We start from the raw sequence: 72,089 nt of genomic DNA, 5'->3' as shown, positions 1-72,089 counted from the left end.
ACATGTTGACTAAATCCCTAAAAGTCAACAACAAGCAGTACATGGGGCGTACCAGCTCCTATACGTGGGGCGTACACTTGCACTCCATAAACAGGGTATGCGACCCCTTACACGGCGTGTACTGGGATTACACCCAGCGTAATGCCCAGTTTCTTTGTTCAGCATAATCAGGACTTAAACGGTTAAGACTTGCATCCAAACTTCAGATCTGACTCCTCTAATATGTCTTAATCCATAAAGTTGAAACCTTTAAGCCTTTGCATGGCTGTAAAGGTCACTTTGTGCTCAAATCACCTTTCCTCTTTCCATAATGAGACTATAACTCATGCATGACACAAGATCCACGTCCAAGACTCGATTTTTATGACTCCTCAACACATATTACACTAGAAAAGGTCAGATCTAAGCTTATGGAGACTCTTTGCACATAAATTCTCCAACGTTGAACCAAAAACCCTAAAAATGGTCCAACACGCAAAACTTATGAAGAACAAGGAAAGCTTTGAGCTTTTACCTCAGAAAGGATCTCCAACCACTGTAGAACTCGAATCTACACTTGTTCTTCAACTTCAAGCTCCAACAATGGCTCATTCTTCTCCTTCTTCACCTTGAAAAAATAACTTCAAGCTCAAAACACACACATAAGCTAAAGCATGAATCTCAGCTCTCCAAGGACTCACTCAAGGGTGTATGGTGGCTAGGACAAAGGACTACATGTTCCTTTTATAGTGCAAGGCCACAAATTAGGGTTTTGCATCTGGGCCGGTTACGCCCGGCGTAACCTTGGGTACGCCCAACGTACCTGGATGACCCGGGTACAAAATAAGCACGGAAGTACGCACGGCGTACACCCCAGTACGCCCAGCGTACTCACCAATTCACTTTTCAACTTCAAGGGGCTAATTTTCCAACTCTCTAAAATAGAAGGGTCGTGAAGCTAACCTGGATTTCAGTCTATTACAATTCTCCCCCACTAGAACCAGACTTCGCCCTCGAAGTCTCATGCTGTGAACAACTCCGGATATTGCTCCCGCATCTCTGACTCTGGCTCCCAGGTTAGCTCGGACCCCTTCCAATGTTGCCACTGGACCTGAACCAGGGGCACTTCCTTGTTCCTCAGAACCTTGATCCTCCGATCTAAGATTACGATCGGCTTCTCAGCATAATTCAGACTTGCATCCACCTGGATATCCTCTAATGGTACCACTGCCGACTCATCGGCAATACACTTCCTCAGCTGCAACACGTGGAAGGTATCATGAATCTGGTCCAACTCCGCAGGTAGGTCCAAGCGATACGCTACCTTGCCCACCCTCGCGATCACCCTAAACGGCCCAATATACCGGGGTCCTAGCTTGCCCCTCTTCCTAAATCGGATCACTCCTTTCCAAGGAGATACCTTCAGGAGTACGAAATCACCGACCTGGAACTCGAGTTCGGATCTTCGCCTATCAGCGTAACTCTTCTGGCGACTCTGAGCAGTCAATAACCTCTGCCGGACCTATCGTATCTGCTCTATCGTCTGAAGCACTATCTCTGTACTACCCATCACACGCTGCCCTACCTCGCCCCAGAAAAAATGGGTGTACGACACCTCCTTCCATACAACAGCTCAAAAGGTGGCATACCAATGCTCGAGTGATGGCTGTTGTTATAGGAAAACTCAGCCAATGGGCAAATATGTGTCCCAACTTTCGCTAAAATGCAATACACATGCCTGAAGCATGTCCTCGAGCGTCTGAATCGTCCCCTCGCTCTACCCGGCGGTATGTGGGTGGTATGCGGTATTGAAATGCAACCTCGTACCCAACTCCTCGTGAAACTTCTTACAAAATCTGGAAGTAAAACGCACATCTCGGTCTGAAACAATCGAGATCGGAACTCCATGCCGCGATACCACCTCCCTCATGTATAACTTTGCTAACCTCTCAGCAGAAGAGCTCTGAGTGATAACAAGAAAGTGAGCGCTCTTCGTCAACCGGTCCACAATCACCCAAATCGCATCGACACCCCTGGCAATCCTCGGCAATTTAGTGATAAAATCCATGGTGATCTGTTCCCACTTCCACTCGGAAATCTCTAATGGCTGTAACTTACCATGCGGGCGTTGGTTCTCGGCCTTAACGTTGCGACAGGTCAAGCACCTTTCTACGAACCATGAAACATCCCGTTTCATATAGGGCCACCAATACTCCTTCTTCACATCCAAATACATCTTAGTGGCCCCGGGGTGGATCGAGAACTTCGATCTGTGCGCCTCCTCCATCAAGATAGTACGCGTCCCACCTAGAAACGGTACCCAAACCCAACACTGGAAGGTCATAAGTCCTCGAATATCGGTAACAAACTCTGATACCTGCCTGATCACTCACTCTCTCTTGTGGTTCTCTGGTCTCACGGCCTCCGCCTGGGCCTCTCGAATGGCGTCCCATACCGGAGTCATCGCTGTCAATCTCATGCAAATATCTCGAATCTGGGCACCCTCCGCCCTACGGCTCAGGTCATCGGCTACCACATTAGCCTTGCCGGGGTGGTACAGGATCTCACAATCATAATCCTTTACTACATCCAATCGTCTCCTCTAGCGCATATTCAGGTTGGGCTGATACATCAAATACTTCAAGCTCTTGTGGTCCGTGTGTATCGTACACCGAACCCCATACAAATAATGACGCCATATCTTGAGGGCGAACACTACAACCCCCAATTCCAGATCATGAGTGGGATACCTCAACTCATGAGGCTTAAGCTGCCTCGATGCATAGCTATCACATGCCCCCTCTGCATAAGCACCACTCCCAACTCGGATATTGATGCATCACAATATACCATGAAATCCTCCATCCCTTCTGGAAGGGCTAACACCGGGGCTTTGCATAATCTATGCCGAAGTGTCTCGAACGAGGTCTGCTTCTCCGGACCCCAAGAAAATGCAACACCCTTCCGGGTCAACTTGGTGAGTGGCATGACGATCTTGGAGAAATCCCTGATAAATCTCCGATAGTAGCCTGCCAACCCTAAGAAACTCCTGATCTCAGAAGGTGACCTCGACACTTCCCAACTCATCATAGCCTCAATCTTGGTTGGATCGACCAATATCCCCTGCTGGTTAATGAGATGCCCTAAGAACTGGACCTCCCATAACCAAAAATCACACTTGGAAAATTTGGCGTAAAGCCTCTCCGATCTCAGAACTCCGAGGATTTCCCTCAAATGCTCCTCATGCTGCTCTCGGGATTTCGAATATACCAATATATCATCGATGAAAACAATCACCGATCAATCCAACATAGGTCTGCACACTCTGTTCATGAGATCCATGAACGCAGCTGGTGCATTGGTGAGCCCAAAAGGCATCACCACGAACTCGTAATGTCCATAACGAGTTCTGAACGCTGTCTTCTGGATATCTTCATCCCGAACCCTCATCTGATGATAAGCCGACCTCAAGTCGATCTTGTAGAACCAAGACGCTCCCTGCAACTGATCGAACAAATTATCGATCCTCGGTAACGGATAACGGTTCTTGACCGTCAGCTTGTTCAACTCCCGGTAATTAATACACATCCGGTGTGAACCATCCTTCTTCTTGACAAAAAGGATCGACGCTCCCTAAGGTGAGCTACTCGATCTAATAAACCCCTTTCCCAACAGCTCCTGAAGCTGCGAGGATAAATCCTGCATCTCGGACGACGCAAGGCGATAGGGTGCCTTGGCAATAGGTGCTGCCCCTGGCACCAAATCGATACAAAACTCCACCTGCCTCCCAGCGGCTACTCGTGTGTCCATCACATAGGCCACAAATCCCATACAGCCCTACTGTAAACTCTGTCTCGCCCTAGCAGCCGAACAAAATGCTGACTCAGGACGGCTACCCTCACCCGTACACCGTAAGTACTCCCTTACTAGGGTCTTGTATCATCACCAACTGACGCTCGCAATCTACAACAGCTCCAAACCGGCTTAACCAATCCATTCCCACTATAACACACACGTCCCTCATCGCAATCGGGACCATATCTATTGGGAACTCCACACCAAAGATCTCAAGGATACATCCTCGAATCACATCCGTGGCATACACTGCTCGCTCGTTAGCTATAGAAACTCACAGAGGTCGACTCATGGCCTCTCGACAAATACTGATATGATGACTCAAGGCTAATGACACAAAAGACCGACTTGCTCCCGAGTCAAATAACACTAAGGTAGGTACAAAGTTCACAAGAAAAGTACCTACGCATAACATAATATAAACATAATATCTCATACTTAAATAACTAGAGAGAAGAATACATATCGGCCACAACATCGAGTGCTGCGCGGACCTCCTTCGTTGTCAACTGGAAAGCTCTCCCACGAGCCTTCGGAGCCTTGGCCTTCACCGATCGAACCTCGGTAACCCTCACAGCAAGTGCAGATCCCTGCGCTGACCCCTGATGCAACTGCGGACACTCGGCCTTCCGATGTCCAGTCTGGTTGCAATGAAAGCAAACCCTAAATCCATTGGGGCAATCATTGGCGATATGCCCATCCTTGCCACATTTGTAGCAAGAACCCGATCGACAAGCTCCCTCATGATCCTTTCCGCACTTCCCGCAAGTGTGGCCCTTTTGGCCTCCAGTCCTCGAATCAGCAGGCTTGACCCACTTGGCTGCCGGCTGAGACTGAGCCGGCCGCCGATCCATCCTCTGGGTCTCGGCCTCCTCCCTGGCCTGATTCTCCAACTCGATCTCCCGCTTCTGGGCATTTTCCTGAAGCTCAACAAATGTACGATACGTCGAGTTCGACACGAACTCTCGAATGTCCCTCCTTAAAATTCCCAAATACCGGCACATCCGTGCCTACTCAGTTGACACCTACTTAGGGCAGAACATCGCCCTCTCATGAAACTTTCATGGTAACCACAGTAACCGAATCATTACCCTACTTGAGGGGTCAAGAACTCCTGAACCAACGATTCCCTCTCCACCGGGGGAACGTACTCATCCCTGAACATAGCGGTGAACCTCTCCCATATCACCTCAGAATTCTCTGCCAGATTGAAGCTCGCTGTCACGAACTTCCACCAATCCTTCGCTCCCAAGCGAAGCTGGTTCAAAGCGAACTGCAACCTCAAGTGTTCTGGACAAGAACACGTATAGAAACATCCCTCAATGTCAGAGATCCACCACATCGCCACAATCGGGTCCTACATCCCATCGAACTTTGGTGGCTTCATGTTGCTGAACTCCCGAAACAACAACGAGTCACCTCCCTGAGGTCTGGTAGCAGCAATAGTTGCAGTAGCTTCAGCAGCTACAGCCTCAGTCACTGCTGCATACCGCTCATCAAATTTCTTAATCAGTGTGGTCTTGATGTCCCCAAACATCTCTAGAATCTCATCCCGGATGGCAGCATCCACCTCCTCATGAATCAATCGACGGATCTCCTCGTCTCTGACCCCACTGCTCTCAGGTGTGTGTCGTGTCCCAACCATGATGCCTCTGAAATACAACATTAAAATATCAGAGACTCGATCGAGCATACTCGCACTCGATAACGCAACCCTATTCGTCCTCCAATACCGAAAGGATTCTTACTTAGGCTGCTCACTGATCCAGTGTCTTCAGTAGTACGGGCCCTATACTACTGACTACACCGCATCAGCATTCACCCCAAGTCCTCCTCCTTGGATCCCGGTTCGCAAGTACTCTATTCTCGCTATGCATTGACTACCTACTCGCTCTCAAGGCATCTCATAGCAGCAGGATTCTCCTAGGCTAAGGCATCACAAATCAGGCCACTCTAGTCCTAATATGAATACCTAGCCTACTCTAGCATGCATAACATAACATATCATCTCATAACACATATTGTAAGGGTATTTTGGGGATTCACCGTTCGGGCGCTGGTTGACCGTGCACACTGCTCTGCTCTATTTGTTTCAAAACTCTTTGCTCTTTTAAAAAATTTGTTTTTTTGTTGTTGAAAATTTCTCAAATCCTCAATTTGAGTTCAGATACGCCCAAAGGTGCATCCGAGTCCCTCAAACCAAGGCTCTGATACCAACTTGTAACAACATAATTTTTCAAAATAATTTTTCATTTCTTAAAAACATAATTTCATCCAAATCAAACCATAAAATCCAATGTAATATAATCATAATACAAAACATGTCAAATCCCAAGATCAAATATATCCAAATCCGCCTGCGTGTGTGTACGAGTCATGCCGGCGCCTTCCCACGGTCCTCGCTAGTACCTGAAACACATAACACAACAACTGTAAGCATAAATTCTTAGCGAGTTCCGCAATATACCACTTACACACATACGCCCTTCCAGGGAATGACCTTCCAGTCCATGTATCTCAGGGGACTTCCGTCCCAACCCGGTAAACCTTCCGGTCCCACCCGTGTTGACCTTCCGGTCCATAACTCCCTGACATTCCGGTCTACATCATAATGTCTTCCGGCCCATAACATAATGCCTTCTGGCCCTTATCAAGCATAACATACATAACACATACAAAATAGGCAACTTAACATACAATGCATATATCTTGTAGCATACTAGACCTTCCGGTCACACATAGGTACCCTTCCAGGTACAATATAGTGAGAAGACTCACCTCGTATGATGTCTAAAGTCTCACATGCTCGATATCTCTGAATCTCGTAACCTCGACCTAGCCTAGCCTAATCACATCAAATAATCATTCTAAATCACTAACGGCTCTCAAGGCTATACTATATTCCTTCTAAAATTCCACATAAGGGTAAAAGACCATTTTACCCCTCCCTGACCCAAAAGTCCACATGTTGACTAAAACCCTAAAAGTCAACAAAAGTCAACAGCAAGCAGTACGTGGGGCGTACCAGCTCCTGTACGCGGGGCGTACCAGCTCCTGTACGCGGGGCGTACACTTGCACTCCAGAAATGGGGTACGCGACCCCTTACGCGGCGCGTACTGGGATTACGCCGAGTGTAATGCCCAGTTTCTTTGTTCAGCACAATCAGGTCTTAAATGGTTAAGATTTGCATCCAAGCTTCAGATCTGACTCCTCTAATATGTCTTAATCCATAAAGTTTAAATCTTTAAGCCTTTGCATGGTTGTAAAGGTCACTTTGTGCTCAAAACACCTTTCCTCTTTCCATAATGAGACAATAACTCATGCATGTCACAAGATTCACGTCCAAGACTCGATTTTTATGACTCCTCAACACATATTACACTAGAAAAGGTCAGATCTAAGCTTATGGAGACTCTTTGCACATAAAGTCTCCAACTTTGAACCAAAAACCCTAAAAATGGTCCAACACGCAAAACTTATGAAGAACAATGAAAGCTGTGAGCTTTTTACCTCAGAAAGGATCTCCAACCACTATAGAACTCGGATCTACACTTGTTCTTCAACTTCAAGCTGCAATAATGGCTCCTTCTTCTCCTTCTTCACCTTGAAAAGATAACTTCAAGCTCAAAACACACACACACACACAAGCTAAAGCACGAATCTCAGCTTTTCAAGGACTCACTCAAGGGTGTATGGTGGCTAAGGCAAAGGACTACATGTTCATTTTATAGTGCAAGGCCACAAATTAGGGTTTTGCATCTGGGCCGATTACGCCCGGCATAACCTTGGGCACGCCCAGCGTACCCGGATGACCCGCGTACAAATTAAGCGCGCGAGTACGCACGGCGTACACCCCAGTATGCCCAGCGTACTCACCAATTCACTTTTCAACTTCAAGGGACTAATTTGCCAACTCTCTGAAATAGAAGGGTCGTAAAGCTAACCTGGATTTCGGGCTGTTACAAATAATCTCAGAGGGAATGGTTTGACCCTGTTGTGCATCTCTTGTTTGAGTCTAACTGTTGCAGGGATGAGTCTTTTAATCGAAGGATTATCTGAACCATTCACTGTGATGGGTGCTCAACACTAAGATATAGTAGTAAGAAGTATCCAGTGAGTACTGGCAGTAATGACCCGCACTGGAAATAGCAGGAGTAATAGATTCGGTGAAGGATAGGTCCTTCACAGTGATAGGGGAAGTATTTGGTTATGGAATGCTGCTTTGGGAAGGCCAGTAAATGCGTAAGGAAAAGGAGGTGAACCCCTAGGATGTCCAAAATAAGTACTCGGGGAGTACCGGAAGGATCGTCAGTTGAAAGAGTTGTATTCGCATGATTTTTATTTGCAAGGTCAAGTGTCATTCTGAATGACCGGGCAGAAGGCCAATGGAAGTGGTCAGCGGGTGTTAAGCTTTTCAAGCAGAGTGTTGAAAGCAGATTGCACGGCGTTTGGCCATAGAGAAACTTCGAGGATGAAGTTTAGTTTAAGTGGGGGAGAGTTGTAACACTCAGAATCAGAAAGACCAAGAAAGGAAAAGAAACCCCTAAGTCAAAAGGGTCAACTCGTCGAGTCCATAGGTGAACTCGACGAGTTGGAGTGGGTTCCGTGAAGGGATTTAAGTGTTCGACTCGGTGAGTTGGAGGGACTGACTCGGCGAGTCAGGTCTGGGTTGGGAAACCCTAATTTTCGGGCTTGGTGCCCTATTTAAGCATCATTCTAAGCCTTCACCCCAGCCTCCATCACTCCCTTTTACCTTCCCTCGAAACCCTAAGCCTCCATTGTAGTACTCTCAAGCTTTCTTTGCCATTTGGGTGCTTAGAAGCAAAAAGGAAGAAAGGAACCTTGGGTGATTCAAGAAGTGGCAGTGGGCTCTGAGTTGGTGTGCTATTTCAGATCGTTGGAAGGTATGGAGCTCATACCTTGGCTGTTATTCATTTAGATTCCCTTTCCTAGTTAGATTTTATCATTTTGGGCCATTTCCAAGGCCAATTCGTGTATTGTGCCTTTGTGAGCAAAGAGAACTTCGGATCTAGGGTTGTCTTGGCCCAGAAAACCATAAAGTATCAGTCGTTGGTGTGTTGGTGAAGCATGCTTGTCTCAAACCCTAGCCCTAGAGTGTTTCAAGCCTATAGCTCCTTGGTTTCACATAAAGTTTGCAACTTTACATGAAGAATGCGCCTTAAAAGAGGGGATCTACAGTTTGGAGCCCCTGCATAGCTCGAAAAGCCACTGTATGGATTAAGAACTGAAGCTACTCGGCGAGTCACATGGGTGGACTCAGCGAGTTGTATGAAGATAGGCAGGAACTCGACAAGTTAGAAGAACAACTCGGCGAGTCTGTTGAAGATTGGCGTGGACTCGGCGACTCTGTTCTTGGACTCGACGAGTTGGATCTCAGACTCTCAACCTTCTCTGGTTAAGACTTATATTGGTGAGTTAAGTGGTGACTCAGTGAGTTGGACAGGATGGGACTCGGAGATCGTTGAACTCGACGAGTCGACGGGGTGACTCGGCGAGTTGAGGCGTATTGTGAGAGTTTCTGAGTATAAGGACTCGATGAGTCAACGGGTTGACTCCACGAGTAGAGTCAGTCAAGAAGGTTGACTTTGACCACGACTTGGACTTTGTCAAGAGTGGTCTTAGTTGGCTTCTAGAGTTCAGTTTGGATCTAAGTGATATATATTGATATTGGTAGCTCGGGGAGCTAGTGGAGCAGCGGTTCAGAGAATTGTCGGACAGCAGCCAGAAGGTTACCAGTAAAGTTCAGCAGTGCAGGTGAGTTTTCCCTTTGCGTGAACAGGTCTACGACCACAATATATGCCCATGTAGTTATGAGTAGGAAGATATGGGGGTTAGTGTAATGCCCGGGTTTCGGGGCTATTCATTTTTAGACAATGTAATAGTCTAGGTCAACTATTGTAACTCTTTCTAAAATAATAAAAACGAAATATTTGAGTATTATGTGAACTATGTGTATTTATGTGCTTATTACTCATTTATAAATGTATAATAAATAAAGGATAAAAATAAGCGTCAAAATTATAATGTGAGATAAACCTGATATCTTTACATAAAGTTGTAGTGGTCGAAACAAAGATTCCAGAGATATAAAGAACGCCGAAATCCGAGTTGTAACGAATAAGTTATGACACGTCGAAGTTTTGCGATGGAACTGGCACGATACCGGGAAGCGTAAATATTGAATTTATGATAGAGCGAGTTTTAGCCTTAACGATCTAAACAAAAGTCTTAGAATACGTTAAACCGAGAGCGTCCATAAAAATAACATCCAAATCTGACTTCGTATAAGGAAGTTATGATTTTTCGAAATTTCGACTTAGCAGTGTACAACCTGAAACTTGAATTTTAGATCGAGCGGTTTTTGGCCTACACGACCTAAATGAGAATTGAAGCTCTCATTAATAGGAACTCAACACTAAAAAGACAAACGAAAACTGAGTCCGTATGTAGAAGTTATGAATTTTACGCGGACATTTAACAGTATAATCTCCTCATACTGTTAAATTTAAGATCGGTCGAGAATTAGTCGACAGAGTCAAAATGAAAGTTTTAGATCTTATTTTTACCTACGCGTGGATATAAAGAACGTTAGAAACAGAGCTCGTATGTGAAAGTTACGGATTTTAGAAGTCGGAAGTGTACTGTGAGAAAATGGGTGACGTGGCACAATCTTGGCTCTTGCTTTCTCCCCAAGGCTTGCGACCAGATGGTGACATGTGGCACCATGTTCAGCCACATCTCACCCTATAAATACCACCTCTCTCACCCTCATTTTCTTCACACCTTTCCCATTCTTTCTTCTATTTACTCTCTCTCTCTCTCTCTAGCCCCGAAATCTCCCGAAAAGCCTAGGGAACCTCCCTATCACGAGGCGGAAGCCCCATAGTGCTCGACGGCTCCGAGAAGAAGAGCTTTTCGACTCGAGAACGCTGGTCCAGGAAAAGCTTGGTTTTCTATATAACCCGATGTAAGTGAGTTACGCCTATGCTATTTTTAATATAGCTTTTATTTAATTATAGTAACGTTATTAGGAATTTATAATAAATACTTGGACTATTATTATGGGTTATATAAGTATTTTTTTTAACGCTTATATACTAGTAATAATAGCTAGACTATTAATTAGTCTCGGCGAATAATAGACTAAACTCTATTGGTAATTATACTAGGTTTGGTCGATGGAAATTATTTTTAAGAAGCAAAACATTGTCTGAGTTTGGAATCACCACCTTTTCAAGTGAGTGCATGATCCCTTTCATCTTACACATAGATAAGAAGTATTTTATATAAACTACGTGCTATGTGTGTATATTATTTTTATACTTGTTATATATGTTGGATGAACGATTTTATACAAGTTTTATATGATTTAAATTGTATATGTATTTTATATCTACAAAAATGTTGGGGTAAAACATGGGTTGATGTAATAGGTGATGTGTGATAAAATGATGAGAGGCCTCGATGTTATTGTTGTTGATCCAGTCATCTAGCGGAGTATAGATGACGACCACGGACTCTTCTAGACAGTCCAATGGAACGCTGGCAGGCTCGCAACCTGTAGGTGTTGTGAACTAAGTGTTCACCGGTCTACTCCATCCCCCTCACGGTTGCCTTTAGGACATTTATTGCTGAGGAACCCCCTTAGCAGTAGTGTCCATCCCGATGATGATCCTTAGGATAAGTCCCTTATGATAGGTGTTTAGGGACGTAATGTGAGGATAACGGGAACGGGTAATCAGGTTATTGTTGGTCGATGAAATTAATAAACTTATTTACTGTGGGTTAAAAACCGTATGTGCTCACTAGGCTCCCAAGTCTGACCCACTCAGTTTTATGTATTACAGGTAGTGGTGTTCGAGCATAGTTGTGATGTGTTGGGATGAGGGATTACGAATATAGGCCTGTAGATATGAAATAATGTAGTAAGGCTTATATTGTATTGTTTATACTTATGTACTGTATCAAACATGACATCCCGAGTCTTTTAATGAAATACATTTATAATGAAACGCTTTTGATAACTCTTTATCATATTATTGTTTTGGGACAAATTCCGCAACTCTTTTATTGAAAGGTTACTCTGATTTTGAAATAAAGTATAAACAAAAACCGGTCTTTTTATGGCCGTGATTTTGGGGATGTCACAGTTAGCCCTAGGCAATGTTTGCTATTATGATATTCAGGACCAAGGTCCAATGTTGGGCGGGTGCCCAAGGAGTGGTTTGCATGACAGAGTATATTTGTTGTTTGCGTGATGTATGTATGTATGTGTCTGGTAGGGAGGCGAGTGTGGGCGAGGTCCCATATCTCACCAATAGTAGAGTATGGATGGTGTTCCATATCTCATTAGTAGTAGAGCAGGGGCGAGGCCCGAGATAGATATGGAGTGAGTGTGGGGGGCATATCTCACTTAAAGTAAGAGCTTGGACGGGTTTCCATGACTCACTAGTAACAGGATAGGGGCGAGGCCCAAGACAGTCGAGGCCTTAGGACAGAAATACTGTAGGGTATGTTCAGTTATGTGTTATATGCTATTTTGTATTATGTGGTTAGCGGGCAGGGCCCAGAGACAGCCGGGGCCTAAAAGAAATAGATTTGTATCCGAGCGGGGCTTGAGGCCAGGCAGTGCCTGGAGCGGTGGGGCCGTTGTAGCGGGCAAGGCCCGAGGTAGGGGGCGAGGCCCGAAATAGCGGGCATGGCCCAGTATGTGCTATATGTGTTTGTGCAAGGTATGTGGTAGGTTAGGGAACTCACTAAGCTTCATGCTTACGGTTTTTAGTTTTGGTTTCAGGTACTTCTGGTAGCGGAGGGAAGAGCTCGGGGTGATCGCATGGCACACACCATTAATTAGACAATCTGTGATGTTTTACTCTGATAATGAGAATATGTTTTGAATTAATACTCTGAATGTATGTTATGAATTATGACATGGCTTTTATAAATATGGTTTTAGTAATGTTTAAAGAAAATTTTTAGTCGTGATTTTTGGGTCGTTACATCATTGGTCCTTAATAGAGAAAAGTGGCAAGGAAGGTGGCCAACATGAGTACGCCCAACGTAGAAGGGACGAGGAGTCACATGTATTTGAGACGTACACCCAGAGTCTTTAAACCCTAATTTTAAGGGTGTGCCATTATATAAAGAACATTGTTCCCTAAAGGGTCAGCCTCCTTCTCACCCTTAGACAGTTGTAACGAAACCATAATCCTCTTTGAGCGTTCTTGGAGCTTGGAAGGATTTGTGTGAGCATTTTGGTGTTTTGGATCCACTTTTCAATGAAGCAAAGGTCAAGGCAAGGTGTTGGTGCAAAAGAGGAAGTTCATATATGAGATTCTTGCTTCTTTATAGATCTTGTTAAGGTATAAAGTCATGAACTTGATGATTATCTCCTTAGATCTCTTAGATTGAGTTTTGGGACCATTTTGGTCCAAAGGTTGAAGCTTTGTGGTTCAATCCAACTTCTAGGACTTGGAGTTACTACTCCGAGTTATAAATGAGTCCCTAAGCCAGAAAGTTGCCACCTTTGATGTCTAAATGGGTTCATGCATGAGTTAAGATCATTTCCACGGAAGTAGTTTGTCATTATTGGATTTTGAGCTTATGTGGGTCATGTAAAGCCATCAAGTAAGCAAATTTATGGTTTAACATGTAAATAAGGACTTGGATTTGTAATCGTAGCTTCTGGAGTAGAGTATTAAGCACTTAATGCGAAAGTGACTTAACAGGGGGATTACGTTGAGCGTACATGCAGGTACGCCCAACGAACATGCAGGTACGCCCAACGAACATGCAGGTACGCCCAACGTACTCACCATTTGGCTTGTACGCTTAGCGTACATTGGAGTACGCCCAACGTACTCATCAAATATGGGTTTGGGCTATTTTGGGCCTCGGTTTGGGCCATGCAAGGGATTTTGGTTCTTTGGGCCTTAGTGGGCCATCAGAAGTCAGATAATGTGTGCTAAGGAGATGCTCAGGCTTAGGGTAAAGCCCATTAGAGGATTTGGTCCCAATCTGGCAAATTGGGCCATTAGTGGGCCACTAGTGTGCTTGGAAAGCCTACCTAGTGTTGGGCTTTTGTTTTGGAATTGGGCCTAAGTTTGGATCATATTGGGCTAGGGGTAGAATGGTCATTTAATCCCATGCAGGGATTAAGGATTATGGTTTGGGACCCAATTGCTAATTGGGTATATTGTTTGGTAGTGGCAGCTCGGGAAGTTGGCGAGGCAGCAGCAAAGGAATTCGTGCAGGAAGCTTCTGCAGTGTGAGGTGAGTTTTCTCACCATAACAATGGGTCTAAGGCACTAAGGCCGGCCCATTCTATGATAGTTGGTATACTTGTTGTGTAGAGTTGTGTGGCATATTTATGCAGTGATATGTGGTAGAGATAGCTTTTACAACTAATGGTAGAGATAGCCTTTGTGGCTAACGGTAGAGATAACCTTTGGGTCTAACGGTAGAGATAGCCTTTGGGGCTAACGGTTGAGATAGCCTTTGGGGCTAACGGTAGATATAGCCTTTGTGGCTAACAGTAGAGATAACCTTTATGACTAAGGCTAAAGATAGCCTCTATGGCTAATAGTAGAGATAGCTTGATAGCTAATTGTTCTATATTATGTGGTAAAGGTAGCTTTTATAGCTAATTGATATGTGTTATGTGGTAGAGATAAATTTTATAGCTAACATGATACGTGTTGTGTGGATTGTGTGTGGGGTATGCTCTGGGGGACTCACTAAGCTTCGTGCTTATAGTTACAGGTTTTGTTTATGGTTTAAGGTATCATCGTTTTGTAAATGAAGGGCTCGGATTGATCGCAGTGCACATACCTATGATTTCCGCAATAAATGATTTTGGGATGAACTCTGATAAATGTTTTACTTAATGATGATTTGAATTGTTAGAATAAATGGTATCGATGTTTTAGCTATATTAAAAATGAAATTTTTACCTTAGATTTTTGGGTCATTACACAAACTATACCAATTATAACTTATCTTGTACGTTTGTTGAGACCATTTATATAATCTTTTGTATAAATGTAAAGTTGTAATTGCAACACTTATTGTAGGTATTATTTAAATTTTCAAGTTTTAGGGTTTTAGGCTTGGTCTCGATGAGTTGGGAAGCTCCAACTCGTCAAGTAGAGTGATTTATGAGGATGCGGGGTTCAGATCCTACTCGACGAGTCAAAAGGCCCCGACTTGACGAGTAGGCACTGTAACGATAAACCTTAATTTTCACGTGTTTGTACCCTATTTAAAGAATTTATGGCTCATTTGAAGCCTCTTCCATCGTTCCTTCAGCCAGTGAAACTCTAGTTTGAGCCTTGCACCTTCTTGAGAGAGAAAAAGAGCTTTTGAAAGTGAGTTTTGGTGTGTTTGTGACGATTTTGGAGTTAAAGAAGAAGAAGAAGCAAAGAGGGAAGCAATAGATCTGACATCTACCTTGCATTGGTGACCATATTGAGGTATAAAGTCACTATCTTGACCTTTAGTTGCTTAGATCTCTTTTCTTGGATGTAAATGCTCACTTTTGGTGCCAAAAGGGTGTCACCTTCGAATATGGACTTGTCACGAGGATATGGTTATAGATATGTGTCCTTCTAGGCCTTCAATGACATAAAGTTAATCACTTTATTCAGCTTAGGCGCTTTCCATGCATTAAGGCCTTGTAGGAACCTTATTTTGGTGTTTTAGCATTGTGAGGCCTTACATGCACATAAAGTTTGCAACTTTACGTGGTAACTACACTAGGAGAGGTTGGATCTGAAGTTTAGAACCTTGGATCTCACTGGAAAGGACTGAACATAAAAGGGACTAAAGGAACTCGTTGAGTCCCTTAGGCAACTCAACGAGTTGAGTAGGGTTTACCCGCTTTCAAGATTTCCAAGTTATTCCTATGAAGGATTGGGATTTTCGGGCTGCATGGGTCTTCGGTCTATTGGACCTTGTGGAACTGGACAAGTTACATAGGTAACTCGGTAAGTTGAGGAGTTTCTCGGGAACTCGACAAGATGAGGTTAATATTGAATGTTGACTTTGACTTTGACCAGGGTTGACTTTGGGGATGCTTATGGTAATTCGGGATTGTGATAAGTCAATTACATGATGACTATAGGTTGCTGAGTTGGAGCAAGACGTGGGATTTATTTGATCTTAGCTTGTCAGTTCAATATTTACGAGAGGCGAGTCTCCTCACCCTACCAATGGGTCGAAGGCACCAAGGCCGACCCATTTTATGATATGTGGTACTCTAACTGAAGTTATATTATGAGACCTGATTGTTGGTTATGCGTTATGATTGTATGCTAGTTGTATATGTGGTATGCTTGTATGGAAGACCATGGGAGAGCCCATGGTGCCTGGATGTAAGACCATGTGGAAAGCCCATGACATTCCTACTAAAGACCATAGGTGAGCCTATGGCAACAAGATGTAAGACCATGTAGAGAGCCCATGGCTTTCCTATTAAAGTCCATGGGAGACCCATGCCACTTAGGTGTAAAACCATGTGGGGATCCCATGGCATCCTAGAGTAAGACCTTAGGGATGAGCCCACAGCATCCATATACGTTGTATGCATGGCTTATGTGTGTAGCTTTATGGCTAATATGATATGTGATTATGTGGACTGTGTGTGGGGTATGCTATGGGGAACTCACTAAGCATTAGCTTACAATTTGTTGATTTGTTTTAGGTACTTCAGAGCCTAAGGGCAAGGGCAAGGCTTGATGGCACGTCATGCACCCTTCGATATTTGTTTTGATGGGACACTCTGATGTTTTGAATAAATGATAATGTTATGGAATTTGAAAACAATGGTTAATGTTACTCCATATTTTATGGGAATGTTTGGCTAATTAAAAAGCAAGTGTTTTCCAACATTATAATTAATTTTTTCGCTAATATAATGCATATATGTGTTTAATTATTGTTAGGATTCCGTTAATTCCGCAAACTACAACTCGAGGGTCTTTATTCAAGTATCACACTCTGGCACCTTCACGCAACTAACAGTGAGTTCATACCCCTACGCTTTTCTATTTTTAACATTATCAGGGGGAGGGATACAAGCCAAATACAAATGATTTTTGTGAACTTATGCAAAAGAATTTTACAGGATTATAACTTATGCGGTTGATACAACAAAAAGATCACCTATTTTTATAAAATATTTTAGATATTTTATCCATTTTGTAACATGCTAAACATAAGGGAGGTTTTTAACTTACAACCATAATCGCATAGTTTCAAATCAATACTCGAACCAAGTACATAACATACATGCAAACTATAATTGGTATAGTTTGGGATTTCGATACAAAGTTATACTAAATCAAAGATTATACATCATCAAACATATAAACTATGGCAGACTTAGTTTATGATATACTGTAACACTCGTGTTTCTAGCCTAGGCATTTATATTGAGGTGATATTCTAGGTTAACCTTTGTAACTCATTTTGAAGAAATGAAAATGAATTGTGTGAATATTATGTGAATTATGTGTTTTATGATTAATTATCAGGGTTTAATTAATTAAGAATAAAAATGAGCATAAAAAATAAATATTAGATAAAGTCGATATCTTTACATAAAGTTGTAGTGGTTGAAACGAGGAATACGGGGATATAAAGAATACCAAAATCCGAGTTATATCAAAGAAGTTATGACATGTCGAAGTTTCGCGACAAAACCGACACGGTGCTGAATGTCGTAAAAAGTGAGTTTTTGATAAACTACTTTTTAGCCTTAGTGATCTAAACAAAACTCATAATGTTCGTTAAACCGAGAGTATGTACAAAAAGAACGCCAAAATCTGACTTCATATGAGGAAGTTATGATTTTTCGAAGTTTCAGCTTAGCAGTGGACAACTAAGAACTCAAATTTTAGATCGAGAGATTTTTAGCCTGCACGACCTAAACGAGAATCGAAGGTCTCGTCATTAGTAACACAACGGTAAAAAGTCTGACAAAAACGGACGTCGGATGAAGAAGTTATAATTTTTAACGGATTTCCTGTCCCGATCTGTTAATAATAATAATATAAAAATTAAATTCAAAATTAGCCGACAAAATCTAAACGAAAGTTGTAGAGCGTAATTTTACCTACGTGTGCATATAAGGAACGTCAAAAAGGAGCTCGTATGCGAAAGTTATGAACTTTAGAAGTTTTTGCACAAAAACCGAGAAATCTCGCATACGTGGACTTCGGCCACATCACCCTCGCTCAAAACGCGCCACGTGTCCAAAAAATACTGTTGATTCATCCGAGTTGCTGAGTCATCCGAAGGGGTCCAATAGGAGTCTGACGCGTGTCGCATTCCTCATGTCCGAGCCTCGTAGGAGGAGCCACGTCCGAAGCCTCGGCTAGACCGTGGTCCAATTAGGAGGCGACAACGAGCCCCTCGCATGCGGATATCACGTGCGAGCCACCTGCGCACCCTCGCCTAGCTACTTCCGTGTGGCCTTCGCTCCTGATGCCACCTGCCCTCGCATGCTGACTCCTCTCCTCCTTAAGCCGACTTCAGAACCCTATAAATAGAAGGGTATGCGAGCCTTCTCGGTTACTTTTGGCGTTTTGTCACTTTTAGCCCCTTTCTTCATATTTTCTTCATTTTAACATCCCCCAAAGCCCCTGTATCGATTATATGCCCCAGAATACTCCAAGAAATGCCCGAGAAGCCTGGAAAATTTTATCTTTTCGGTTTCGAAGCCCGACCCTCGCAGATCCCGGTTTCTGAATAAAACTCCCAGTTTTATTAGAAACAATCGTTTTAAGCAACGAATTGCTGCCCAATTATCATCAAGTCATGTGAGTGTATATTCACCTTCACCTTACACCTAGATATGAAGTATTTTACATGAAATACGTGCTACGTGTAATTATATTAATTGTTTAACTGAGGTGACTGTTGAATTGATATTTTATACAAGTTATAAACTGTATATGTATTTTTATCTACAAATATGTTGGGTAAAACATGGGAAGATAGTGATGTGTGATAAAATAAAAGTGATGAGAGGCCTCGATGTGATTTGAGATCCAGTCATCTAGCAGAGTTTGGATGCCGACCACGGACTTTCTAGATAGTCCAGTGGAACACTGGCAGACTCGCAACCTGTAGGTGTAATGAACTAAGAATGTTCATTCGTTCTACTCCATCCCCCTCATGGTTGCCTTTAGGACATGTATGGTTGAAGAAACCCCTTAGCAGTAGTGTCCATCCCGATGATATTCTTTAGGCTAGGTCCTTTGTGATAAGTGCTTAGGTCAGGCCTTGGGGAAGAGTCCTCTCTCACGGAGGAGGCACTATTCTATTTATAGTGGACAATTAGGTCAAGGGGAAATAGGTCAGGCCTTGGGCCAGCCCAATTCAGGCCCAACTAGCAAGGAGATGGGCAAGGCCGCCCGGAGGCACCGGGCAGGGCTGGCGGGCGCACACCAGGAAAGACTAGCAAGGGGGGCTAGGCAAGGAAGCGTCAGGCCGGGCCGGAAGGAGAGTCCCTAACAAGGCTGGCAAGGGAGTCCCCAACAAGGCTGATAAGGGAACGCCAGGCAGGGCTGGCAGGAGCGCACCAGGCCAGGATGGCGCGCTAGAGTAGTCTAGGCCATGCTAGTGGACCATATATCATCACCGATCATTTCAGTTGATAGCCGAGGAGGCACGTGTTGCACCCGATGTGGTGACGGGTACGATTACTTTTTTATGCTTTTATGTTATGTCGTTGTGATTTTGATATGCTATGTATGTGCTTTGTTTAGGATCGTTCCATGTGAACGGTATCCCAGCTCAGGTATTGTTTGATTCGGGTGCTACCTGATCGTTTGTCTCTCTTATGCTTAGCAAGAAGTTTCCCGAGTCTTCGGGCATGCTGGATTGCCCTTTGGATGTCGAGATTGCAGACGACCAGTCAGTGCGAGCATCAGAGGTCTACCGGGATTGTGTTTTGAGGATGTTCGAGGAGCGTTACCTGGTAGAGTTGGTTTCCATACCTTCGCAGGGGAACAAGGTTATTACTGGTTTGGATTGGCTAAGCCCCAATGGGGTAGTGATCGACTGCGCGCAACAGTTGGTGCAGATCAGGACCCCAAGTGGGGGAGAGCTGGTGATTCAGGGCGAGAGGCCACAGTGAGGACCGACTATGTGTTCAGCAGCGAGAGCTAGGCGCTACCTTTAACAGGGTTGCACGGGATTCGTCGCCTATGTTATGGATACCCGAGAAAAGGGTAAGGCGACGGTGGGCGATGTGCCTGTGGTACGAGAGTTTGTGGATGTATTCCCCGAGGAGTTGCCTGGGATACCTCCGGAGAGGCAGGTAGAGTTCAGGATCGACCTAGTCCCTGGTGCGGCTCTGATAGCCAAGGCACCACATCGGTTGGCTCCTCCTGAGATGCAGGAGTTGTCTACGCGGCTGCAGGAGCTGTTAGACAAGGAATTCACTAGACCAAGCAGTTCACCCTAGGGAGCCTCGATTCTGTTTGTGAAGAAGAAGGACGGGTCACATCGGATGTTTATAGACTATCGGGAGTTGAACAAGGTAACAGTGAAGAACCGTTACCCACTTGCGAGGATTGATGACCTCTTTGACCAGCTACATGGAGCATCTTGGTTCTACAAGATTGATCTGCATTCATGATATCATCAGATGAGGGTCAGAGAAGAGGATGTACAGAATACTGCGTTCTGGACGCGCTATGGCCACTATGAGTTTGTGGTGATGCCTTTTGGGCTCACCAATGCTCCTGTTGCATTCATGGATCTCATGAACCACGTTGGGTCAGTCTGTGATAGTTTTCATTGATGACATCTTGGTTTATTCCAAGATGCGAGAACAACATGAGGAACACTTGTGGGAGGTTCTGGTTACATTGCGGAGGGAGAGCTTAAATGATAAGTTCTCTAAGTGTGAGTTCTGGTTACGCGAGGTGCAGTTTCTTGGGCACCTTGTCAACCAGAATGGGATTTCGGTTGACCCGGCCAAGGTGGAGGCCGTGATGAGGTGTGAGTAGGGCTGTAAACGAACCAAACGAACACGAACAAGCTCTTTTTCATGTTCGTTCGTTTAAGTTAGCCGAACAAAAAATGAACACGAACGGATAAACGAACGAGATTTTCTTGTTCATGTTCGTTCGTTTAACAAATTACTTTGTTCATGTTCGTTCATTTATGTTCGTGAACATGCTAAACGAACATAAACGAACAAAGATAAAAAAAAAACACAATTAAACATATATGAACATAAACGAACATATAATATAGCAATATAATAAAAAAATAATTGAATATAGATGAATATAAATAAACTTAAACGAACGGACATAAATGAACATCGTAAACAAACGTTCACGAACATAAATGAACGAACGAGGCCATTGTTCATGTTCGTTCATTTAACTAAACGAACGATAATTTTTGTTCATGTTCGTTCATTTATTAAATAAACGAACATAAACGAACTTCCCGCCGAACAGTTCACGAACGGTTCGCCGAACATTCAGTTCGTTTACAGCCCTAGGTGTGAGGTTCCGAGGTCTCCATCTGAGATTCGGAGCTTCCTGGGACTAGCAGGCTACTATCAGAGGTTCATTCAGTAATTATCCAAGATAGTCGTGCCCCTGACCCCGTTGACAAGGAAAGTCATGGTCTTTCGTTGGGGGCATGAGCAATAGGCCGCATTTGAGACATTGAGACAGAGATTGTGCGAGGCGCCAATCTTAGCCCTGCCAGAGGGCATGGATGACTTTGTGGTATAGTGCGATGCATCCATCTCAAGCTTGGGTGCGATATTGATGCAGAGGGGGCATGTTATATCTTACACTTCGAGGCAGCTGAAGCCTCACGAGGCGAATTACCCGACGCATGATTTGGAGCATGGGCCTGTTGTTTTCGCCCTCTAGATTTGGCGCCAGTAACTCTATGGGGTTCGTTGTACCATTTACACGGACTGCAAGAGCCTGAGGTATCTCATGGAACAGCCAAATCTGAATATGAGGCATCGTTGGTGGCTTGATGTGGTAAAGGATTATGATTGCGAGACCCTCTACCACCCGGGGAAGGCCAATGTCATGACTGATGCGCTTAGCTGCAAGGCGGCACCAATCAAGGATATATGTCTAAGGATGACAGTTGTGACTCCGTGATTAGAGCAGATCCGAGAGGCCCAGAAGGAGGCCGTAAAGGAGGAACATCAGAAGAGAGAGCAAATTGTGGGCCATATTTCTTCCTTCGACTATGATAGCCGAGGACTTTTGACTCTTCATTGTAAGGTGTGGGACCCATATCACGAAGGTGTGCACCAGGTACTGATGGAAGAGGTGCACAAATCCAGGTTCTCCATCCATCCCGGGGCAACGAAGATGTATAGGGATCTTCATCTCGATTATTGGTGGCCCTGTATGAAGAGGGATGTAGCTTGGTTTGTGGAAAGGTGCCTGACCTGCAGGAAGGTCAAGGCTAAGCACCAGAGACCTCATGGTAGGGTCTAGTCGTTGGATATCCTGCGGTGGAAGTGGGAGGATATTATTATGGACTTCATTACGAAGCTTCCCAGGACCGTGCGAGGGGTGGATTCAAAATGGGTCATCGTTGATCGATTGACTAAGAGCGCCCATTTTATTCCGATCTAGGAGAGTATTTCGGCCGAAAGAGTTGGTCGACATCTAGATCCAGAAAGTAGTGGCGCGGCACGGGGTGCCGGTTTTGGTGATTTCAGACATGGACGTGCGGTTTACTTCCAGGTTTTGGAAGAAGTTTCATGACGAGCTGGGTACTCGACTGCATTTTAGCACCGCCTTCCACCTGCAAACGGATGGTCAGAGTGAGCGGACCATCCAGACTCTGGAGGATATGCTGTGGGCGTGTGTTTTTGACTTCGGAGGTAGTTGGAATACTTACCTCCCGTTGGCGGAGATCTCATATAACAATAGCTACAAGGCGAGTATCGACTGTCCTCCATTCGAGATGTTGTATGGGAGGAAGTGCAGGACCCTGATATGCTGGGGAGAGGTTGGGCAAAGAGTCATGGGGAGCACCGAAGTGGTACTCAAAACTATGAAGAAGATCCAACAGGTTAGGAGCATGCTTGAGACTGCTCAAAGTCGGCAGAAAAGCTATGCCGACAAGCGACGGTCGGACCTAAAATTCCAAATCAAGGATATGGTACTCCTAAAAGTGTCGCCATGGAAGGGCGTCATTCGATTCAGGAAACAGGGCAAGCTGGGCCCCAAGTATATTGGACCCTTCAGGGTTATAGCCCGGGTGGGCAGAGTAGCATATAGGCTGGATCTGCCAGCCGAACTCAGCCAGATTCATAGCACCTTTAATGTCTCCCAATTACGGAAATGTTTGATGGACAATTCAGCAGTGCTACCTTTAGAGGATATTCAGGTTGATGATAGCATGAACTACATCGAGCGGCCAGTGGCAATCCTTGACCGGAAGTCAAGGGATATGAGGAACAAGAGGGTGGAACTGGTAAAGGTGCAGTGGCAGCACCGCAAGGGCTCGGAATGGACCTGGGAGCTGGAGGACGAGATGAGGGAGCATTACCCCAAGCTCTTGCAGGATCAAGCGACAGACTCCGAGGAAGAAGTCTAGAATAAGTGGGGGATATTTGTTGCACCTGATTCCCGGTACGCATTTAATTTGAACATTTCTGTATTTTCTCTGGAACTTGATGACTTGGTGGCCCAACTCGTCGAGTAGGGTCATGATCCGCAGGAATTTTAAGTGACCTACTCGACGAGTCGTGAGACTGACTTAGCGAGTAGGTGTTGTATGAGGTAAAACCTAAATCTGAGGGTTTGCACCCTATTTAAACGCCTTATTGCAACCCCTATTTTCCCTTATGCTCCATGAACACCTCTTATCGAAACCCTAGCCACTTTGAGTGATATAAGGCTATTTGTTGTGCATTTTGGTGGATTGTGAAGCTTGAAAAGAGGAAGGAAGCTTGGGAGTTCGAGTTGGGACTTGTAGATCCAGAGATGTTATTCCATCTTCAGCTCAAGCAAGGTAAATGCCCTCTGTTTTGGTCTTTCTTTTGGTTTTTCATCTTTAGGGCTTAGATTTTGGGTGTATTTAGGGCTTTCTAAGCCATTTCCGGATTTGTGAAGTGATTCATGGAGTTCTACTTTCAGATATGAGTTATTGGAGGGGTATCATTGCATAAAGGGGCCAAATTTATCGCTATTAGAGCCCCATGCACATTGTAGAGCACCTTATATGGATTTTTGAGCTAAAAACCCCATGCATGTGCACCAAGTTGGAACGTTACGTATAAAATGGACATTAGGAGGCCTAATCTATGGTTTTGATGTGTTATGACCCATTTAAATCGACTGTATAGTAATGGTCAAGGATGAACTCGCCGAGTTATTCTTGGGACTCGGCGAGTCGAGGCGTAATGACCACCAAATCCATTCTACGAATGTACCAGTTGTTAGGGAGCGAATTCTCATAGATATTTAGATGTAACGCCCGTAGATTAGGGTTAGTCAATTTAGAGACAATAAGCATCAAAAATGACTTTTTGATGGAAGATTATTTAGAAGGATTAATCTTAACAAAGTTGTAGTATATGTCTCAAGGTTTCCGAAAATATAAAGAACGCCGAAATCCAAGTTATAACGAAGAAATATGACCTGTCGAAGTTTCGCGACAGAACCGACATGACACAACGCGACGTAAATAGAGAATTTACGTTAGAGAGATATTTATCCAAAACAATCTAAATGAGAATTGAATATCTCATCGATAGTAGTGCAACGACGGAAAGACGGATGAAAACGGAGTTCAGATGAAGGAGTTATGAATTTCGTACGGAGTTTTCCTGTCCCGGCCTACTAAAAATAATATATAAGTAATATAATTATAATATATTAAAAATAAAGTCAAAATTAGCCAATGGAGTCTAAACAAGAGTTGTAGATCATAATCTCACCTTCACGTCGATATAAAGAACGTCGAAAACGGAGTTCGTATACGAAAGTTATGAATTTCCGAAGTTCGGGGCGCGAAACCCCAAAACTGTCAGAGACCACGACGTGGCAAGCCTTCTGACACCTCCAGGAGTCCCCCAGATGCAACTTGAGATGACGCATGCAATGATGACCAAGCCCACAACGTGGCAAAAGGTTCCACGACGTGGAAAGGGCCAGTTTTTCCCTATAAATAGGTTTGAAGGGCCAGCCGAGTTTGGTTGCTCATTCTCTCATCTCTCTCCCATATTACATCGTTTTAAACCCCCTAAGCCCCGGTATCAACCCCGAGATCCGAATCAAGTCCCGAAGCCCGAGGATCTCGAGAAGAAAAGTGTTTTCGAGCCGAAGCTCTGTCCGTGAGAAACCCAGTGTGTGAAGATATCCCGGTTTCACCGAAGAATACTACTCTTAGAGCTGTAGTGTTGTCCGAGCATTGTCTAACCAAGTGAGCGTGTGGTTACTTTCTTCTAACACATAAATACGAAGTATTTTATACGAAATACGTGTTATGTGTATATTTTGCTGTTATATGCGTGAATGTATATTCACTTTCTTCTATCGCATAGATATGAAGTATTTGCTATGAAGTATGTGCTAGGTGTTTATACATTGTTTGTTTACTTGAGATAAATGTTGAAATAATGTGTTATACATGTTTAAAAGATTTAAACTGTATATATGTGTTTGCATCTACAAATATGTTGGGTAGAACATTGGTAGATGAAATAGTTGATGTGAGACGAAATAATAAGTATTTTTGAACTCTATGTGTTCACTTGGTGTTTGGACTCAATGTGTTCATTAGGTATTTTAGAACTCTATTTGTTCACTTGGTGTTTGGACTCAATATATTCATTAGGTATTTTAGAACTCTATTTGTTCACTTGGTGTTTGGACTCAATGTGTTCATTAGGTATTTTAGAACTCTATGTGTTCACTTCGTGTTTGGACTCAATGTGTTCATTAGGTATTTTAGAACTCTATGTGTTCACTTGGTATTTTTGGACTCAATGTGTTCATTAGGTATTTTAGAACTCTATGTGTTCACTTGGTATTTTTGGACTCAATGTGTTCATTAGGTATTTTAGAACTCTATGTGTTCACTTGGTATTGTTGAACTGAGTGTGCTCACTAAGTGTTTTAGAACTAAGTATTCACCAGATGTTTTGAATTAATTGTTCACTAGGAGTATTAGAACTAGGTGCTTGTTAAGTATGTTGAACTAAGTGTTTACCAGTCGTAATTTGTGGACCTTGGCAGTGGTGGACTTTGTGTCAATTCCTTAGGTCAATCCTTAGGAATAAATGGATAGAGGATAGTTGATTCTTAGGGTAAATCCTTAAGAAATAAAGGAGATAATGGGAATGAGTATTAGGGTTGATTGTTTGATAATTGAATATAATAAATGTATTATTGTGGGATGAAAATCCTATATGCTCACCAGGCTCCCAAGCCTGACCCACTCAGTTTTCTTTGCATTACAGGTAATGGCACAAGAGTATAAATTGGTGGACTTGATGAGAGATTTTGGATTATAGATCAGTAGTTACAAATAACTGTTGTAAGGTCTATTTTATATTGTTTATGCTTTTGGTCTGTATCCAACATGACATCCCGAGGTTTTATTATTTAATAAAAATACATTCTTTTTGAGAAACGTTTTGATAAATTTTATCATATTTTGTTTGGGAACAAATTCCACAACTCTTTTAATCAAAAGGATTTACTCTGATTTTATAAAACAAAGCATAAACAAATCGGTCTTTTCTGGCCGTAAAATTGGGGATGTCACATTAGACGCGTAAAAGGACATGGGAACCATGGGACTCGACGAGTATATGAACAGACTCGGCGAATCCAAGGCAATCTCCCAACCCTTGAATATGGACTCGACGAGTTGTTCTACAACTCGGCGAGTCATAGACTGGACATGTTCTTACGAGGGAGATGAACTCGTCGAGTTTAAGGAAGAACTCGATGAGTCAGATGAAGATGGTCCCGATAGTTTGAAGGAAGAAGAACCCTTCAAGTTCTTGTTAGACTCGACAACCGGAGTCGAGGTTGTATCAAATTAGTGGAGTATGGACTTTGCGAGTTGGTGGGCCAACTCGGTGAGTTAGGTCAACTAGATGTTGACTTTGACCAAGGTTGACTTTGTCTGGTTATGGTATTGACCCTGGTTAGGGTCATATATATTCTATTTGATGCCTTGAGAATTGTCGTGTAGGGATTGAGGAGTCGAGGGGAGTCAACCTTCATGCCGGGGGCAGTTCAGACGCTACACGAAATCGAGGTGAGTTACCTTCGCGTAAGGGTGGGTCTAAGGCCACAATGCCGGCCCACCAACAGGGATATTTAGTAGGTACTTATCTTTGTTATAATTATATTGGTTTGAATGTGTGACTTGGTCTTGAGATATGCTTGCGTATTCTGAACGTTGTGTTAGTGGTAGTGACAGGGAATAGTCTTTCCCTATCATAGGTCATTAGGACCAATGGGTAGGTCAGTACCCCGATATGTATGAATGTATGTTTATACCTTGCTATTGTATGCTAGTGGTAGGCGGTGAAATAGTCCCCAGTTACCGATTGAAAGATACCGATGAGAGTTACCGGTTGAAAATACCGTTGGCGGATATCGGTCAAAAGATACCGATGGTAGTTACCGGTTGAAAGATACCGATGGTAGTTACCGATTGAAAGATACCGATGGTAGTTACCGACATGCATGAATTAAGGATTATGGTATGGGACCCAATTACTACTTGGGTATATTGTTTGGTAGTCACAGCTCAGGAAGTTGGCAGGGCAACAATTAAGGGATTCATGCGGGAAGCTTATGCAGTGCGATGTGAGTCTTCGCACCATACCAATGGGTCTAAGGTACCAAGGCCGACCCATTTTATGTTATGTGGTTCACTAGCTGTAGTAGGGATATGTAGTATGATAGTTAGCTTTATGCTAAGTGGTATGCTAGTGATTATATGATATGTGGTATGCTAGTTGTCTTTGTGATACTTGCATGGAAGACCATGTTGGGTAGTCCATGACACAATGGTATAAGACCCTGGGGGGAGCCCATGACATCCTTACAGGTTTATGTACGTGTTATGTGTAGATACTTTTGTGATACATGATATGCTATTTGATTATATATGATATTGGCCGGGAAGACCCCGGGGGGAGCCCGTGGCATTGGATGTAAGACCATGTGGGGTAGCCCATGACATTCCTAGGTAAAGACCATGTGGGTTATCCCATGATATTGGACTTAAGACCATGTGGCGTAGCCCATGGCATTCCTAGGTAAAGACCATGTAGGGTAGCCCATGACACGAAGGTATAAGACCCTGGGGGGAGCCCATATCATCCTTAAAGGTTTATGTATGCATGGATTATGTGGTATTTACAGCGTTATAGATAATATGAGATGTGTTATGTGGATTGTGTGTGGTATGCTCTGGGAAACTCACTAAGTTTCGTGCTTACAAGTTTGTTTATGGTTTCAGGTATCATTGTTCTTGAAAGGAAGAGTTCGGATTGATCGCGGTGCACACACCTATGATTTCCGCAGTGAATGATTTTGGGATAAACTCTGATAATTGTTATACTTAATGATGATTTGAAATGTTTGAGATAAATGGTATCAATGTTTTAGCTATACTAAAAATGAATTTTCTACCCTTGATTGTTGGGTCGTTACACTAACAAGACCTAGCAAGGCAAACATCAAGATTTGAACTTTAAACCTACTAAAGATGCACAAAGGTGAGTAGATGTTGGATCCAAGAGCTTGAGTGCAACACCACAAATCCAAAGGTATTGCATCACCACCAAGAAAGCCCAAATATCACTCAATAGCTTCAAATTTTACACATAAGTATTAGGTTTTCGAGATAGGGGTTGAGATGAGTGGAGGTTGGTTGTAAGGAGGTCTAAGGGGAGTTAATAACCTTAAATAAGGGTCACACCCCAAATTTAGGGTTTTAGGACAAGCTTGAGTACCCCCGACGTACCCACATGTACGTTTAGCACGCTCGTTACAATTTGCGATCCACTAAAAAGGCTTAATCCCGATGTACACTCCATGTACGCCCATCATAAGGTTCTATTTTGCAAGGAATTTAAACTTTTTGGTTGAAAATGAAAAATACTTGGAATGGGTGTTAGAACTCCCCTCACCACCCTGACCCTACCTACCCACGCACTTGAATCAGACTTCATCCTCGAAGTTCGTTGTTGCAAACAAGTCTGGGTAGTGCTTCCTCATCCCATCCTCAGACTCCCACATCCACTCAGAGCCTTTCCAGTGTTGCCATTGCACCTCCACCAGGTTCACCACTTTATTGCACAAAGTCTTGGTAGTTCTGTATAGAATCGTAATCGGTATCTCCATATAGTTTAGGCGCTCATCGACTTGAATATCATCCAAGGGAATCACCACAAAATCATCAGCTACACACTTCCGCAACTGAGAGACATGGAAAGTGTTGTGGGTCTGACTGAGCTCATCAGGTAAATCTAACCAGTATGCAACCTTGCCCACCCGGGTGGTAATTTTCAAAGGACCAATAAACGGGGGCATAGTTTGCCTCGCTTCCGAAACTGGATGACACGTTTCCAAGGTGACACATTCAAAAGCACACAGTTCGCCACCTGAAACTTGAGGTCCGAACGTCGACGGTATGCATAACTGATTTTCCATGGCCACTTGTACGACAAATCACCGAGCTATCAATATCAAATAACACCCAATTAACAACTAGATTCTAGTCTATAACTACCAATCCATACTCAGGGTAAAAAGATCATTTTACCCTTTACCTAGTTTGATCCAAGACTAAGGTCCAAACTCACAATCTAAAAGGCCCAAAAACCAACTAACCATCCAAGGCCCAAACACAACTCAATTTCCAAATTGGGCCCAAACCCTTACCTGGGCCTTACTCCAAGGCCCACAAAAATTTCCTAGTCCAAACACTCGCATTGAGATGGCCCAACAAGACCCCAAGCATCAAAGCCCAAAGGAATGACCTAATCCGAAGATCCAAAAATTGTAAAGCCCAACTGAATGAGTACGCGGGGCATACTCAGCTGTACGCTAAGCGTACACGCTAAATGGTTATACGCGGCGCGTACAGACTTGTACGCCCAACGTACTCACCCATTCATCCAAAACTCACTTTTAACCCTTAATCCATTAAGACATTGCTCCAAAATGTAGATCTGAATTCCTTGAGCTGGAATATCCTGTAAAGTTGCTAAATTTACATTAATGCATGGCTAAATGAAGCTCTTAAGCTTAAAAAGGGCTTAATAGGTGACTTAATACATTCATGTGACCAAAAATCCCATAAATCTTGCACCTTTATACCTAAAGAGTCCATAACAAGCTCAGATCGAAAAGAATAAGTCCTTAAAATGTTCCACCTCCTCAAACCAACCCTAAAAGGACCAAAAGCATAAAACTAAGATACAAAGAGATCTAAGCATAAATAAGACAAGGTTTAAACTTGATGCCTCAATAAGCTTGCAACAATGGTGATGATTATCGATCTATAACCTTCTCTCCAAGCAAAGCACCTTCAATATTCTTTACTTCTTTCACCAAGATCAAAACAACCACCAAATTCTTCTTAAGGACTTAAAAACACCACAAAGGAGGCTAATGGTCGATTTCTAGGGTTTTAGAGGTTTAGAGACTGGTAATGAGGCCAGCCCTAAAGACTTAAGGTCTTTATGTAGGGTGCAACACCCTAAAATTAGGGTTTCTTAATCCCTTCGTATGCCCCACGTAATCCTCGTACGCCCAGCGTACGAGGCCTCACATTTTTGATCGACCCTTCATAGGACGCTAAGCGTACACTAGTGTATGCCTCGCGTAATGACTTCACACTAGTACACCTCGCGTACAACCTATGTACACCCTGCGTACTAGGGCTATCCTTAAACCCTAAATTCTTCCGAAGGCCATAATTTCTTCATTATAATTCTGATTTCAACGATCGTTATATCCATGAAAAGGTAACGAAATGCTCTACATTTTCATCAACTCATACTTGCCTTAAAAATTCCCAAACAAAAATCCAATTTCCATAAAGGCCTGAGCTAACACAATACCGAATTACCCATAGGCTCCAAAACACAAAACGAACACCTGGATCATCCAAATTTCATCACCCACATCCAAATAGATCAAAATCCCATTTCCTCAATGATCCTAAGCGGGTTAATACTCGATCTTGGGTCCCCACCCCGAAATAGGAAACGATTCGGGACAGGGCGTTACAAAGGGATCATGAGATGTTGTGTGTGACATCCTTATTTTCACGGTCAGAAAAGACCGATTTTGTTTATGCTTTATAAAAATCAGAGTACCTCTTTTAATAAAAATGTTGCAGAATTTGTTCTCAGTAAAACATGATAATTACGTTACAAAGCATTTATGAAGAAAGTATTTTTATTCATTTTAAAACATTTGGGATGTCATCGTCAATACAGAAACATAAGCATACACAAATTTTACATTCATTATCACTAGTGATTTATATATCCTTAATCTCTCAATGTAATGTGACTTTATATCAACACCTGTGATATAAATAAATTGAGTGGGTCAGGTTGGGAAACTTGGTGAGTACATAGGGTTTTCAACCCACAATAAATAAGTTTATTAACTTTATCAAACCAAACAAACCCGAATACCCGTTCCCGTTATCCTCACTTTACGTCCCTAAAACATCTAACACAAGGGACCTAGTCTAAGGACTTCCATCGGGGTGACAACACATGCTTCGGGGGTTCCCCAACAATTCATGTCAAATAAGGCAACCATGTGGGGGATGGAGTACTGCTGGTGAGCATACAGTTCAAATAAACACGCAGTTCAAATAAACACCTACAGGTTGCGAGCCCGCTAGCGTTCCACTGGACCGTCTAGAATAGTCCGTGGTCGTCATCTATACTCTGCTAGATGACTGGATCATCAATAACATCTATAACGAGGTCTCTCATTATTTTATTTGGTCACATAACAACTATTACATCTACTTATGTTTTACCCAACACATTTTATAGATATAAAATACATATACAGTTTAAATCATTTAAAACGTGTATAAAAATATTTCACCTACCATAGACAATAAGTATTCAGACAATATGCATACAAAGCACGTAATTCATATTAAATACTTCACATCTATGTGTAAGATGAAAGAGACCATACACTCACTTGGTAAGGTGGTGATCCCGAACTCAGACAACACTTCGCTTCTTAAAAAAATAATTTCCTTTGACGAAACATAATATTATTACCATTAGAGTTTAATCTATTATTCACCGAGACTAATTAATAGTCTAGCTATTATTACTGTTATATAAGTGTTAACAATACTTATATAACCCATAACAATAGCCCAAATACTTATTATAAGTTCTTAGTAACGTTACTATAATTAAATAAAAACTATATTAAAAATAGCGTAGACGTAGATTACTTACAGCGGGTTTTATAGAAAATCGGGCTTTGCTTGGAGCAGCGTTCCCGGACCGAAAAACTCTTCTTCTCGGAGCCTCAAGCACTCCGGGGCTTCCGTCTCATGCTAGGGAGGTTCCCTAGGCTTTTCGGGGCTAGAGAGAGGTTCTAAAGAGAGAGTAAAGAGAAGAAATAATGAGAAATGTGTGAATAAAATGAGGGTGGGAGAGGTCCTATTTATAGGGTGAAAATGGCTAAACTTGGTGCCACATGTCATCATCTAGTGACAAAACTTGGGGATAAAGCAATGACCAAGATTGTGCCACATCACCCATTTTCGTACAACACACTTCCGACTTCTAAAATCTGTAACTTTCACATACGACCTCCGTTTTTAAAGTTCTTTATATCCACGCGTAAGTAAAAATAAAATCTACAACTTTCATGTTGACTTCGTCGGCTAATTCTCAACCGATCTTAAATTTAACAGTACAATGAGATTATAATGTTAAATGTTCGCGTAAAATTCATAACTGCTACATACAAACTCCGTTTTCGTCTCTCTTTTTACCGTTGAGTTCCTATTAATGAGATCTTAAAATTTAATTTAGGTTGCGTATGCCAAAAACCGTTCGAACTAAAATTCAAGTTTTTGATTGTGCACTCCCATGCTAAATCTTAGAAAAATCATAACTTCCTCATATGAAGTTAGATTTGGGCGTTCTTTTTATGGACGCTCTCAGATTATTATATTCTATGACTTTTGTTTAGATTACTAAGGCTAAAAAGTCATCTGCCGTAAATTCATTATTTACGTCTCCCGGTGTCGTGTTGGTTTTGTCGTAAAACTTCGACGAGCCATAACTTCTTCGTTATAACTCGGATTTCGGTAGGAATGGCAATGGGGCGGGTTCGGGGCGGGGCATGGATTCCCAAACCCGCCCCGATAACTTTCGGGTATCTTATCGGGGCGCCCCATTGGGTTTCGGGTTTCCCCGTCGGGTTTTGGGTATCTTATCGGGTTTACAACAACTGATAACGAAATCTTTATTCTCTTTTAGGGTACCCCAATGTCTTATAAAATATACATGTTCTAGCAACTCTTTTAAATTAAAAACACGATGCATCACTTTAATAAAATAAACTGGACGTTATATAAAAAATTATTTGATTTAAGTTTTGTTTAATATATCAAAACACATAAAAATGATTATTAACACCAGATTGTTAATAACTAAAAAAATTGTCCACGATAAGTATTTTATATTTGAACGTGTACAATTAACAGCAATTTTTTTTGAACATTATATATATATATATATATATATATATATATATATATATATATATATATATATATATAATCGGGGCGGGGCGAGGATAACCCACTCCCTGTCCCGAACCCGATAAAAAACCCGATAACGACCCGTTACCCGACCCGAAATGATCGGGTTTCGGGTTTCCCCGTCGGGTTCGGGTTTTTTTGCCATCCCTATATTTTGGCGTTCTTTATATATAAGAAACCCTTGTAACATATACTAAACCTTGGTTAAGATTAATCCTTCTAAATAATATTCCATCAAAAACTCATTTTTGATGCTCATCGTCTCTAAATTGACTAGCTCGGATTTGCAGACGTTACATTGTGACCCTTAACGGATTCAATTGTTAGGAGGTTAGAAGTTTGGCATCGATCTTGATCAATGGAGCTTGAAGAACATGGGAAGAAGACGTCGTTCTTGGATGGTTGCGTGAAGTAGGAGGAAGGAAGAAGCTGGAAAAAAATTGTAATTAGTAAGTTTATGCGACCAATGTTTTACGTTGAAGAAATCATATAGATGAAATATTAACAACGGTTTTTCACATTCCGCTGTCGGTAATAATAATAATTAAATTTTCACTATGATGGAATACACACCACTTTACCATTGTACCACTTTACCATTGTGCTTTTATTCTTGGGGTATATAAGTATTTTTAAAAATAATTTAAGTTTTATAGTCTTTTATCCATATTTGTTACTGAATTCTACCAAACTAATATATTTTTATGTTTTTCTTTATTATTTGCACACTACATGCACAGTTAAAAGGGCATAAAGATTATCAAATTTTTTCATGGCAAATATTATTAAGTTTATTAAGTAAAATACGATGCTATTTTATTACAAGTTGATAGGGATCCAAGCAAAATTAGCATGCGTAGTGACCCTGCGCTATCAAAAGATGATCACATAATTAAGGTCAGGATAATCCATAGCTGGAAGCATAATCTAAAATAACCCTCAATAAATTCGTTTTATTGGAATGATTTTGATGATCGAACAAGTGACATTTCATGTATTATTTTTTAATTAATTTTCTATATTATAATTACAACATATGTACGTTATTGTATGGTTAACAATATTGATATTAACTAAATTTATTACTTTTGTACAAGGGGACAAATTTTGAATGTAATGTTGCTGAAAAACAATTTGTATCGTTGTTAGGAAAATCACTTTAAGAATATCCATGTGTTCAAAATAATTCAGTCTTATATAGTTAAAAACAGAGACAAATTGAAAATATTAATTTTAGACAATGACGGTAACATTAGCGATAGAATATCTAATATTATATTCAAAAGTATTTAAAAATTTATGATTTATAACAATTATTTAGAATATATCATATTAATTTTTAGTATTTTGGGTTCAATTACATACTTATTCAATAGATCCCTTATACACACACACACACATATATATATATATATTATTTTAAAATTATTTATGTTCACAAGCTGATATTTTTTTTAATAAGTTTACGAGAAATCAAATTGCCTCCTACCTTTTATGCCTATAAATATTTTATACCAATTAACATTATGACACATATCATAATTCCACAATTCAATTTAATTTTATTTAATATATATTTGTAATATACTATTAATGAGATAGTTAAATAAATATGGAATAGTGACACATGTTATAATTTTAAGAGATAAAAGTATTTATAGACATAAAAGATAGGAGACATTTTAATTTCTCTAAACTCATATAATACACAAGTTTCATATTTAATATATAGTATATTAATAAATAATAAGAGCGGTGGGATTTGGAGTAGCAGAGTAGAAAGATCGGGAAGTAACCCCATGGTAACCCCTTTCTTGTTGGAGTTCAAGGTGTGGAAGGATCTGGAGAGAGACCCCCCCCCCCCCCCCCCCCCCCCCCCCAAAAAAAAATAAAAAAAAAAATAAATAAATAAAATAAATAAACAAATAAATAAATAAATAAATAAATAAAATAATAATAATAATAATAATAATAATAATAATAATAATAATAATAAGGTCTCCAACAATAAAAGACAAACAATAATAAAGGGACCATTTTTGCCAAAAATCCGCCACTTTATGTTAAAATTCTTCACATCTTTAATATATACTAGATGGGGAATCTCCGCGTTGCGGGGATCGGATGCGATAATTTTTTCCGTTTGTTTGTTCTTTGAAAATGTTTATAGTTTGAATTGCTCATTCCTTCCCTCTTTAACTGATCTATAAATAAATAAACAAATAAGAAATAAAAAAATATGAATGAATCTGTAAGCAAAACTAATAAAGTGATAATTATACGAAAACATAGGAACTTATAATGCCACAAATAACCAACGGAAGTAGAGGGACCAAAAAAGATAAAAAGGAAACAACTTTAAAATGATTCAAATATAGTTGAGGGACCTTCCCTGCCAAAAAAATTTTAATATGACTAAATACTAATAATATGTAATAAAAGGTGAGAGTTATGGAAAATTTGAAATGATTGTTTATGAAAAAAACATAAAGATGAAGGATGAATATTGTAACATTAATTGAAAAAAGAAATTTCAACCAAACAAATACTACTGTTAAAATTTTTCATAGCTTTAATATATATATATAATAATTGTTATTAGGTTTGATTGTATTATTATTATTTCACAAATCAAAATCAATTTGAAATCTAAAATACTAATTAGGTTTTCATTATAACAAATTCAAAAATCCAAATTTCCTAATAATGTACTTAAATGGAAGAAAATTCTTTCAAATTTGCCTTAAATTACATTTCACTACCAGTAACTTTGTTTGTCTTTACCATATTTACCATCAAATCTGAGTTCAATCGTTATAACTTATACGGCACCCCGCGCCACCACTATCTTCTTGAAAAATTCAAAATTTCCCATCGAGCATCAAACATTCAAACCAAACCAAACCCAAAAGAAATTATTGTGGGTTTTCTTTTCCTTTTTCCAAAATAAATTTTTATGAATTTAGGAACAGCCACGCCAGGCTTTTTCTTAAAGTTTCTTTTTCAACGGATATCTTTCTCCTCAAATTGTTCTATATCCGGTTTGATTTTGGGGACAACCCTGAGCAATCTTTCATCGATCGTCGTCTTAATCCTGTAACTCGTGCTTTTAGACAGTAGAAAACAAAGACATCGATTTTTGCGTAAAACCCTCTTCTACCCTCGTAGATTTTGGTTTTTTTATACGTATTTTCTTTCGTCAAAATCCCAAAAATTAAGGGAATCTTCAGCTGTTCAGGTTGGGATTTTGTAGCAGAGTTTTTTGAAGGATTGAATCTTGCAATTGGTTCGCGAGATTGGGGTCGTTGATTGTTTAATTCTGATCAATTGATGTTGGATTGGATTAGGGTTTATAGAGTTTTTTCAGCAATGTCGTTATCATCGGCATTGTTTCAATTTTGAAGCATAATGATTTTAGTTTATATGTTAATTTAGGGGTTTTTGAATTCAATTCGAGAGTGTGGTGTTGTAATTTCTGAAAAGATGATACTTTCTCCACCCCCGGTAGCTCGGAGTTCTTTGGAGGAAATGCTCGACTCTCTTCGTCGGAGAGACGAGGACGAGAATCGAGACTTGCCGCCGGCGTTGCCGACACGGCCTACATCCAAGGCACGCCTCCCTAAGCGACTGCTTCCGGCGAAGCTTGATGTTGAATATGTTGCGCCTCCAGATTTCACTAACATCAAAAAGCAAGATGTCAAATGTATTACTGGCAGCGTCTGTCATTTTGGCCGGAAGAAAGTGACAGCAGCGGCAGCTGTTGGCGAATCACCATACACCATGGCGCCTGTTTGTGAGCAGAGACTGACGGAGGACGGTGGTGCTACCCTTGCTACTCTATCGATCTCACAGGAAACTGATTGGGAAGATAGTATTTGTTATTTCGTTAAGAAGGTAAATGATTTACTCATTTCAATTCATCCACCTTCGATCAACAGGTTCACTTTTTCACTTCTTCAATTCTGATGCTCTTAACTGGTTTGCTTCAGAAACTTCGAGTATGGTGTAGGCCCCGCAATGACCAATGGGAGTTGGCAAAGATCAAATCAACCGTAGGAGATGAAGCATCTGTTATGCTTTTGGATGGAAGTGTGAGTCTACTAATTAATTAATCACAAATCTCTTCAATCCAACATTTTATTGATGTGAATGTACTTCCATCCCTGTTTCTGTAGGTGATGACAGTATCTACAGCAGATCTCTTACCTGCAAACCCAGAAGTTCTTGATGGAGTAGACGATCTTGTTGAACTTGGTTACCTGAATGAGCCATCAGTTCTTCACAATCTCCAGTACAGATATGCTCGTGATGTAATTTATGTAAGAATATCATCCACACTTAAACATCTTATATTATATGTCTTGATGTCTTTACTTTACTTCTTTGGCTTAGACATGGGTTTGCTTTTACAGAGTAAGGTGGGCCCCGTCCTATTAGCAATCAATCCCTTCAAAGATGTTCAAATTTATGGAGACGATTATGTGACTGCTTATAGGGAAAAGATTTTGGAGAACCCTCATGTATATGCTACAGCTGACACTGCTTACAACAATCTGATGAAATGTGAGATTCAATAAAAAGAGTTCAATATATTGAATCCTAAATTCATAATGTTAATATTTTTTTCTTGATCAGATGGTAGAAACCAGTCTATTGTTGTTGGGGGTGAAAGTGGATCTGGGAAGACAGAAACAGCAAAGTTTGCACTGCAATATCTGGCATCTGTTGGAGGTGACAATTGTGAGATGGCATCCAAAATAACTCATACCAGTTGCATTTTGGAAGCTTTCGGGAATGCAAAAACATCCCGGAATTGCAATTCCAGCCGATTCGTGGGTTCCATTCCCTTTCTAGTCATTGATTCCTATTCCTATTCCCTGAATGTATATGTATCTGATTTGGTGTTTTTTTGCAATGTAGGGGAAATTAATCGATATTTATTATAACACAGAGGGGACAGTATCTGGTGCTTGTATTAAAACACGTAAGTCTGAAACTGACCATTATTTTAATATGACTTTCTTATATAGATACTGACTTGATATTTTCATGTGAAAAACATCAACATCTTATGGTATTGCCAACAGTTCTTCTTGAAAAGGTATTTAGTTTTTTATGTTTGATATTTGTTTCTAGAATATAAGTTTTGAAGTAGTTTTGATTTGTGCAGTTTAGAGTATCTCAATTATGTCGTGGAGAACGATCATTTCATATCTTCTATCAGATGTGTGCTGGGGCTCCACCTGCTTTTAAAGGTTCTTTCTGTTCGATTTTAATTCTGTCACTGAAAAAATTTACAGTTTTTGTTTTACACAGTAATTCCCAGGAAATGACCAGACTTTTTACTTTTTGTTCTTTCCTCAGATAGACTGAATTTGAAATTGGCAAGTGAGTATAAGTTTCTGAATCAGAGTGGGTGTTTGAAAATCAATGGTCTTGATGATGCCCATAACTTTGAAAAGCTAATGGTATAATTTAGGGTTTTTAAGCTATTTATTGATTGAGAATTGAGAAATCAGAAATGATGTTTTTTTTAACAAATGTTTGAACAATGAACAGGAAGCGTTTGATGTTGTTGGGATTCGCCTTGAGGATCTTGAGCATGCCTTTGAATTGCTGTCTGCAATCTTATGGCTTGGGAATATTTCATTTACAGTAATTGATGAAGATGAATATGTTGAGGTTGTGGCTGATGAAGGTTTGTAGTTATGTGATTTAATTCTGTAAAGTTAATACTTAATACTAATACATACTCTCTACTCTTTCTATTATTTCTAATTTGTGTGTGTGTTTTTTGTATTTGAAGCTAGTAGGAGCGCTGCTAAGTTAATGGGATGCAAGGTGAATGACCTGGTGTCTGTTTTATCTGGCAATGATATGGGCGAACCATTAACTTTGCAACAGGTATGTCAAGATTTGTGCAAAAGACGTAAATACCCCTCGTCTCGTTATTGAGGATTGGTTTATTTACTTTTAGGCAATTGATAAAAGAGACGCATTGGCAAAATTTGTTTATGAGAGCTTGTTCAGTTGGGTTGTGGGAGAGCTTAATAGATCACTTGAAGGGGACAAAGACAAACAACATAATCCAAGGACAATAAGCATTCTTGACACTTATGGGTTTGAGTCATTTCAGGTAATTTTTTTTTCTTCTTGTAATTTTAGAATCCATGGTTATCTTTAATGTGACAAGTTTCGTTTGTTTGTTTGTTTTTTTTTTGTTTCAGAAAAACAGCTTTTCACAGTTGTGTATAAATTATGCTGATGAGAGGCTGCAGCAGCACTTCATTCGCCATCTATGTAAGCTTGAACAAGAGGTATATATAACTATATGTAAAATATATTAATTAATATAGTTGATAGCGTTTTGTTTTCTATATAAAGTATAAACGATATTAATTATTTATAATTGTTAGGAGTACGAATTGGAAGGAATTCACTGGAAAAAGGTAGAGTTCGAAGACAACCATGAGTGTTTGGATCTTTTTGAGAAGGTATCAGTTTTGATCTCATTTTCATTCATTCATTTAATTCGGTTATTTATTTTAAATTCTTTGAATGTAACAGAAACCTATGGGACTAATATCAATGCTAGACGAGGGTTCAAATTCTTCCAAAGCCACTGATGTAACATTTACTAATAAAACTAAACGTCACCTCAGTTCTAATTCATGCTTTAGTGTTGAAAAAGGAGCTTTCAAAGTTCGCCATTATGCTGGAGAGGTATTTATTAATTATTATTAAGTCATTATTACTACTAATTAAACAATGAACATATTTTTGATAAATAATTACATATATATATATATATATATATATATATATATATATACGTGCAGGTTCAATATGATGCTACAGGGTTCTTAGAACAAAACCGTGATACTTTACAGTCTGATATAATCCAACTCCTCTCAGCATCACGTAAAAGTCTCCTTAATCTTTTTGCCTCTGGTTCACATGTGCAAAGTGTCGGGGTGAAGTTCAAGGTAATAATTATATTATTGTGGGGAATTTGAAAATATGATTGAATTTGGGTTTTAATAAAATTTCTGGATGATGAATTTGCAGGAGCAATTATTTAAATTGATTCAGCAATTAGAAAATTCAAAGGCACACTTTATCCGATGCATAAGACCAAACACCAAGCAACTTCCTGGAATGTATGAAAAGGAATTTGTATTACAACAGCTTAGATGCAGTAGAGTCATGGAAATTGTACAAATCTTAAAATCCAGATACTCAATACGCCTTACACATCAAGAATTCGCTAACCGGTATAAATTAAAACTCATTTCCCCATTATGCCCTTCGTATTGTGCTTCATTTAAAAAAAAATGTATTATCAGGTTTGGGTGTCTTTTATCGGAGAACATTATCTGTATGGATCCACTGAGTACATCACTTGCTATTTTACAACAGTATCGTGTCCCTCCACATACGTATCAAGTTGGATATACAAAATTCTTTTTCCAAGAACAGGTGAGCTTTGAAAACTAATAAAAAGTTGGTGTGACTGATAAACTTTTATCCTATTGTATATTTTAGAGTAAATTACATGAATGGTCCCTATAGTTTAGGGTAATTTGTGCGTCTGGTCCCTAACTTATTTTTTTAGCTCGGAAGGTCCCTACTGTTTGTTTTTGTTACGCGCTTGGTCCCTGTCGTACCTAAAAAAGACTATTTTGCCCTTGATTTTTTAATTTATTTAAATAAACACACACCCTAACCCCACCCCTTCGTCTTACCTTACCTACCCTACCATTTTTCTCTATTTAAGTAATAGTCTTTTTAGGTAAGATAGGGACCAAGCGTGTAACAAAAACAAACAATAGGGACCAAACACGTAACAAAAACAAATAGTAGGGACCTTCCAAGTTAAAAAAATAAGTTAGGAACCAAATGTGTAAATCACTCCAAACCATAGGGACCATTCGTGTAATTTACTCTATATTTTATTAATGCAATTTGGTGGGTGTAGGTTGATGTATTGGAGAATAATAGACAAGAAGTTGTGGAAGGTACACGTGAAGTGGAAAACAGCTTCCTTGGTGGCCGAGTTCTTCTTGATTTACATGAATTGAAGTTTGGAGTTGTGACATTGCAGTCATGTAAGTGATTTGTATATTTGATTTTTTTTAGTGGAATTATTAAAGGATTAAAGTTTTTGATTTGGTTGATTGATTGATGCAGTTGTTCGTGGTGAGAATGCAAGAAGGGAGTATGGTGTTTTAAAGAGTCTTAATAAGCAGCTTGCAACAAGTTCACTTGATGAGCATTTAACAGCAGTTGTACATCTACAGTCATTTGTTCGTGGCTGGTTGACTCGAAGGTATTTTAATCACTTACAAAGATGGAAGAAGTTGGCTGTTGATGGTTCTAAAAGCAGGTCAAGGTCTCACACTGGAAATTCAGAATCCAAGGTAATCTAATCTATACATTGATTGAATTGTTTTGTAGTTTTAAAAAAATAAATTGTTGTTGAAAATCTTGTGGATTGGTTTTTAGGGTTTATCACAGGAAAATATGCCGATTCTGCCACAAAATGTTGAAGAGCTGCAGAGGCGAGTGGTGAGGGCGGAATCGTCTTTGAGCGAAAGAGAGCGTGAAAATACTGCATTGAGGGACCAAATTCGACAATTTGAAATGCGGTGGTCAGAATATGAAACTAAAATGAAGGCAGTAGAGGAGATGTGGCAAACTCAGATGGCATCTTTACAAGTAAGTTTTATCCTTTTTTTTTTTTTTTTTTTTTTTTTTTACAAACAATTGGTCTAATCATGGTATTTGTTGGTGGATTTTACAATACAGATGAGTCTTGCTGCAGCTAAAAAGACTCTTGGTTCAGACATGTCTGAAGGGCAACAAGGAAAGCCAGAGGGTTCACTTTCGCCGTATTATGATTCCGAAGACAATATCTCCGGAATCCAAACTCCGGTGCAAGTTACCCCCGCCAGAATCGGAATCAATAAACGGGAATCCAACGCCAATGGCGTTGTCTCGGACACCATCGATCACTTGTCCAAGGAGTTTGAACAAAAAAAGCAGGTTTTCGATACCGATGCTAAAGCTGTTATAGACGTGAAGCCGGGCCGCCCGCCTTCTGCAAAGCAAATCGAAGAGTATAAAAGTTTAAAAAAGAGATTCGAGATGTGGAAAAAAGAGTACAAACAGCGGTTGCGGGAGGCCAAAGCGAGACTCATGAAGGGTGTACATCCAGAAAGTGAGGGTGGCGGTGACGGCGGCGGTTGTGGTGGCGGAGGAGGCGGCGGCGGTGGTGGTGGTGGTGATAAGCGGGGTAAACATTGGTGGGGGAAATTAAGCAAGAGAGGGAAAGATAAAGAGAGGATAGTGTGATGTTATTACATACTTTGCCCTATGTGTATGGAGATAATATTGTTTTCAAGACTGGTAAAAGGGTCTTGTTGTGGGTGGGTTTTGTGCAAAGAGATGGTTGACCCGTGTGATGCTGGACCGTTTTTGTCGAATTGGTTGAAGGGTTGACCTGTATGCATACGGGCCAATCGGTTTGGGGTTGGCGGGTTTGTGTTTGTGTATGACTGAAAGTAGACGTTATGGTGTGTGGGCTGCTTGTGTATATGAGAGTAGATGCTGTGTTGGGGGTGTGGTGTGGGGATTTGTTGTTTCATGCTGTGGAATATATATATATATATATATATATATATATATATATATATATATATATATATATATATATATATATATATATATATATGAAAACACTTGTGTAGCAATTAGCATGTTGTTATATAGAGAAAGTTATGTAATTGGGACTCCTAGAGTTTCTTGGTATTATTATTCATTATAAAAAATTTATTCTTAGTATCTTTTTTTAACAACAATATTCAAATTGTTATCGATTGAATGTAAGGACTCCTTTTCTGATCCATATGAGTACCACCAATGCACCCTGATAAGAAAATGTTTCAACAACAATATGGAAAATATATGTATATAAATTATCGCATTCATTTACTTTAAAGTAAGGCATAAATTTTCAATATGATGTGATAGGCGTTGGAATGTTGCAACTTTGGTTTTAATATACTCAAATGCAAGACCCATATAAACAATATTAGCATCTAATAAAAAACCAGCATCTAACTAAGTACTAACATCAATAACCTTGAAAAAACAATTCACTAAGAAAATATTTCAATCAAAATATATTTCTTGTTTGAGCAAACTTCAACCAAGCCAATCTAGCATCATCACTTGGCATCTTGGAGAATATTTCCCTATTAGTGGGATCCCGCAACATAAGCATCGCATGACACCAAATATCTCCACCAACCTTAACATCATCATCATTATTTGCAACTATTCGGTTCATAATATCCATTATCTCATCAATACTTGTTCCTACCTCATCCTTTTTCGTGTCTTTACCCTTCTTGATCAAACCCATAATTTCAGAATGGTTTTGGTGAACCTTTTGTATATTATTCTCCCGCATTAAACCAAACTCTTGATTTAACGAGGGAGCTACACAAATCACTCCAGTTGCATCTCCAAACAAATGATCCCATTTTTCTTCAACAAGTGGACAAACTCCCTTATGTCGGTATTTCTTGGCATCGGCTTTCTCCTATAAAATGAATTAATAAGACATTATAATTTTTATAAAAATAATATTTCAATAATACCTTTAGCTTTCTTTCCCACCATTCATCTGGACAATCTAGCTTTCCTGTCGTTGGATTCCAACCTAAATCGGGTTCTCCTGTTTTTAAAAATTTCCAAATGCGCCAATCTTTTTTCATTGAATCATATTTGTTCTTTAAGCTTTTAGAGTGATATCTTTTACCAATCCTTTCTGTAAACAAATCTTCTATCTCTTTCCATCTCATCAGTTGACCACGTCTATTCTTAGCAATATAGTCGATACAAACATCACAAAATATTACAATATTCTCGTTGTTCCAGGTTATCCGATCTTCGGTAGGAGCCATATTTCTTGTAAAAAGCTTTCTACTTTTACTGTATAATTTCAGGATGCAGTTGTTTTTGGTTAAATTCTATCCATATGAGTACATGTGTAGATTAGATAATTAAATCCAACCAACAGAAGTACTAGGGTTGCTCCAATTCCAAAAGGACTAAATCAATGAGAGTAATGCCTTCAAAGCCCTATAATGTTTTCATGAGCTTTTCGAATAGCATGTGTTCTAGTCTAGAAGAAATATACATACAAGTAGCGTAAGTTAAAGAGCAAATGCAGAATTTCACATTGATGGCTATGAATTTTGGGATTGATCTACTGTAATTTGGAAGAGAATTCAAATAAGTGTCAGGATGCTTATGAAAATTAGAACGAAAATTAACTTGGACGTTTGAAATTAACAAGTTATTAGGAGTACTCTGAAGTAGATGAAGCTGCTGATTTTTAAGAAGTTTGATCAGAATCATACATTTGCTTCGCTAAAACATTTCATGTAAGTTTTTGAAAACCAAACAGATAGATAGGTGTAGGGATTCCTAGGGAAACAAATCAAACAATGAATAGCAGCTGAAAAATCACTAAACAGATAACAATCAATGAAGTAGATCAATACATTCTACGTTCCTAACTAAAACATGTGCGTACAAAATATCAATCAACTAAAGGAAACACTATGCTATAGAAGATCGAATGAATACATACCTGGTTATGGTTATGATGAACAACACTTCAACGATGCCTGCTTCATAGAAATCGATAACTTCAACGATGCCCTGCTTTGTAGAAATCAATGGCGGAGGAGGGAAATCGTTACTAGTTTCTTGCAATTTGGCGGGAAATCGGACTGGATAAAGACGAGAGGAGTTGGGATAATCATGGAGCTGATTTGTTGCCTTCCTATTTTGATGGTCAAAATTGAAATTATTTAAAAAAGACTTGATTAGTTTTTTAAAAAAATGCTTTATAGAGTGTAGAAATGATAATAATTAATAAGTAGAAGTAAATAATATCTAGCGGGGATAGCTCAGTTGGGAGAGCGTCAGACTGAAGATCTGAAGGTCACGTGTTCGATCCACGTTCACCGCATTTATATCTACCCTGTTTTTGGGCTTTCCATCTGTTTGTCTTTATAGAGGCTGGGCTTTCATCCAGAATATAGAAATATTTTATAATACCAAATTCTCTTCCCTTTAATAACACCAACATGATGACATCTTTTAAAAAAAATATAATTCAATGATTTTTAGATCGTTGCATTTTGGTAAATTATCTCGGTAAATTACGACATTAGTTCCTCATATAAACGAAAAAAAAAAAATACTCTCACTTTTTATGATTAATGTTCTTTTATATCCAACTAGTCAATACCAAACATCTTCTCTATAATATCAAATAAAATTTGGGATTTTTTTTACGTAATAGGCAGATTTAAAAAAAAAAAAAAAAAAAAAACAAGGGCTTAAATTTGAAACCATTTAAATCCAGATGACATGTCTCATCGAATATTCTAATGTTTGATATAATAGATAGGGCAAATATGGAATGTAGATATGAGATATATTTTCAAGTGTTCTGATTGGTGCAAATGAAATTGCTTATTTGTCAAAAAACCACAACGCAATATTAGCCACAAGTCTCTAATTCCCGATGCCTACACATACCCCCTCTTTCTACAGCTTCTTCCTCAGTCGATCTCATTGAAGCTCCCATCAATGGCATCCATGGCTGCAACTGCTTCTAGCTCCACAACTGTGGTCCGAGCCACCCCTTTCTTGGGTCAAACCAAAGGATCCAATGCCAACACTCTTAGAGATTCTGTCTCCATGGTCAATGGCAAATTCACCATGGTACATCTATCCCTCTCACAACATTTATGTAAATTCACTGCTGCCGTTAATATGTTTATAAATGAAAAATTAGCTCCAAAAGTTACAGAATATTAATTTTTTCAAATGTTACATATCTGATTTTTGTAATTAAAAAATGTGTCTAAAAATATTATTGTTGTATTTGTAGTAGAAAATGTGTATTTGGATCTTGGTTATATTTGATTTTTCTATAATTAAATGGTTTACAATTTATGTATCTCGACTAACCTTAGATCAACTAGCTTCTAACGACTTTTGCAACATTGCAGTAAACTGATGATATTTAATTATTTATTGTGAAATTTAATAGGGAAATGACTTGTGGTATGGACCAGACCGTGTGAAGTACTTGGGCCCATTTTCGGCTCAAACACCATCCTACCTGACCGGTGAATTCCCGGGCGACTATGGTTGGGATACAGCTGGTTTGTCTGCTGATCCCGAGGCATTCGCTAAAAACCGGGCTCTTGAGGTGATCCACGGGCGATGGGCAATGCTCGGAGCACTGGGCTCCATCACGCCCGAAGTCCTTGCAAAATGGGTCAAAGTGGATTTCAAGGAGCCCGTTTGGTTCAAAGCCGGATCCCAAATCTTCTCAGAAGGTGGGCTAGACTACTTGGGCAACCCTAACCTGGTCCACGCACAAAGCATACTAGCAGTACTTGGTTTTCAAGTGGTCCTAATGGGCCTAGTTGAAGGGTTCCGTATCAACGGGCTCGATGGTGTTGGAGATGGTAACAACTTGTACCCGGGAGGTCAGTATTTTGACCCGTTGGGACTTGCTGACGACCCGGTTACATTTGCTGAGTTGAAAGTGAAGGAAATCAAGAATGGAAGACTAGCAATGTTTTCAATGTTTGGGTTTTTTGTTCAAGCAATTGTAACAGGGAAAGGACCATTGGAGAACCTTTTGGACCATTTGGATGACCCTGTGGCTAACAATGCATGGGTCTATGCCACCAAGTTCGCCCCTGGTTCATAAGTTTTTGTGGCTCCTTGAATTTTCTTGTAAACTATCAGTTTGATGAAGAAAAAATGTATATTATTGTTGTTTATGTTGAGATTTGTTGACACATGAAATGAGTGTTTTGTCACAAAATATGATGGGTCTATACTAATTAAATGCGTTATAAAATTGTTTATTGAGATAAAAAAAGTATTAGAGATTGTTAATATTTTAGAATTTCTTAATTTTAAAAATATTAATTGTTTGATTAGAGTTCATATTTTAAACATACAAATATCTTTTTTTGTGCTCTTATTCTAATTGTAAAGTTATCATGAACCAAAATAGATGCATCTAATCTTATATAATGATTACTAGGTTATAACCCGTGGATACCACGGGTGAAAATGAAAAAAAAAAAAAAGTTATAAATAAATCATATGGCAATGATTGATCAATAATAAGAAATTTTTTATTAATTTGAAATCATAGATGTTTTTAAGTCATAATCTATAATGAAAAATGAATTTCATAAATCTAAATTGTGTATGACTATTCAAATATTTAGAAGTTAGGTTAGTAACATTTGTAGTCCGATGGTCTGCTTAATTATATATATAGACCAAAAGAATAACATGCGGATAAAATCTTGAATCAAGTATAATTATCATTTTTATGATAATGCAACCAAATAAAATCCCAAAATGTTAAAATCAAACCCAATAAAAATATTAGTTTATCATCTTATTGATATTAATATACACCTAAGAGTTGTTGGATTATACAATGTTCTCCAAGTAACTGGATTTAGTTTAAAACTTAATGGAAGTTACAAAAAATCAAACATCATGTAAATAATAAATAACAAAAATTAATAGCATTGAAATGGTGGGAAATTTAAAAAGAAATAAAAGGAACACATAGCTTATCAACAGGCTGATAGAGTGAAATTTTGATCATACGGCTACACATTTGGTCATCTCTAAATAGGTAGGTTTTTTTCAAAGTAAAATACCTTATAAGAAAAGAAAAATCAAAAGTACAATGCTACAAACATAAAACAGAGAAAGTAGGATGTTATACAATTAGGAAGATCTTAAATTTCTTTGCATGCTTTAGCATCCTAGTTTAGATGGCTAATAGAATTTTATTTTGGATAAATTTTCCTAGGGTTAAAAGATTAGGAAGTTAAAATTTAAATGAAGAAATGTTCACTTATGATATTTTTGTTCAACAACCAAAGAATTATATAAGATATAGGAAATAACATTGTTCTTTCATTTTTTTTTGTTATAATTCAGAATCATGAAATTTTAAAATGATTTTTTATAAAGTAAACTTATAAATAAAATTGGCTTATCTTACAACTTCCAAACTACATTACATGATGAAAATGAAAAAAGAAACACCTCCCACCTAAGGAACGAAAATTAAGAAAAATGAAGAAATTTGAATCCTTCATTAATGATTTATTCTATTCCATCATGATAAAACAATCAACCTTTTTATTCCAATGGAATAACCCATTCCATTTCTTATCTGGTTTCACCAAACCAAACATTACCAAATAGTAAATATAAAGGGGTTCGTACTTAATTTTTTTTAATAAACAACAATCAGCTCAAAGAGACTGGTCCAACATCTTAAGCTTTACACTTAGGCAATTTAAACTTTATTTTTTAAAATTATTTCCAAGAGTAATGGAGTCAAAACATGTGGTAGTTTATATCAACTAAGTGCAACTTCCTACATAATAATGTCTAGCAGATACTACAAATTATCACAAACATCATTTTTAGAAAATGTAACAAATTTGATTGATATGCAAACCCACATCAAGAAAGTGAAATTCTTTCATTTATGTATAACTTGAGATGTGCAACAAGTAATTATTGAATATAGGTGGGAAAATCAAGATTTAACTCATTTTTTGATGATACATGAGGAATAGGAGGAAAGCACAAACCTGTAGGTAATCAACATCAGCGGCATGTTTATATTATGTGACTTGCAATCCTTCTACAACTTTTTGAGCTTCATTTGGAGTTTATCTATCCAAATAACCATTAATATACATTTGAAGATGAGAGCGGATTTTGTCCATGACTTATTGGATTACATCAAAAATACACTAAGTCAATCAAAAATGTATTAAACTGGTAATCAATGCATAATCAAGTCCAAATTTAACCAGAAGAGATCATAGAAACTACCAAATATCTATCATGTAAAAAGCAATACAAAAGGCATTTTCATTGATGAAGTCCTCACAAAAGCTGATAATCGTATAGAAAAAAATGGAGGCATGAAAAGCTACATAAAATCTGTTTGAAAATCATGATTAAGAGAATGCAATCATATTAAGCATTTCATCAAACACATATGAGGTGTCATCATAAAATATTAGTTTCTGAAATTTACGTACTGCAAGCATATAAAAGCATTAAAGCAATAAACTTAAGCACAACATTTGTCCTATCTTCATATAAAATAATAATGGAAGAACAACAATAAGAAGCAAAAAAAACATTGAAATAAATTAGTCCAGTAGCCAATAATCCAATATGATACCAAAAACAACAGGCATAGCCTTAAAACCCTCCTGCAAAGACAAAAACATGTTGTTACTAATTTAGAGGGTACCAATATTCCACCCCTTTTAACCAACTATATAAAAACACATTGGTAGAACATGCTCTGCATTTCATATCAATCAGATAATTCAACACAACTATGAAAACAAAATGAAATAATTTTTGGAAGTTGACAAAGCAGGAAGAACATTTAATGAGGAATTACCGTCCAACAATCACTTCTTCTAGATTAACCTTCTGGTGAGATGATAATATATTATCATGATAATCTATATCTCGAGCAACCTGTACGAATAAAAAAATTGTCACATGATGAGTTCTCACAAAAAAAACCATTTAATATGAATCTAATGGAGTTTTCAATTCAGTGAAATTTTCTTTAAAATAATTACTAAAAACTCAATAAAAGCAGTTAAACCCTAAAAAAAAATGAAATTATTGACTCTACTTTATTTAATGATAGAAACAAAGGAAATGTAGGTTTCTTTGTGACATTTTGTCAAACACCCAGTGGGCACTAAGGTTAAGAAACTTAGGAACATTTTTCATCATTTGTATATGCACTGTATTACCTAAAAGGAACTGAGTAAAGGCATTGCAAAAGTGTTTCACATAACTTCTAAATCTATGAATTCAAGAACCTACACGTATGAATAGTGAGAGCATCATATAGCTGACAGGATACACAATATCAATCATCATAGTCATTGCTCTGATAAAATATTTCCCTAAAATTGACGGTTTCGTCACCAACAACCACATTATCTATGATAAAAATCAACAATATTACAACAGATAGCAAGGGGTGAGGTTAGAAGACGATCGTGATAGCGATTAGATATAAGGTTTTAAGAGGGTTGCTATTTAAAAGATATAAAATGAATAAGATGAAGAAAAACAACTTATTGAGATGATGAAGAGGATTAGGGTTTAAGAGGAATAAATGGACAAAAACACAAATGAAAAGGATTACCTGATGATGAAATCATAAAGAAGAGTAAAACGCATAAATACCCATAAAAAATTAATAACTTTTCACAAATCATACATCTTTTTCGTGTTATTTGAATTCGAAAAAACCTATAAATACGGAGATTACCTTCATGATTTTGTGAGATATGGTGATCATCACAAAAATTCCGCTCACATAATCTCTTGGTAACTGCTAAAGATGGAAACAGATCGTGTTTTGAATTAGGTTTAAAAATAAAATGGATTTGAAATGATGAAAACCGAAAATCTGATTTATAGGACGTGATGGTCGAATAAAGCAATGATGTACTGGGCGGGAAAATTAGGGAGTAAAACGTTGGAGGAGTGACACGTGGCAAGAAGGTGGATTAAAAGGGTGACATGTGGCACCTTAGAGAGGTTTTTATTAGAGATAGAGATTTTGAAAATATAAAGAATAACTAATCGTTCCCATTACTCGCACCTGAAATCAAAATAATTCATCGCTTAATAGATAAATTAATAACAACCAGATTATGTTTGAAATAATGGCATTAAACATGATATAGTTATTAGCCCATAATCCATAACAGACTCATTCCTATAACATGGTTAGCTATGAGTCAAGGTTCATGACCAAAATCCAAAAGTTTGGAGCTCAACCCAGATAAGGCAACCTATTCAACTTAATGTTTTTAAAGAAATATCTATTTTTAACAAAAAAAATTCAATTCTTTAAACAATTATTTTTCTGTTTTTCCATATATGATTTCCATAAGCAATTCTTTATAGAACCACTATTTCTAACCCTTATATTCTATTTGTGCTGTTTTAGAGTTATGTAAACAATTAGTTGCTACACATCTGTATATTAAGTATTTGTGCTTCATGATACGAAACTTTAATGTTGAAATGAAAATTAAAAAAAAAAGAAAGAAACAAGTAGAGTTTGTGATGATAGAAAATAATTTATCTTATTTCAAAATATCCTTGGCGAAATACACATATATGACATGCCCCTATCGTCTTTTTTATATGCATATATCATTATATTGTTCATTGAAATACAACTTTCCTTAATTTCTACCAATTTTATATACTAGTAGAGTCGGCTAATAATCCCAATCAAACGCATAATAAGCTGATAAGAAATCATGACTTAGGAGTTAGGTCCCCACAAAATCAAGTGGAGCACCTTCTCCGCCTTCACCAGTTCCCTGATTCGCTTCCGATCCTTCGTTTCCGGCTGCATCTCACCGGAATATCGTCTTAGACCATCTCGCTTAACATCTGCTGACGGGGTATGTAGCTGCTGCTTTTGCATTTGAAAGGCGTGGAACGCAGCTTCGTATCTACACCTGCCGTGATCGTGATTACTGCCACCGCACATTCCTAATCTGTCGATCGCTTTAATTGTATATGAATTATGAAGAACTCAGGGGAAGATCGGTTCAGTTTATAGCTGATTATCGTTGATTGTGGTGGATCTACTTAATGATAAATTAAATACTGGATGCCGAATTTATAGGGGGAGAGCGATAGTGAGGAAACAGGGGCTTTTTGTTGATAGATTTTGTGACCATGGTTTTACCGCTCACCGTAACGAGTGGTGGCAGTGTAGTACACTGCCGGTGTCTAAAATAGGCAAAAAAGAAAATTGTTGCGCCAATTTATATACAGTAATATGAATGATGTACTTTTATTTTATTCTATTTATCTTAATATCTATTGAGATTTTAACCGAATAAAGGTTATTGGAAAAAGTATTTACTAATATGGGGTAGTTTGACAAGGGATTTTCAATGTATATCAAACTTTCTTTTAATTGGTTAATTTGGTCCTTAAAGTTTTTTTTTTTTTTTGGTACATTATGTCAGTACACTAAGATCACAAAAATTGCAAGAGATGGATGAAGGAATTTTTGTTGTGCTTGAGAGGGAACATAAGAGAGTGTTTGAAGGAAATATGAAGTGAAGAAATGAAGAGGATGATGATGGTCTCGGCCAAGATTAGATCTGACAAAAAATGACACGATACGAAAACCCGATATGAACCCGACATGAAATTAGTGGGTTAGGGTCAGACATTTTGATACGTTTATGTAAACGGGTTGATACGACACGACACGATAATTAAATGGGTAGAGTTAGAGTCAAAACTTTCAACTCGAAGATGACTCGAATATGACCCGTTTAATTATATATTCTTTATTATAAATTTCATATTTTTATTAATATATTATATATTATAGACTTGTAATGAACCAAACTTAGAAGTAATATTTAAATTTTCAAAGTTACTTAATTTTAGTCATCCTTACCACCTATCCATTTCCCTTCCCAACTTTAATTTTTTTCATTTTTCCTTCTAAACTTACTATAAAATTTGTCATTCAATCTCATAACTCTCTAGTGCTTCACTTTTTCTTCTTGCCTCCACAACTCATACTTTTTAACCTTTAAAATATTTCAACACGACATGACACAACATATTTACAAGGTCTAAACCTTAACCTGACACAAAAATAAACGGGTTGACACGGCACGACACGATAATTAAACGGGTCGGGTTAGGGTCAAGCCCTTTCAACCCGTTTAATGTCTTGACACGACACGAACCCGATACGACACGAATCCATACAATATTTATTCATCCACATATAAACATACCTCTCTTTCTCTTTCTTTCTTTTTCTCTCTCTCTCTCTCTCTCTCTCTCTCTATATATATATATATATATATATATATATATATATATATATATATATATATATATATATATATATATATAGGGTTAGGTTCATTTGAGACCACCTATATTTTGTGAGATCGTGAGACGCATTTTTTATTTTATTTTTATTTTTTTTAGTTAATTCATGTCCCGAAAATAATATTTAAAAAAAGAATTTTTTGATTTTTCCATTTATTTTGCATTTTAAAATTATTTTTAGAATATGTACAGTGTAATATTCTATTTAAAATATTTCACGTATTTTAAAAAAAATAGAATTTTTTTTAATTTTTTTTTAGTTAATTCAAATTCCGAAAATAATATTTAAAAAAAGAATTTTTAGATTTTTCCATTTATTTTGCATTTTAAAATTATTTTTTAGAATATATCAGTGTAATATTCTATTTAGAATATTTCACGTATTTTTCAAAAAAAATAACGGAAATTTTATTTTATTTTATTTTATTTTATATTTTTTTTATATTTTTTTAGTTAATTCAAGTTCCGAAAATAATATTTAAAAAAAGAAATTTTTGGATTTTTCCATTTATTTTGCATTTTAAAATTATTTTTAGATTTGGTCTCACGGTCTCACAAAATTAGAATGGTCTCAAATGAACCTGAACATATATATATATATATATATATATATATATATATATATATATATATATATATATATATATAACTGTTGTACATCACAATGCGTTTTGTGTCTCTTCATTCTTTTACTGTTAGAAGAAGGAGATCATGAAGGTGGGATGATCGTCGTTTATCTTTTCCCATTTATGGTTGCCTGTTATGAATAATAAAGTCGATAATGAAAAGGTTCTAATTTGTCATATTCCGATCGAAAACCCCAGGTGAAAAAACTACTAATGGCATTGAACAAATTATACATTCTGAAAACGATGCTATCTAGGATAAGTCTAATCATGTATAACCTAATCAAAGGATAGCTATCAATTTCAAATTATGGAGTCGGGTAAGTGTTTGCCCGAGAATTGTGAAATAAAAGCTACAAAATCTCAAGTGGAATTGGTGGAGCCAGTAAAAGACATGCAAATGATGCCACCAAACTGAAAATCCATCAGTAACAAGGTCATTTGATAGCAACGGTTAAACCAACAAATTATATACATGAAGCCCATGATATGTGTTGCATAAACATCGTATCAAGTTCATCTTTGCTACATGTTTGTTCATCTTGTTCTAATCTATGCTCTCTCAAATTCCTTCAATCCTGATCGACCAGTTTTTACTTCGACCAGATCAATCATTAGTTCAGAATTAAATTTTGGTTTATCACTTTAATTTTCAAGACATATTTGCTATTGTTTTGATTTTTCTTTGGTGTTAAGTGTTTTAGATTTAATTTTGGCTTTTCTAAACATATTGGTAGCCGGAAACAACCTTGATAAACATGTTGGTAGCAGGAAACAACCTTGATAACGGTGGTAAATAGGGGTGTTCGATTAGATGGATCGGTTTGACCCGATCCGATCCGATCAAGTAAATCCAAATAGATTTCGGTTTTCAAATCATGGATTCGAATAATCCAAACTAAATTCAAATCTAATCTAATACAACCAAATTTCAATTCGGTTGGATAGGTTTTTACAATTCAGTTTTAAGAGGCGAGACATTTAAAAGATATATAACTTAAATATTAGTCAACTCTATAAAAGTATCTAAAAAGCCTTTTAATTATGAATTATAGTTTATAAACAACTAAGAAACATTGATTATAGTTTATAAACAACTAAGAAACATTGATTATAGTTTAGTATTTTAATTGATAAAAAACTTTTGATAAGAACTAAATATTAAGGTATTATATTGAATGAAAGTTTCTAATAATTAAAAAATAATTTAGTAAATTTATAAATCATTTAAGATATATATTAAAAATAAATAAAAGTTGTTATTTTTTTTGTTTGGACTATTCGGTTCATATTTTATAAGCAAAAACTAATCCGAAATAAAAAATTATAATTCAGTTTCGTTTAAATCAATTCAAAATCTGAATATTCGAACCAAATAGTCCAATCCAAATTATCAAATTCGGTTTCAAATAGTGCACAAACCTAATAGTAAAACATAAAGATTAATTGTAATTTTAAAAAGGAAATGATAAACTCACCAAAAAAAAAAAAAAAAGAAATTTACTACCTTCAAGTAAATTATAATACTATTAATTTTTTGTTCTCTAAGGAATAGTACTTTTGTTTCATTGGATGATTTTTTGTTTTTCTTTTAAGTTTTTTTCTTTGCTTGCTTGCTGGCACCTTACGTGCTGTCTCCACAATAACCCACCATCGTAGAGACTTTTATCGATGTTCTCCACCGACTCTAATCTATCATCCTCCCATCTACTTGTGCTTCCCACCCCATCACTTTTTTTCTATTTCTTCACCGACTCCTTTTTTCCTTTATATACCACCATTGAATTCGATCGCTCTTACTTCCTCCGCTCTCCATCGATGTCCGACGACCATCAAGCCCTTATCTTGATTTCGGTATCTCACACCACCTTTCTCTCTCAACCTTCTACATACCTCATCCCTTTTCCTTTCCACCTCTTTCTGTATTTCGATTAGGGCTCCACTGGATCTGCTCAATCTCCGTCATCAACATGCAACTTTTCCGTCTCCGAATTGATCGATCTGTTGCAAAAATTAATCAATGACAAGATGAAAGATCTAGATAAAGAAGATAGATAAGAAACACAAAGGAAACTAGTGGTGATGGCTTTTGTCGATGCTCTTGGTCATATGAAGGTGGCAAGGTAGGAGGGTCAACGATAGCAGTAAGGCATCGTGGCAGTGGAGTGGTGGTGGTTATCATACCACAAACTGATTCTCGACCTCAAAGCGAAGCTCAATATTAGGGTTTTCTGTCGCTAACGTCCCTGTGATGAGCGACACCTACCTTCTTCGATTGGTGCTCCGATTCATCGACCCCACCTCCTCACCGTTGATTATGTATGCACCACAAAGATCAATTGATGAGGTTGACTCCTACCAAGCCATATCGCTTACTCTGAACCCTTCTAAACATCAGCTCCATATCCAAAATTTGGTCTCAAGAAACCGACTTTCAAATTTCAAAATTTGGTCTCAAGAAACCGACTTTCAAAATTTGGTATCCACGATTGACCTCAGATTGCTTCATTTCTCACCACCAAAATATGTCTCTTTCTCAGTTTAATTTATGTCTGTTCCTTTCTTTTGATTCGATGTTATTTTTTCGATAAATGTTATGTGTTTGTTTTATGAGGACAATTTAGGAAAAGTCAGTGTTTGTCGAGGATTATTGGAAGAATCTGGGAGGCACATGGCATAATCGCAGATTTACTACCAGGTAATTTAATTTGGGTTTTAGGCAAGAGAAATGAATAATGGACTTCAACACTGAAGTTATGTATTATTTTCTTCAGTGTGAATTTTGTCAACAAAATTCGGTATTACACTTTTTTTTTTGGTTTAGATTTGAATTCGCAAGTTTGAGTGAACAATTGTCCTTCATTGTGTTCCTTTTTGGTTGTTGACAAAAGTACTCATGGGTTTTGAAAGGTTATTGAATTAGGGTTTTACCATTAAACCACATGTCAATTTAATTCAACTTCATTATTGATTCATTACATATCAATAACTCTTATATCAACACAAGGTTTACAGGGTCAACCGTTAGTGGTGAAAGAGTAGAGAGGATAACAAATTAAGGCCTTTGATGGAGGTTTTTATTTTTTTATTTATTATTATTATTATTTTTAAATCTAAAGGGGCGATTTTCGATGTGCAGGTAAGTAGCTTTGCTTTCTAATTGTCAACAAACTATAAGAAACTCAAGAAAAAACGGAAGAAAAGTCAAGAAATTAGAAGAAAAAGTTTCTAAATCTGTTCTCAGAATGCTAGAAACTTGATTTGTAATGAAAATCCAAGTATGTACAGATTTCTATCTTTCTTATTTGTTTGTGATTTTTTTTTTAATTTTGCTTTATTTTATTTAAGTTTTAATTGAATTTTATTTAGGAAATTTTGAGACTTATTGAGTTGTGAACTCCATTGTCTCCACCGTGTAAGTATTCTAACTTCCAACTTGTGCTTCCCACCCCATCACTTCTCTTCTATTTCTTCACCGACTCCTTTTTTTTCCTTCATCCACCGCCATTGATACTCACCAATAAACTAATATCAACTTTTACCCACCAATTTATAACCAAAAAATAGCATCAAAATCCAAGAATATGAGGTAATGTATGTCACACCCCAAAACCAGGAACGGCGGAAACGTTCTGGGGCGGAGGACGTCATGTATAATATCAACAACAATGTAAAGTAGTAAACAAGCAACAACATCATCCATTGCATTAATAATATAATTATTATACAAATGTGTTCTGTCAAATTTTGATAAACACTAAAGCATAAATCAAAATGAAAGATAAGTCTTGAACAAGCTCCATCTTCCTTTCTCCTTGCATCGGTACCTGTCTATGATGACCTGAGGATACAAGTAATTTTGAAAGCGAGTATCAGCTTTAAAGCTGGTGAGATCATAAGTATTTAGTGTCTTAATTTATATGTGAGAAAATGTAAGTATATGTACTTAAAAGTATTGAAAGTGTATATGAACTGTAAGTGTTTGAAAAACCCTAGAATCCCTATGATTCCTATTAATAACAAAAGGAGTCTTCTACCAAGACCTAACTGTTCTGAATGTAGTCTTCTACCAAGACCTAACTGTTCTGAATGTGTGTGTCTCTTGTAAGAGGATGTATTTTCCAAAGTATAACTATCATTATTCAAAAATATAGTTTGTACAATAATGTTTAAGTGAGGTTATCACTAAAAATATGTAATGGAAAATCAATGTAGTACTATGGTGTAGTGTCCAACTACAACCGTACTTATTACCTTAAATCTAGGGTAATACTTCCAAGTACTGTAGTATTTAATAAAAATAACTACATCGGTACTCAACTGCCTTATTTGAGGGATAAGGTATAATGTGATGTCTAGATCCCAGACTATACGCTCCCCTATCAAAGGGATTTTGGGACCTACCCACGACCCCTGCATGAACGCAAGCCGTGAGCATCCACATTACCGAATGATCATGTATACTCAATATAACTATCACAATTGTGGTGTGATTCATCAGTACAATTAGATCCTGAACTGGTTCCGTGCTATAGCACCTAATGACGTCTGTGCTATGTATATGTAAGTGTGATCATGTATTGTACTCAAGTAAGAGCGATCATGTAATAGTACAGTAGTGTACTGTAATGTTCTACGTGTGCTAGCTGTAATGTGTGTTCTCTCTATCTAGCAAGTATAGTAATGTAATCATTCTAGTATAGTTGTATATGTTCTCGTCCTAGTATAGCTGTATATGTAATGTACTGAAAAGTTCTAGAAAGTATTGACTCATGAATGAACTGACTCATTGAATGATATCGCGTTCTAGCAATGGTTCTAGTATCTTCCGGAACTACCCATATGGTAGCTTTCTAGTAATCTAAGTGTACGTATGGACATGGATGTATACCCTTGCTACCCAAGGGCATAGGATGAACTGGAAGGACCTTTTATGACTATATATGTGTACATGATATATAACTAATATTTAAACGACCTTCGGACGAATACCCAAAATCCCACCAGACCACATCTCAAGGCGCGAAAAGGAAATAGGGTGGATAGTCTTCCTAAGTCTTTTAAACATTTCTTATATAAGTATACATATAGAGGCATGCAATTTATAATATAAAAGCATAAATAAGATTTGTAAGACATTTGAAATATAAGTATTATTTTAAGAAAAGATCGACTTGGTGTCAATCTATAAAACAATTTGAAGGCATAAGTTTGATAAAACAATATAAGTACAAGGAACATTTGTTTGAAACACAGTTGTAAATAAGTTTGAAATATATGATAAACAAAGTAAGAGCTACAGTGTAAAAAGTAGTTTGAAACATATAAAATGTTTCTAAAAATCATTTGAAGGAAACTGTTTGGTAAAACGGCTAATGAGTAGCCAAATCTTTTGAATGCTGTATATTAATCACATGTGATTGATGAAATAAGTAATATAATCCTACTTACTAATCACATGTGATTGACATAACAAGTAGCATGATTCTACTTGTATCCCCCCCCATAAAACATTTAAAATAGTTTAAAACATTAGTTAAGGGGTATGAACTCACCTGCGGTAAGTGACTGGAATTGAACGGGCTGTTATCGTACGGAAGGATCGGACAAGTGCTTTGGTGTCAAGTGGAGACTTAGACACACACAATGATCCTAATTTCATATGAAGACATATGTATATAAATAATTAGTGATTATAACACTAATTATACAAGTAATAACATTTAAGCGCGAGGACAACACTTTTGGTCAAGTGCTAGGAGGCTAATGGGTTGCAACAAAGAAGTGCAATACCCCTAATGGAAGTTTAAGGTCAAAAGACCATATTTATTAGAGTTTACGGCCCAGGGGAGTAAGCTCCTGGCCGTAAGCTCTCAACCAAGTCCTGAAATGGAGTTTAGAAGTACTACAATCTTAGAGGGGAATTGCTTCAAGGCTAGACAAGAGTTTAAGGTACCATATTGACTCCTAAGGGGAGTTTACGGCCCAAAGACCCTTTTCCCTTGGAGTTTACGGCCGTAAACTCCCTTGGGAGGGTTCTTATTGTCCTTTCAAGTCTCTAATATATCTAGGAACAAGTCTAGGCTTCAATACTTGGATTAAGGAAGATTTATGGCACTAAAAGGGACCATTTGATGGAGTTTACGGCCATAGAACTCTTTGGGCCGTAAACTCCCTCACACATGAGGTTCTAAGAATTTTAACTAGTCCAAAACTCATCTAGGTACTTGCCCTAAAAGTCTCTTGGCCTTAGGAAGTGTTTAGGGTGTCATTTGACCCCTTTATGGGAGTTTACGGCCCAAGAAATACTCTTGGCCGTAAACTCTTCAACACTTGAGCTTTTCATGAGTTTTCTAGGTCCTAAACACTTTAAGGTATTTGTCTAACATGAAGTCCAAGTCTTTGGGGGTGATTAGGGCACTTTTAGCCCTTGGAAAAGGGGTTTACGGCCCAAGAAATGTTCTTGGCCGTAAACTCCTATAAACTTATGATTTTGAAGTGTTTTGATGTCTAAAATAGTCACAAGCATATGAGGGTTAAAGTCCTTAAGCTTTAGGGGTGAGCTAGGGCACCTTTGTCCCTTGGAAATGGGGTTTACGGCCCAAGAAATCCTTGGCCGTAAACTCCAAAAGTGTTGTGATCTTGGATGATTTTGGACATGTAACAATGTTATAAAGCATATAACAAGTATTAAAACACATCTAGGGAAGTAGACTCACAATCTGGGATGAAAACCCGAAGATCCGTGAGAGAGAAATGGGCTTTTCTCTAAATGGAATTCAACTAATGAACCTATTTGGTTCAGAATTCTATTTATAGTCCTGAGATTTTTGGCAGAAAATATTTCCTATCTCGGAATGGATTCTAATGATTCTAGGATAATGGAATTTACAGTGTTGCACAAAATCCTAGTGCAACCACTCTCCTAATACCCCTTTTTGGTGTAAAACCCTAAAACTGCCAAACTTATATTCTAAGTCTGAATTTTCATTGTAACTGCTCTACTTCTATTGGATTGAAGTGGTTTGATTTAGAATGGAAATTTTGGGTTGTCACATCACCCCCCTGTTAAAGGGAATTTCGTCCCGAAATTAGAATTTAGTCAAGGAAGTATGCACGAATGATCGAGTCGTGAGGAGAAAACTTCCTAATCGATTGGTTCTAGCGCACTTAAGTGAAATCGGGCTCTCGGTTGGCATTCCAACGAACCTTCACTAACTGGCGACGGCGTTGCTTCGTCCGCTTGACCTCTCGGTCGAGGGTCACTATGGTTCTAATACGAAGGCAAGAATCTCGACGAGTGGACTTGTAAGAGTACTAACGGAAAGGTATAGTTTCACGATCGAGATGCGAAGAGTAGAAAGTATGTTACTAAGCTCGCGGAGTAGATCGAGTTTGTGCGAGGCACAAGATCGATTCTGATAAGAATCTCGGAGGTCCTGTCTAACTTGGATTTAGCTTTCCACGCTTTACGAAGCGTATAAAGCCGTTCCCAGAATGAGTTATTCTAAAGAACTTGGTCACTCACTTGGAATCTCACAGGTTCCCTTTCTTGCGTAACTTACCAGTCAAAGGCTACCCCTTGCTGGGTCAAAGTCGTACGAGTTTCTGTAGTTTGCGATGAGTTCTGAATGAACTAAGGCGGTAGGTCGGTAAGACCTAGAGTTTGGCGAAGGAATCTCGGCGTCTCTGATGTCGATAAATGCTCAGTGGTTTTGACAAATCGAAAGAGTACTCAAAATTTCCCACACTACTAATAGTGGGTCTTAGAAATTTGACTCTTCAATTTCAAAACTCGTGCTTTGAGAACAATCGTTAAAAGTTTCTCTAGAGGAGATGTTTTCCCACGGGTTCCTTCTTACTACAGGGGTAGATAAGTAAGTCATTACAAGGAGAAATGACGAACTGATCCAGGTAAGAAAGACGTACCCTACTCGTTTAGCTTATAAAAGCTATGGGCACATTGGTCCTATCCGGAGGGTATCACTACGGACTCGAAGTGTCCGTATCGAGTTCGGGAGATAGTCTTCCGGACATCTTTCCCTAACACTCGAACTGGTGATATTCGGATCCTGGATTCATTCCTGGAAGTAGTTTCTTTCTTTGCGATTGCTCAACCATTTTGTCTACGCGAGGCAGAGATAACAATTTCAAATGAAAAATCTCGACGGGGCCCTCAATAATCGAGGTACATGCAATGAGATCCGTCGATCTCTGGAAGAATATGACCGAGGTTCTCTAGGGTGAGAAACCTAGTCTTCTAATTCTATTTATGTAATGACCCGTTCCCGGTATGTTGATTTATTGGTAATTATAGTGAGTTTTCTAGAGGGACTCGGCGAGTTCTAGCCTGACTCGCCGAGTCGGGTCGCGTCTGAGGGCACGCGTGAGCCGGGGACTCGACGAGTCCATGTCCCCGACTCGGCGAGTCCACCTGTCTGGGTGAAACCCTAAAATCCCCGGGTTGCCCACTATTTATACCACCTTATAGCCCCCATTCTCGCCTCCCTCACCCTGAGAACACAGTGTTAGAGCCCCAAACCTCCATTGAAGAGCTTATTTGTGTTTGGTGCCCTCTTTGTGAAGGTGTGAAGAAGGAGAAGAAGGAAGAAGCAAGGAGAAGGGTTGGAGTGCAAAGATCCAAGGCCAAATCAGAGTTTATTGAGGTATTTTCGGAGTCCCATCTTATTATATGCTTTAAACTTCCATTAGGGCTCTCCTAAGAGCTAGTTGGTGCTTGTTTCAAGCCTTTCTCTTGCATGAACGTCTTATTAAGTCAAAATATCTATGGATCTGAATGTTGGGGTGTTGTAGAGCCCAGATCTACTGTCTTTTTGGGATTGTATTGCATGTTAGCCATAGATTTACTCATTTTATGCATCTTTTAGCCTTATTTTCCTTATTCATGAGGTTGTGCACGTAAAGTTGGAAACTTTACGTGGTAAAACAGCTTATTGGACTCAGATCTATCAATTGTATGCATTGGATTCAAACAAAATCAAGTAAAAATCTGTTGCATGGCGGCGACTCGCCGAGTCGGAAGAACGACTCGACGAGTTGGGTCGCGAGTCCCGAGTTCTTCAGTTTAATCAGTGTTGAGTGGACGAGGTGAGTTAGGGAGTGGACTCAGCGAGTTGAGAGTAGACTCAGTGATGAAGGGACTCGGCGAGTTTGTTCATACAACTCGGCGAGTCCAAGGCAATCTTCTTGGGGATCAAGAACAACTCGTCGAGTCTGTTCATACGACTCGGCGAGTCGGATGAAGATTGTCTGAGTTCTTGGATCCAGAGGGTACTCGTCGAGTCGATGCCACACTCGACGAGTAGCAGCATGAAGAGCTGAGAGACGAGACTAGGACTCGGCGAGTTGGGTAGCCCGACTCGGCGAGTCAACCCAGAGTGAGTTGACTTTGACCAAGGGTAAAAGAGTCATTTTACCCCCCCAAGGGTAGTGTTAGTATTTGATTAAGTGTGTTTATGGATTTGTAGCCGAGGAGATTCAGGAGCAGCAGTCGTTAGCTTTCCGAGCCACACACTCGTCAGCTAGCTTACGAGGTGAGTTTCCCTCCAGTAAGGACGGGTCTAAGGCCACAATGCCGGCCCGTCCAGTTAGCAGTAGTTTCCGGACTTCGGTCCGATGTAGTAGTTAGTATGTTTGATGCCTTCGTGGTTCAAACAGGATTTATGCGCTATGTGTTATGTGTTTTATGTTATATGTTCCGGGCTACGGCCCGATGCAGTATGCAGTATATTTGTTCATGCTAGATGATATGCTATGCTACGCTCAGTCAGTTCCGGACTCCGGTCCGATGCAGGGGACACGGTCCCAGTCAGTTCTGGACTTCGGTCCGATGCAGTCAGTTCCGAACTTTGGTTCGATGCAGTTAGTTCCGGACTTTGATCCGATGCAGTTAGTTCCGGACTTTGGTCCGATGCAGGGGACAAGGTCCCAGTCAGTTCCGGACTTCGGTCCGATGCAGTTTCCGGGCTTCGGCCCGATGCAGTGGGCAAGGCCCAATATGTGTTTATATGGTATTGTATGGTATGTGGTATTTTGGGGGAGCTTACTAAGCTTCGTGCTTACAGTTTCAGTTTTGGTTTCAGGTACTTCCGCAAGCAAAGGGAAGAGCTCGGGGTGACAGCATCGCACACACACTACAGCACAGCTTTTGTCCTGGGGATAACTTTTTGATAATTTGGAATTGATGTAGTATGATACAAACTTCCGCACCGTATTTTATTATGTTTTAAGGATACACCGCGTATGAGTTACGTCATGACACTTATATTATGGTTTGATTACATTGAAAAACGAAAATTTTTGGGTTGTATTTTTGGATCGTTTCAAGTTGGTATCAGAGCCCTGGTTTGAGGGATTCGGATACACTTTCGGGTGTATCTGAACTCAAACTCAGGGAAATAAAAGATTTTAATAAAATAAAAATGTTTTACAAACAGAATTTTGAAAACACTTAGAAGAAAGAATTGTTTTAACAAGATAAAGGTGTGTGCATGCGGTCAGCCGAGCTCAAGTAAGTACTCCCAAATTACCCATACAAATTATTTGTTCAGTTTCAGTTTCAGTAGAACAGCATGCTAGTGTAGGACTAAGGATCTAGGGTATGCCTTATGTGCCTGCTTATGTGTTACAGCTTTATGAATATTGCATGCTAGAATTGGGTAGACAGCAGTAGGATAGCCTGTTTAGGTTATGCCTGATAGTATGAGCTTAGCATCCTATGCTAGTACAGTTTCTTGTTATAAGAATAGTGTTGTTGGAGTCTGTTTCCCTTATCCAAATGTTGCTTGCTTCGTGCTTGGTGGGGTTCCGAGTAATGGGAGTTAGCCATTAGGTGGACACGTTACACCACATGTAATCAGGTTTGAATAATCCCAGAGTGCTGGAACTGGCCCTACTGCGCAGCTCTTGTTTGAGTCCAACCGTTGTAGGGACGGATCTTTTACTTGAAGGATTATCCGATCCTCGTCACATGTGATGGTGTTCATCATCACATGTGATGGTGTTCAGGTGGTGGCTAACTGGCAGTACGAGGAGACCTATAGCAGCTGAGGACCAGTCGTATTGAGCTTGAGTTTTCTCTAGGGCAGGCCTAGGATGAGAGTAGCAGAGAGCGGCAGTAGTAGAAGTGACTTGGTGGAGTCAAGGCAGTTCTTGAGGAAAGTACGGATAGATGTGGAAGGTAGTAGGGGCCCATACTACTGAAAGCAGAGGATCCGTACTCGAATTAAGGAAGGCCAAGATAAGACCAGGAAGCTAGTAGTAGTATCATGATCCCTTGAGATATTTCAGTGTTCTGATGTTGTTATGATATGTTTCAGAATGGTAGTTTTGCGTCCGAGGCCAGCAGCCGGTAGTTCAGATGCCGGAGGCGGATCAGGATCGGGATCAGGCCCGGAGGCCGGGCGGATGGATGAGCAGACTAGGGAGTTCCTTTCTTCTGTGGTTACCCGCATCATACTAAAGCAGACTCCTGTGATCTTCGGTTCGATCAAGGAGGGTATTTTAGAGCTGATGGATGAGAGATTGAGTACTTTCCGTGCCGAGATGGCGGCCGTGATGGGGTCGCGCACACTTACGTTCAGGGAGTTCAGGGCATGCGGGGCTCCTGACTATCATGGGGCACGGGACCCCATAGCGAGTACCAGGTGGTTGGCAGATGTGGCCAACGCATTCCGCACCAGCAGATGTCCCGAGGGGGACAAGGTCAGATTGGCGTCCTGTCTTCTGAAGGACAGGGCACGAGACTGGTGGGAGGAGGTCGGACATGCCATCGGGGATGATGCGGCACTGGATGCCATGACCTGGGCTGATTTCTCTACCAGGTTCAGAGCGGAGTTTGCACCGGTCATTGAGGTGCAACAGTTAGCTAGGGAGTTCCAGGATCTTACCCAGACTACCGAGACTGTGGCGGAGATCACCGCCAAGTTCAGGGAGAGGGCCCTTCTTGTTCCACAGTATGCAGCTGATGAGGAGATGAAGAAGGCCCGTTATCACGAGATGTTGTGGAGTGACATTCGTATGTTTGTGAGCCGGTCCAGTTGCAAAACACTGGACGACATGATTGCTAGAGCCAGAGAGAGGGAGATTGATCTCGAGATGGAGAAGAAGAGGAAACCGGAGGCGGTTTCGGGTTTAGGCAGTGTGGGTAAAAAGCCCAAGGTTTCAGATCACAGGTCCAGGGGTCAGCAGAGCCACGGTCGGTGTGGCAAGTGTGGGAGATTGCACGAGGGGGCGTGCAAGGCAGGGAGTTCCGGCTGCTACAAGTGCGGTCGGACCGGGCATATGAGTAGGGATTGTACGGCCCCTGCCACTACGGTTACAGCATCGGATCTGATTTGCTTTCAATGCAATCAGAGGGGACACAAAAGGTCCCAGTGTCCCAGTTTAGCTGCAGCAGGGAAGGTGCTTGCACCCGCCCCTGTCACCTTGAGGATCACGGATGGCCGGCAGTGCCGAGCTGATGCGCCAGTGGCGAAGAGCAGGGCATTTCAGATGACAGCAGAGGAGGCGCGAGCGACTCCTGATGTGGTGTCGGGTATGTATATTTCTTTCATCTTTTAATTATTAGTATATCGTTTGAATATTATTTGATGGTACGTTTTATTTAGGGTCGTTCTCGGTGAACGACATCCCTGCTTTGGTATTGTTCGATTCGGGGGCCACCCGATCATTTGTATCGCTTGCACTTAGCAAGAGATTTAGCAGAGCTCCAGGGGAGCTGGATTGTCCATTAGAGGTTGAGATAGCAGACGATAGGACCGTGAGGGTCGACAGAGTACATAGAGGGTGTTCCCTTCAGATATTTGAGGAGCAGTTTTCAGTGGATCTGGTTCCTATTCCCCTGCGCGGGAATAAAGTTATTGTGGGCATGGATTGGCTAAGCCCCAATGGGGCGGTGATTGATTGTGAGCTACAGCTAGTGAGGGTTCACACCCCCAGTGGGGGAGAGATAGTGATTCAGGGCGAGAGGCCCCAGCAAGGACCGATGTTTTGTTCCGCCGCGAGGGCGAGGCGCTATGTTCAGCAGGGTTGCGCCGGTTTTGTAGCTTACGTCTTGGATGCCCGGGAGAAGGGCAAGACGGCGATTGATGATGTTCCTGTTGTCCGTGACTACTCGGATGTGTTTCCCGAGGATTTGCCGGGGATACCTCTAGAGAGGCAGGTTGAGTTCAGGATCGACCTAGTTCCTGGTGCGGCTCCGATAGCCAAAGCACCGTATCGACTTGCTCCCCCTGAGATGTAGGAGTTGTCTACACAGCTTCAGGAGCTATTAGACAAGGGTTTCATTCGGCCGAGCAGTTCGCCTTGGGGAGCGCCGATCTTATTTGTGAGGAAGAAGGATGAGTCGCATCGTATGTGCATTGATTATCGGGAGTTGAACAAAGTAACGGTGAAGAACCGTTACCCACTTCTGAGGATAGATGACTTGTTTGATCAGCTTCAGGGAGCGTCTTGGTTCTCCAAGATCGACCTACGCTCCGGTTACCACCAGATGAGGGTCAGGGATGAGGATGTACAGAAGACTGCTTTCAGGACCCGGTATGGTCATTATGAGTTCGTGGTGATGCCATTTGGGCTCACCAATGCCCCAGCCGCGTTCATGGATCTCATGAACCGCGTGTGCAGACCGATGCTGGATCGGTCAGTGATAGTGTTTATAGATGACATCTTGGTGTATTCCAAGACCCAGGGGCAGCATGAGGAGCACCTGCGGGAGGTGTTGGAGACTTTGAGGAGGGAGAGACTTTTCGCAAAGTTCTCCAAGTGTGAGTTCTGGTTGCGCGAGGTGCAGTTTCTTGGTCATCTCGTCAACCAGAAGGGTATTTTGGTAGATCCGGCCAAGATTGAGGCCGTGATGCAGTGGGAGGTCCCGAGGTCTCCATCTGAGATTCGGAGCTTCCTGGGGTTGGCAGGGTATTATCGGAGATTTATTCAGGACTTCTCCAAGATAGCAGTACCGCTCACCCGACTAACCAAGAAGTCGGTGGTTTTTCGTTGGGGGCCTGAGCAGCAGGCGGCGTTCGAGACTCTCAGGCAGAGATTGTGCGAGGCTCCGATCCTTACCTTGCCAGAAGGAGTAGAGGATTTCGTAGTCTATTGTGATGCATCGATCACAGGTATGGGAGCAGTATTGATGCAGCGAGGCCATGTGGTAGCTTATGCCTCGAGGCAGTTGAAGCCTCACGAGGCTAATTATCCTACCCACGATTTGGAGCTGGGGGCGGTTGTGTTTCCCCTCAAGATTTGGAGACATTACCTTTATGGGGTCCGCTGTACTATTTACACGGATCACAAGAGTTTGCGATATCTTATGGATCAGCCGAGTTTAAACATGAGACAGAGGAGATGGTTAGACGTGCTGAAGGACTATGACTGTGAGATCCTTTATCATCCAGGGAAGGCCAATGTGGTGGCCGACGCCCTGAGCCGCAAGGTGTCGACGGCCCCTATCAGAGGTCTGTGTATGAGGATGACAGTGATCACTCCCTTGTTGGAGCGGATCAAGGAGGCTCAGATGGAGGGTCTCAAGGAGGAGAGGCAGAAGTGTGAGAGGATAGTGGGCCGAGTAGCTTCATTTGATTACGACAGTCGTGGTTTGTTGACACTACATGATAGGATATGGGTACCGTACTGGGGTGGAGTACGGCAAGTATTGATGGACGAGGCTCATAAGTCTCGGTTTTCTATCCACCCAGGGGCGACGAAGATGTATCGAGATCTTCGATCTGATTATTGGTGGCCCTGCATGAAGCGAGATGTCGCTTGGTATGTGGAGAGATGTTTGACCTGCCAGAAGGTCAAGGCGGAGCACCAGAGACCTCACGGCAAGATGCAGCCATTAGACATTCCCGTGTGGAAATGGGAGGATATCACCATGGATTTTGTCACCAAACTCCCTAGGACCACACGCGGGGTGGACTCAATATGGGTAGTAGTGGATCGGTTGACGAAGAGTGCCCATTTTATTCCGATTCAGGAGAGTATATCGGCAGAAAAGTTAGCCGATATCTATGTGCGAGAGATTGTGGCACGTCATGGAGTGCCGGTATCGGTGGTGTCGGACCGAGATGTTCGTTTCACGTCCAGATTCTGGAAGCGATTCCACGACGAGATGGGTACTCGTCTCCATTTCAGCACCGCTTTCCATCCTCAGACTGACGGGCAGAGCGAGAGGACGATTCAGACTCTCAAGGACATGCTTAGGGCATGTGTTCTAGACTTTGGGGGCAGTTGGGATACGTATCTTCCGTTAGTGGAATTCTCGTATAACAACAGTTATCATGCGAGCATTGATCGACCTCCTTTTGAGATGTTATATGGCAGGAAGTGCAGGACCCAGATTTGTTGGGGCGAGGCCGGTCAGCGAGTCATCGGGAGCACCGAAGTGGTGCTCAAGACGACTGAGTTGATTCAACAGGTCCGTAGTAGGCTGCAGACTGCGCAGAGTCGGCAGAAGAGCTACGCCGACAGGAGGCGTTCGGACTTGGAGTTCCAGGTGGGAGATATGGTTCTTCTGAAAGTCTCACCTTGGAAAGGTGTCATCAGGTTCCGGAAGAGGGGCAAATTGGGCCCCAGATTTATTGGTCCTTTCAGGGTTTTGGCCCGGGTGGGTCGGGTTGCTTACCGGTTAGATCTTCCTGAGGATCTTAGTTTGATACACAACACCTTCCACGTGTCGCAGTTGAGGAAGTGTTTGGTGGATGAGACAGCAGTCGTTCCCTTAGAGGTCATTCAGGTTGATAGCAGCCTAAATTATATCGAGAAGCCGGTCGCGATTCTGGAACGGAAGACCAAGACCTTGAGGAACAAGGTAATTCAGCTAGTAAAGGTGCAGTGGCAGCACCGGAAGGGGTCTGAATGGACGTGGGAGGCCGAGGAGGAGATGAGAGCGCGCTACCCGGAGTTGTTTGCATATCCAGCCGTAGCAGACTTCGAGGACGAAGTCTGAGACAAGTGGGGGAGAATTGTAACGACCCGTTCCCGGTATGTTGATTTATTGGTAATTATAGTGAGTTTTCTAGAGGGACTCGGCGAGTTCTAGCCTGACTCGCCGAGTCGGGTCGCGTCTGAGGGCACGCGTGAGCCGGGGACTCGACGAGTCCATGTCCCCGACTCGGTGAGTCCACCTGTCTGGGTGAAACCCTAAAATCCCCGGGTTGCCCACTATTTATACCACCTTATAGCCCCCATTCTCGCCTCCCTCACCCTGAGAACACAGTGTTAGAGCCCCAAACCTCCATTGAAGAGCTTATTTGTGTTTGGTGCCCTCTTTGTGAAGGTGTGAAGAAGGAGAAGAAGGAAGAAGCAAGGAGAAGGGTTGGAGTGCAAAGATCCAAGGCCAAATCAGAGTTTATTGAGGTATTTTCGGAGTCCCATCTTATTATATGCTTTAAACTTCCATTAGGGCTCTCCTAAGAGCTAGTTGGTGCTTGTTTCAAGCCTTTCTCTTGCATGAACGTCTTATTAAGTCAAAATATCTATGGATCTGAATGTTGGGGTGTTGTAGAGCCCAGATCTACTGTCTTTTTGGGATTGTATTGCATGTTAGCCATAGATTTACTCATTTTATGCATCTTTTAGCCTTATTTCCCTTATTCATGAGGTTGTGCACGTAAAGTTGGAAACTTTACGTGGTAAAACAGCTTATTGGACTCAGATCTATCAATTGTATGCATTGGATTCAAACAAAATCAAGTAAAAATCTGTTGCATGGCGGCGACTCGCCGAGTCGGAAGAACGACTCGACGAGTTGGGTCGCGAGTCCCGAGTTCTTCAGTTTAATCAGTGTTGAGTGGACGAGGTGAGTTAGGGAGTGGACTCAGCGAGTTGAGAGTAGACTCAGTGATGAAGGGACTCGGCGAGTTTGTTCATACAACTCGGCGAGTCCAAGGCAATCTTCTTGGGGATCAAGAACAACTCGTCGAGTCTGTTCATACGACTCGGCGAGTCGGATGAAGATTGTCTGAGTTCTTGGATCCAGAGGGTACTCGTCGAGTCGATGCCACACTCGACGAGTAGCAGCATGAAGAGCTGAGAGACGAGACTAGGACTCGGCGAGTTGGGTAGCCCGACTCGGCGAGTCAACCCAGAGTGAGTTGACTTTGACCAAGGGTAAAAGAGTCATTTTACCCCCCCAAGGGTAGTGTTAGTATTTGATTGAGTGTGTTTATGGATTTGTAGCCGAGGAGATTCAGGAGCAGCAGCCGTTAGCTTTCCGAGCCACACACTCGTCAGCTAGCTTACGAGGTGAGTTTCCCTCCAGTAAGGACGGGTCTAAGGCCACAATGCCGGCCCGTCCAGTTAGCAGTAGTTTCCGGACTTCGGTCCGATGTAGTAGTTAGTATGTTTGATGCCTTCGTGGTTCAAACAGGATTTATGCGCTATGTGTTATGTGTTTTATGTTATATGTTCCGGGCTACGGACCGATGCAGTATGCAGTATATCTGTTCATGCTAGATGATATGCTATGCTACGCTCAGTCAGTTCCGGACTCCGGTCCGATGCAGGGGACACGGTCCCAGTCAGTTCCAGACTTCGGTCCGATGCAGTCAGTTCCAGACTTTGGTCCGATGCAGTTAGTTCCGGACTTTGATCTGATGCAGTTAGTTCCAGACTTTGGTCCGATGCAGGGGACAAGGTCCCAGTCAGTTCCGGACTTCGGTCCGATGCAGTTTCCGGGCTTCGGC

The 72,089-nt window shown here is 40.0% G+C and overlaps 3 protein-coding genes and 1 non-coding gene across 4 annotated transcripts; 3 read left to right on the top strand and 1 right to left on the bottom strand.

The window, feature by feature from the left end:
• The first annotated feature begins 36,534 nt into the window (after nt 1-36,534).
• On the top strand, nt 36,535-43,358 carry LOC145047180 (myosin-2-like). The gene is made up of 22 exons (XM_078995413.1): nt 36,535-37,561; nt 37,657-37,758; nt 37,843-37,986; nt 38,080-38,230; nt 38,303-38,499; nt 38,588-38,651; nt 38,755-38,768; nt 38,838-38,922; nt 39,032-39,135; nt 39,227-39,365; nt 39,474-39,571; nt 39,645-39,803; nt 39,895-39,984; nt 40,084-40,161; nt 40,235-40,390; nt 40,507-40,653; nt 40,736-40,941; nt 41,014-41,146; nt 41,646-41,775; nt 41,858-42,087; nt 42,173-42,385; nt 42,476-43,358. The coding sequence occupies exons 1-22, from the start codon at nt 37,151-37,153 to the stop codon at nt 43,019-43,021; spliced, it is 3,597 nt and encodes a 1,198-aa protein (XP_078851539.1). The 5' UTR covers nt 36,535-37,150; the 3' UTR covers nt 43,022-43,358.
• A 336-nt stretch (nt 43,359-43,694) lies between these two features.
• Nucleotides 43,695-45,726, bottom strand: LOC144997753 (uncharacterized). Its single transcript, XM_078957622.1, has 3 exons — nt 45,330-45,726; nt 44,332-44,665; nt 43,695-44,273 (listed from the first exon to the last, which is right to left on the bottom strand). The coding sequence occupies exons 2-3, from the start codon at nt 44,635-44,637 to the stop codon at nt 43,845-43,847; spliced, it is 735 nt and encodes a 244-aa protein (XP_078813748.1). The 5' UTR covers nt 44,638-44,665; nt 45,330-45,726; the 3' UTR covers nt 43,695-43,844.
• Nucleotides 45,641-45,713, top strand: TRNAF-GAA (transfer RNA phenylalanine (anticodon GAA)). The gene has a single exon. It is a non-coding gene; the product is annotated as a tRNA-Phe (tRNA).
• Nucleotides 45,727-46,291: 565 nt separating the features above from the next.
• Nucleotides 46,292-47,550, top strand: LOC144997752 (chlorophyll a-b binding protein 13, chloroplastic-like). The gene is made up of 2 exons (XM_078957621.1): nt 46,292-46,474; nt 46,806-47,550. The coding sequence occupies exons 1-2, from the start codon at nt 46,340-46,342 to the stop codon at nt 47,475-47,477; spliced, it is 807 nt and encodes a 268-aa protein (XP_078813747.1). The 5' UTR covers nt 46,292-46,339; the 3' UTR covers nt 47,478-47,550.
• The last annotated feature ends 24,539 nt before the right edge of the window (nt 47,551-72,089 follow it).

This window comes from Lactuca saligna, chromosome 5 (genome assembly GCF_052625555.1).
Source record: "Lactuca saligna cultivar CGN05327 chromosome 5, ASM5262555v1, whole genome shotgun sequence".
Classification (NCBI taxonomy): domain Eukaryota; kingdom Viridiplantae; phylum Streptophyta; class Magnoliopsida; order Asterales; family Asteraceae; genus Lactuca; species Lactuca saligna.
The sequence above is the reverse complement of the archived record's forward strand: the minus strand, read 5'-3'. Positions and strand labels throughout refer to the sequence as shown.

Coding starts and splice junctions, on each gene's coding strand:
- LOC144997752 (XM_078957621.1), top strand. CDS start 46,340: ATGGCATCCATGGCTGCAACTGCTTCTAGCTCCACAACTGTGGTCCGA. Junction 46,475..46,805: donor TCAATGGCAAATTCACCATG/GTACATCTATCC, acceptor GAAATTTAATAG/GGAAATGACTTGTGGTATGG.
- LOC144997753 (XM_078957622.1), bottom strand. CDS start 44,637: ATGGCTCCTACCGAAGATCGGATAACCTGGAACAACGAGAATATTGTA. Junction 44,274..44,331: donor GGTGGGAAAGAAAGCTAAAG/GTATTATTGAAA, acceptor TTCATTTTATAG/GAGAAAGCCGATGCCAAGAA.
- LOC145047180 (XM_078995413.1), top strand. CDS start 37,151: ATGATACTTTCTCCACCCCCGGTAGCTCGGAGTTCTTTGGAGGAAATG. Junction 38,231..38,302: donor TTACAACAATCTGATGAAAT/GTGAGATTCAAT, acceptor TTTCTTGATCAG/ATGGTAGAAACCAGTCTATT. Junction 39,804..39,894: donor ATGGGTTTGAGTCATTTCAG/GTAATTTTTTTT, acceptor TTTTTGTTTCAG/AAAAACAGCTTTTCACAGTT.